The following is a 72,089-nucleotide window of genomic DNA, read 5'->3' as shown; positions in this document are numbered from 1 at the left end:
CGTGGAGTAGTTACAGGACAGCTTTGATCGATGAGGACCTCGATTCCTAGTGGAGACGAGGCAAGAGTATATGAGGACGTGTTCAGTTCCAAAAAGGAAAAAAAAAGTTGGAAGAGATGGGTGACTTCGTTACTTTGGTCGACCGAAAGAGAGAAGGGTAACTTCGCTGTGATGGGCAAGAAATGCAGTAAGATTATAATTCTAGCTGCAGCCTGCAGCTTGTGCTTTACTGCTTTCTTATTTTGCTTATGATCTCGGCTCAGCCACTGAGAACTCTACGGCCGCCTGCTACGTACCGGAGTCACTATCTGCTCTGCAACTGTCGTTTGTGCAGCCAAGAAGACCTTCATATCATCTCTCTTCTCCTTCTTGTCCATCATGGAGAAACGCTGACCGAATTTCTTCCGTGTTTGCAAGAGAGGGGAAAAAGGATGAAAGGTGTTCGTGAAGCAAAAGGGCTTCGGTTGAGCCTGGCTTTGCAGCATTGGCCCAGCCCACAATAACTAGGCCGTCCCAGATGCTACGACCGAGTATCAATGGGCTTTACCTTTCAGTTCAAGTGTTATCTTTCCATGGATTTTATTTTATCAACTTCGGGATTTCTCACTTAACTTCGCATCCATATGGGACCATCTCTAAAAAAGAAACATATGGAATGACCCGTGGATCCCATCAAGTACTGATCCTAAGGTTATATCTAGCCGAGGGGATGCCGTATATACACGGGTAGAGGATCTTGTAAATCCTGTGATTGAACAATGGGACGAACAGCTGCTTTGAAATCTTCTAAATCGAGTGGATGTAAATAGGATTCTTGAGAAATCTCTGGGCGCCTTTGATAATTTGGCTTGGAATCAGACTAGAACGGGTCAGTTTTCTATAAAATCTGCATATCATGTGGAGTGGAAACACCAATTTGGATCAAGGGGAGACCCAAGCACAAGACAAGGTTCTCCTTCTAGTACTAATCTTGTTTGGAAGAATCTGTGGAAGATGAAAGTTCCAAGTAAGGTGATTTTTTTTGCTGGAATGCTTTACATGGTTCGCTACCTCTAAAATCCATCTTGGTCAATAGACATGTGGGGACGTCGGGTCAATGTCTGATTTGCTTCCAGGGGCTGAGGACGTGAAGCATCTCTTGTTCACCTGTACGGCTGTTGTGGAGGTCTGGACTGAGCTGAAACTCCTGCAGGTGATCAATGACGTCCTACCATAAGACAGAGCGGGATCATCTATTCTCGAGATTTTTGTACAACGCCCTGAATAATCTATGGCAAGCTTGCCCCAGATTAATGATTAATGTACGAGAAATGATAGCGGTTGCATGTTGGTACATTTGGTGGATTAGAAGACGGCGGATCCATGATGAACCGGTGCCACCAGTGAAGTATAGGGCCACATCCATTCTGGGACTAACGGCAAATTTTATCAAATCATGTTATCATTGTGCAGCTCCGAGTGGTGCAAAGTGGGTGCGACCTCTGTCGAACCATTTCAAACTCAATGTGGACGCGACGTTTCTCGCGGATGCGCGTGCAGGTGCAACGGCGGCGGCGATCAGAGATGATAAGGGTTGGTTCCTTGCGGGATCATGCGCCTATTCCTGGAACACGTTGAGTCGGTGGCAACCGCAGAAGCGATGGCCATGCGTAATGGAATGGAGCTGGCAGTGAGTTTGGGTTGCAATAGGGTCGAGGCTGAATGTGATGCACTTGATGTTATTAATGCATGCAATGGCGAGGAGATGTGGTGGAGCTCGGCCGTGTCGGCTGTATTTCTTCTATCTCAATCTTAGGGAAAGTAGAGTTTAGGCACTTTCCTAGGGAGTCAAATGAAGTTGCTTATAATCTTGCTAGGTTTTGCTATGATTCAAAAAATTCTTGTAACTGGGTCGATGAACCCCCTAGCTGCATTTTGAGCAAACTCCTAGCTGATGTAATTATTTTGCGATTTGGAAGCGACAAGTTTCAGACGCACTCTTTTCCTTACCAGGGTACCTAAGGGAACGAAAGGTTTTTAATGAGGCGGCTTGCTGACTTAATATATTATGATTTCAAAAAAAGATGGGACCATCTCTCAAAACCCATTCCCTCGCCCAGCAAACAACTCTCGCGAAAACATAAAGGTTGCACAGCCGCCGCCTCTGGAATAAAACCCCTAGACTCCTTCACGTCAGACTCCTCCATAGATCGGTTCACCCCTCCTCCATGGTATTTATTAGAATCATTTTTCCCCTAAATATTAGGGTTTCGTTTTCCTCTAGCGGCACACCTCCAGAGTACCAAAAGATCATCGACGATCGACGTTGATCCATTAAACATCCCTAGAAGTGTTCCCGGTATCATGATCGGCATCCCAAGGGGCCCTTTGTGACACCTTGCATGGCGCAGATGGCGGCAGGAAAGTCGGTGGACGGGGGTTCGTCGGAAAGAGGCGGGGGCAGTAGATTCCCAATAGCGAAACCATTAGTGCACTGTAATTTTAATAAATACCATGGAATCAATCAAGTTAGTCAGCGGCGCACATGTACCGGCTCATGGCAGTCACACGAACTTCATGTTGATAAGGCACGACTTCTCCTAGATTTTCACTTCATCTAGATAAAGCGATAATTATAAGGTGTATAATGCATTATTATTTTTATTATCATTCCTTATAATTCATGAGAATTAATTAAATTTGAGTATAAAGTTATGTTGCCTAGGAAAAGCATGTGGTACAACCAAGCAAATTGTATTCTTTTTTTCAAGAGGCCATCTCTTTGCCGAGGAAAGACCACCTTTTTTTTCTCTATTCTATCTCCTACAACTCGACAAATATCGTGCGTAAAAGCTCTAAGAGAAAGCTAACGTCACCCCATTGTACATACCCTAACATGTGCTAGCTTTGCGGAAATCGATACATTCGACCCATATGCTCGATCATCTCATGCGATCAGGCTGAGAATGGGGCAAAACCCATCCCTAAAGCAGTGAGCACCGCATGCAGTTAGATTAGTTATCCAGCCAGACCAGACTCCAAAAAAATATTTCTTTTTTTTAGAAAGGGCTCAACCTCGGTTCCATTTCTGAAACCATTCAAACTTACAACGTTTCAATTTTTCAGCCCTCCTCAGTGAAACTTAAGGTAGCTTACCAGAAAAGAACAACCAACTTATCCAAAGGCACCCAACAGTACAGAGAGAACTTAAAAATAGTAGTTACATGAAAACAATTAAGGCATAGCCATCACTCTAAAGCCTTCTCCATCTCCCACCAAAATCAATGTGTTTGCCTCCAAAGTCCCGCTGGGGCAAACGTAGTGATCTTCCAGGCTTCGTCACTCTCGTGGAGCTGGTTTTGCACCATCACCTCCGTCTTTGTCTCTGTCCTCTTCTCAGACATCTGTTGGAGATATGCCCAAGAGGCAATAATAAAATGATTATTGTTATATCTTAGTATTCATGATAAATGTTTGCATCCCATGCTACAGTTGTATTAACCGGAAATATTAATACTTGTGTTTTTTGTAAACATAAAAGAATAAAAGAGTCCCTAGTAAGGCTTTTGTTAAACTAGCTTGTTGATTAATAGATGATTACAGTTTCATGATCATGAACATTGGATGTTAGTAATAACAAGATCATATAATTAGGTGAATGATGTGATGGACACACACCCATAGTAAACGTAGCATATGATCAAGTCATTAAGTTCGTTTTGCTCCAAGTTTTAAGATACATAGTAACCCAATCCTTCAACCATGAGATCATGTTAATCACACCGGATGGATGCTTTGATGACATCATACACTACTTTGTAAATGGGTGGTTATAAAAGTGGCACTAAGTATTCGGAAAGTATAGGTTGAAGCGTGTGGATTAAGAGTGAGATTTGTCCATCCAAATGACAGATAGATATACTCTGGGCCCTCTCTTTGGAATTTCATCCAATTAGCTTGCAAGTATGTGACTGGCTCAGATTGGATGTCATATCACGGTACGAGTAAATAGTACTTATCGGTAACGAGGTTGAACTAGGTATAGAGATACCAATGATCAAACCTCAGATAAGTAAAGTATCGCGTGACAAAGGGAATCGGTATCGTATGTTAATGGTTCTTTCGATCACGAAGTCATCGTTGAATATGTAGAACCATTATGGATCTCTAGGTCCCGCTATTGGTTATTGATTGGAGATGTGTCTCGGTCATGTCTGCATAGTTCACGAACCGTATGATCACACACTTAAGGTTTGATGTCGTTTTAAGTAGATATGGAATATGGTATGGAGTTCGAATATTGTTTGAAGTCTCAGATGGGATCCAAAACATCACGAGAAGTTTCGGAATGGTCCATAGAATAAGATTCATATATGGGAAGTTGACTGCTGCATCGAGAACTGCGGCTTCGTCAACTGCTGCATCAACTGCTTCATCCCCGGACTCAGACGATTTATCGGCTATGTCATCGGTGTCTACTCTAACATCCTCACCATCGACATCTTCACGCCGTACCATGCCATCCATGTCTGTAGGATCTAACGACTCTGGATCATCAGATCTAACATCGTACTACTACCTCAATTGCGACACTAGGCACGGGCTAGGCTCGGACTATACACCTTTCGTCTGCTGAGCGAAGTACCCCTCCGACGAAGAAAGTATTGACAACATCACCATGGCGACCACCTGGAAAGCGGCCCATCACCAAATTTATGCTATCATTAACCCTCTTACAAGAGTCGAGCTCTCCGAGGGCGAGTGCACCCTACGTGTCAATCGTGAAGGGTGTTGCAATGTCAAAGCCAGCGCCAGCAATAACGATAGCGCTTATACCATCACCGAGGAAGAGTGGGAGATTGCTCGTAACGCCATAGCCAATAACACTCGGATTTCCACTGGAGCTTCGACAGGAACTCTCAACGCATCTCATGGTATTCTAGAGAAGAATCGAGTACGGTTAGCAAATGAGCAAGCTGACCTCAACCGGCGCCGGCAGGCAGTCGATGAATCAAGCGAAGGGTGAAGGGGGCTACCTTTGCATGGGAGCACGTCTCGCAGCAAGCACGGTCAGAGGAGATTTCAGCCACGAATCCCTTGCCTTTCAGAAGCCGATGCAAGGGATATTACCTCGAATCTCTTAAACTCTTTCATGACTATGGACACCGCAGGCATGTTCTGGCCAAAGACTGTTGAAGGAGCAACAACCAACCTCGCAGCTTATTTGATCAACAACCAGCCAACATCCAATGATCCGATGGCACAAGCTCATCGGGGCGCTTTGGAAAGTCTCGCGGTCCTCGGAGATAAACTCACCCCTATAATAGAGAAAACTACGCATCAAGGTAGTGGATCTAAGAATCGCTCAAAAGATGCCCGCGACGACATTACATAGAGTAAGATTGACAAAACTCGTCGTCGACGTGCTGCAAGAGAAGGCTATGATAGCGATGATTCCGAAGAAACACAAGAGCATCATGGCGAACTCTGAGGTGCCGCTTGTCTAAGCCACATGATTCGGGAGGTGATGCCACCGAAGAGAATCAAGCCTACGGCTATTGACGCCGCCAAGTATGACGGTTAGCAAGAGCCGAGGTCTTGGATAGATGATTATCTACAGACTGTGATCTTACACAAGGGAAACCAAGTAGCAGCAATGCAACACCTGCAGCTTTACTTGAAAGATTCGGCACGAGCATGGCTGAGAGGTCTGTCGAAGGGATCCATTAGGTCCTGGGAAGACTTGGTCGACGCTTTTGTCAAAAAAATCCAGGCCCATACAAAAGGCATGTTGGAATTGAAGAATTGCGCCAATGCCATCAGAAGTGGAAGGAATCGATGCGCGCATACATTGGACGTTTCACTAAACTTCGGAATGCTGCCGAAGATGTCTTCATTGAAAGGTAAATTGACACCTTCAGTGATGGCATCCGACCAGAATCATACATCAAAGAACTCGGTCGAAAGAAGCCGAAAACTATTACCAAGGTCATGGAAATTGCCAATAGTTGGGCTAATTGAGAGGATCATGTGCGGAAGCCACGCCCGCACAGTGGTTAAGAAGAAGATGACCAGAAGCACGATTCAGGTCATCTACGTGACCGCCGCAAAAAGAGAAGAGACCGTAGGCAACACCAACATTGTAGTTGCCGGATACTCCGATCGACGTGATGATCGGTACGATGATCAGCGCAGCGATAGACGCGACGATCGTCGGGATGGTAACCGCAGCGGTTCTGGAGGAAATCAAGGCAATTATAGGGAACAGCCACCACGGGTCCCGGAGTTACCATTTGCCGAGCAGTTAAATGCTCCTTGTTACATACACGCGTACATCAACCCGAAGGATAACACCAAAAAATCAAGTCATCTGCTCAGGGACTGCCAAAAATTTTTTGATCTTCAGAAGTTTTACGAATCCAATAAAAGTCAGGTGCAGCTCCCTAGCCCACCGCCGCCACCTCAGCATCAAGTTCAACAAGTTCAAACTCGTGCTTCCAACGACGTTTTTCCTCCACCTCGGGGACATATGAGTGATACGCGTACAGCACGCGACCATTGGGAACCCCAAGAGGAAGGTGTGATGCGTACAGCGGCAAGTTTTCCCTCAGTAAGAAACCAAGGTTTATCGAACCAGTAGGAGCCAAGAAGCACGTTGAAGGTTGAAGGCGGCGAGATGTAGTGCGGCGCAACACCAGGGATTCCGGCGCCAACGTGGAACCTGCACAACACAACCAAATTACTTTACCCCAACATGACAGTGAGGTTGTCAATCTCACCGGCTTGCTATAACAAAGGATTAGATGTATAGTGTGGATGATGATTGTTTGCAGAAAACAGTAGAACGAGTATTGCAGTAGATTATATTCGATTAAAAGAATGGACCGGGGTTCACAGTTCACTAGAGGTGTCTCTCCCATAAGATAAATAGCATGTTGGGTGAACAAATTACAGTTGGGCAATTGACAAATAAAGAGGGCATGACCATGCACATACATGATATGATGAGTATTGTGAGATTTAATTGGGCATTATGACAAAGTACATAGACTGCTATCCAGCATGCATCTATGCCTAAAAAGTCCACCTTCAGGTTATCATCCGAACCCCTTCCAGTATTAAGTTGAAAACAACAGACAATTGCATTAAGTATGGTGCGTAATGTAATCAACAACTACATCCTCGGACATAGCATCGATGTTTTATCCCTAGTGGCAACAGCACATCCACAACCTTAGAACTTTATGTCACTGTCCCAGATTTAATGGAGGCATGAACCCACTATCGAGCATAAATACTCCCTCTTGGAGTTACAAGCAAAAACTTGGCCAGAGCCTCTACTAGTAACGGAGAGCATGCAAGATCATAAACAACACATAGATATTAGATTGATAATCAACATAGCATAGTATTCTCTATTCATCGGATCCCAACAAACACAACATGTAGCATTACAGATAGATGATCTTGATCATGTTAGGCAGCTCACAACAATGATAGCACAATTAGGAGAAGACGACCATCTAGCTACTGCTATGGACCCATAGTCCAGGGGTAGACTACGCACTCATCACTCCGGAGGCGACCATGGCGGTGAAGAGTCCTCCGGGAGATGATTCCCCTCTCCGGCAGGGTGCCGGAGGCAATCTCCTGAATCCCCCGAGATGGGATTGGCGGCGGCGGCGTCTCTGGATGGTTTTCCGTATCGTGGCTCTCGGTACTGGGGGTTTCGCGACGAAGGCTTTAAGTAGGCGGAGGAGATAGGTCAGGGGGCCTGACAGGGGGCCCACACGCTAGGCCGGCGCGGCCAGGGCTTGGGCCGCGCCGCCCTAGCGTCTGGCCACCTCGTGGCCCCACTTCGTGACTCCTTCGGTCTTCTGGAAGCTTCGTATGAAAATAGGCCCCTGGGCGTTGATTTCGTCCAATTCCGAGAATATTTCCTTACTAGGATTTCTGAAACCAAAAACAGCAGAAAACAGCAACTGGCTCTTCGGCATCTCGTTAATAGGTTAGTGCCGGAAAATGCATAAATATGACATAAAGTATGCATAAAACATGTAGATATCATCAATAATGTGGCATGGAACATAAGAAATTATCGATACGTTGGAGACGTATCAGCATCCCCAAGCTTAGTTCCTGCTCGTCCCGAGCAGGTAAACGATAACAAAGATAATTTCTGGAGTGACATGCCATCATAACCTTGATCATACTATTGTAAGCACATGTAATGAATGCAGCGATCCAAGACAATGGTAAATGTAATGAGTAAACAAATGAATCATATGGCAAAGACTTTTCATGAATAGTACTTTCAAGACAAGCATCAATAAGTCGTGCATAAGAGTTAACTCATAAAGCAATAATTCAAAGTAAAAGTATCGAAGCAACACAAAGGAAGATTAAGTTTCAGCGGTTGCTTTCAACTTATAACATGTATATCTCATGAATATTGTCAATGTAAGGTAATATAACAAGTGCAATATGCAAGTATGTAGGAATCAATGCACAGTTCACACAAGTGTTTGCTTCTTGAGGTGGAGAGAGATAGGTGAACTGACTCAACATAAAAGTAAAAGAAAGGCCCTTTGCAGAGGGAAGCATTGATTGCTATATTTGTGCTAGAGCTTTGGTTTTGAAAACAAGAAACAATTTTGTCAACGGTAGTAATAAAGCATATGTGTTATGTAAATTATATCCTACAAGTTGCAAGCCTCATGCATAGTATACTAATAGTGCCCGCACCTTGTCCTAATTAGCTCGGATTACCTGGATTATCATCGCAATACATATGTTTTAACCAAGTGTCACAAAGGGGTACCTGTATGCCGCCTGTACAAAGGTCTAAGGAGAAAGCTCGCATTGGAGTTCTCGCTTTTGATTATTCTCAACTTAGACATCCATACCGGGACAACATAGACAACAGATAATGGACTCCTCTTTAATGCTTAAGCATTCAGCAACAGTTAATTTTCTCATATGAGATTGAGGATATTTGTCCAAAACTGAAACTTCCACCATGGATCATGGCTTTAGTTAGCGGCCCAATGTTCTTCTCTAACATTATGCATGCTCTAACCATTCTAGTGGTAAATCTCCCTTACTTCAGACAAGACGGACATGCATAGCAACTCACATGATATTCAACAAAGAGTAGTTGATGGCGTCCCCAGGAACATGGTTATCGCACAACAAGCAACTTAATAAGAGATAAAGTGCATAAGTACATATTCAATACCACAATAGTTTTTAGGCTATTTGTCCCATGAGCTATATATTGCAAAGGTAGAGGATAGAAATTTTAAAGGTAGCACTCAAGCAATTTACTTTGGAATGGCGGAGAAATACCATGTAGTAGGTAGGTATGGTGGACACAAGTGGCATAGTGGTTGGCTCAAGGATTTTGGATGCATGAGAAGTATTCCCTCTCGATACAAGGTTTAGGCTAGCAAGGTTTATTTGAAACAAACCATATAACAATTTAACGAAGAAGATTCATCCTTCGCCATGAACACTATGAGTAAAGCCTAAGGACATATTTGTCCATATGCAACAGCGGAGCGTGTCTCTCTCCCACACAATGAATGCTAGGATCCATTTTATTCAAACAAAACAAAAACAAAAACAAACCGACGCTCCAAGAAAAGTGCATAAGATGTGATGGAATAAAAATATAGTTTCACTAGAGGAACCTGATAATGTCGTCGATGAAGAAGGGGATGCCTTGGGCATCCCCAAGCTTAGACGCTTGAGTCTTCTTGAAATATGCAGGGGTGAACCACCGGGGCATCCCCAAGCTTAGAGCTTTCACTCTCCTTGATCATATTGTATCATCTCCCTCTCTTGATCCTTGAAAACTTCCTCCACACCAAACTCAAAACAACTCATTAGAGGGTTAATGCACAATTAAAATTTACATGTTCAGAGGTGACATAATCATTTTTAACACTTCTGGATATTGCACAAAGCTACTGAAAGTTAATGGAATAGAAAAATCCATCAAGCATAGCAAAACAGGCAATGCGAAATAAAAGGCAGAATCTGTCAAAAACAGAACAGTTCGTAAAGATGAATTTTATTGAGTCACCAGACTTGCTCAAATGAAAATGCTCAAATTGAATGAAAGTTGCGTACATATCTGAGGATCATTTACGTAAATTGGCATAATTTTCTGAGTTACCTACAGAGAATTAGGCCCAGGTTCGTGACAGCAAAAAAAATCTGTTTCTGCGCAGTAATCCAAATCTAGTATGAACCTTACTATCAACGACTTTACTTGGCACAAAAATGCACAAAACTAAGATAAGGAGAGGTTGCTACAGTATTAACAACTTCGAAGACTCAAATATAAAATAAAAGTGCAGTAGTAAAATCATGGGTTGTCTCCCATAAGCGCTTTTCTTTAACGCCTTTCAGCTGGGCGCAGAAAGTGTATATCAAGTATTATCAAGAGACGAATCATCAACATCATAATTTGTTCTAATGATAGAATCAAAAGTTAACTTCATTCTCTTTCTAGGGAAGTGTTCCATATCTTTCTTGAGAGAAAATTGATATTTAATATTACCTTCCTTCATATCAATGATAGCACCAACAGTTCGAAGAAAAGGTCTTCCCAATATAATGGGACAAGATGCATTGCATTCAATATCCAAGACAACAAAATCAACGGGGACAAGGTTATTGTTAACGGTAATGCGAACATTATCAACTCCCCCAAAAGGTTTCTTTGTAGAATTATCAGCAAGATTAACATCCAAATAACAATTTTTCAATGGTGGCAAGTCAAGCATATTATAGATTTTCTTAGGCATAACAGAAATACTTGCACCAAGATCACATAAAGCATTACAATCAAAGTCATTGACCTTCATCTTAATGATGGGCTCCCAACCATCCTCTAGCTTCCTAGGAATAGAAGTTTCGCGATTTAATTTCTCTTCTCTAGCTTTTATGAGAGCATTTGTAATATGTTTCGTGAAAGCCAAATTTATAGCACTAGCATTAGGACTCTTAGCAAGTTTTTGTAAGAACTTTATAACTTCAGAGATGTGGCAATCATCAAAATCTAAACCATTATAATCTAAAGCAATGGGATCATTATCCCCAATGTTGGAAAAAATTTCAGCAGTTTTATCACAGACAGTTTGAGCAGTTTTAGCAGTTTCAGGCAGTTTTTCACGCTTTGCATTAGAAGTGGAAACATTGCCAACACCAATTATTTTACCATTAATAGTAGGAGGTGCAGAAACATGTGGAGCATTAGCATTACTAGTGGTGGTAATAGTCCAGACTTTAGCTATATTATCTTCTTTAGCATTTTCTTCTTTCTCCCACCTAGCACGCAATTCGGCCATCAATCTTATATTCTAATTAATTCTAACTTGGATGGCATTTGCTGTAGTAACAATCTTATTATTATGATTTTCATTATGAATAACTTTCGATTTCAAGAGATCAACATCAGCAGCAAGACTACCGACTTTAGAAGCAAGTATATCAATTTTCCCAAGCTTTTCTTCAACAGATTTGTTAAAATCAGTTTGTGTACTAATAAATTCTTTAAGCATAGCTTCAAGTCCAGGGGGTGTGTTACTATTATTGTTGTAAGAATTCCCATAAGAATTACCATAACCGTTACCATTATTATAAGGATATGGCCTATAGTTGTTACTAGAATTTTTCCGATAAGCATTGTTGTTGAAATTATTATTTTTAATGAAGTTCACATCAACATGTTCTTCTTGGGCAACCAATGAAGCTAACGGAAAATTATTAGGATCAACATTTGTCCTACCATTCACAAGCATAGACATAATAGCATCAATCTTATCACTCAAGGAAGAGGTTTCTTCAACAGAATTTACCTTCTTACCTTGTGGAGCTCTTTCCGTGTGCCATTCAGAGTAATTAATCATCATATTATCAAGAAGCTTTGTTGCGTCACCAAGAGTGATGGACATAAAGGTACCTCCAGCAGCTGAATCCAATAGGTTCCGTGAAGAAAAATTCAGTCCTGCATAAAAGGTTTGGATGATCATCCAAGTAGTCAGTCCATGGGTTGGGCAATTTTTAACCAAAGATTTCATTCTTTCCCACGCTTGTGCAACATGCTCATTATCCAATTGTTTAAAATTCATTATGCTACTTCTCAAAGATATAATTTTAGTAGGAGGATAATATCTACCAATAAAAGCATCCTTGCATTTAGTCCATGAATCAATACTATTCTTAGGCAGAGATAGCAACCAATCTTTAGCTCTTCCTCTTAATGAGAAAGGAAACAATTTTAATTTTATAATGTCACCATCTACATCCTTATACTTTTGCATTTCACATAGTTCAACAAAATTATTGAGATGGGCAGCAGCATCATCAGAACTAACACCAGAAAATTGCTCTCACATAACAAGATTTAGTAAAGCAGGTTTAATTTCAAAGAATTCTGCTGTAGTAGCAGGTGGAGCAATAGGTGTGCATAAGAAATCATTATTATTTGTGGTTGTGAATTCACACAACTTAGTATTTTCAGGAGTACCCATTTTAGCAACAGTAAATGAAGCAAACTAGATAAAGTAAATACAAGTAACTAATTTTTTTGTGTTTTTAATATAGCAAACAAGATAACAAATAAAGTAAAACTAGCAACTAATTTTTTTTGTATTTTGATTTAATGTAGCAAACAAAGTAGTAAATGAAATAAAACAAGACAAAAACAAAGTAAAGAGATTGGAAGTGGAGACACCCCTTGCAGCGTGTCTTGATCACCCTGGCAACGGCGCCAGAAAACAGTCTTGATACGCGTACAGCACGCGACCGTTGGGAACCCAAGAGGAAGGTGTGATGCGTACAGCGGCAAGTTTTCCCTCAGTAAGAAACCAAGGTTTATCGAACCAGTAGGAGCCAAGAAGCACGTTGAAGGTTGAAGGCGGTGAGATGTAGTGCGGCGCAACACCAGGGATTCCGGCGCCAACATGGAACCTGCACAACACAACCAAATTAATTTGCCCCAACGTGACAGTGAGGTTGTCAATCTCACCGGCTTGCTGTAACAAAGGATTAGATGTATAGTGTGGATGATGATTGTTTGCAGAAAACAGTAGAACGAGTATTGCAGTAGATTATATTCGATTAAAAGAATGGACCGGGGTCCACAGTTCACTAGAGGTGTCTCTCCCATAAGATAAATAGCATGTTGGGTGAACAAATTACAGTTGGGCAATTGACAAATAAAGAGGGCATGACCATGCACATACATGATATGATGAGTATTGTGAGATTTAATTGGGAATTATGACAAAGTACATAGACCGCTATCCAGCATGCATCTATGCCTAAAAAGTCCACCTTCAGGTTATCATCCGAACCCCTTCCAGTATTAAGTTGAAAACAACAGACAGTTGCATTAAGTATGGTGCGTAATGTAATCAACAACTACATCCTCGGACATAGCATCGATGTTTTATCCCTAGTGGCAACAGCACATCCACAACCTTAGAACTTTATGTCACTGTCCCAGATTTAATGGAGGCATGAACCCACTATCGAGCATAAATACTCCCTCTTGGAGTTACAAGCAAAAACTTGGCCAGAGCCTCTACTAGTAACGGAGAGCATGCAAGATCATAAACAACACATAGATATTAGGTTGATAATCAAAATAACATAGCATTCTCTATTCATCGGATCCCAACAAACACAACAGGTAGCATTACAGATAGATGATCTTGATCATGTTAGGCAGCTCACAAGATCCAACAATGATAGCACAATTAGGAGAAGACGACCATCTAGCTACTGCTATGGACCCATAGTCCAGGGGTAGACTACTCACTCATCACTCCGGAGGCGACCATGGCGGTGAAGAGTCCTCCGGGAGATGATTCCCCTCTCCGGCAGGGTGCCGGAGGCAATCTCCTGAATCCCCCGAGATGGGATTGGCGGCGGCGGCGTCTCTGGAAGGTTTTCCGTATCGTGGCTCTCGGTACTGCGGGTTTCGCTATGAAGGCTTTAAGTAGGTGGAGGAGATAGGTCAGGGGGCCTGACAGGGGGCCCACACGCTAGGCCGGCGCGGCCAGGGCTTGGGCCGCGCCGCCCTAGCGTCTGGCCACCTCGTGGCCCCACTTCGTGACTCCTTCGGTCTTCTGGAAGCTTCGTGTGAAAATAGGCCCCTGGGCGTTGATTTCGTCCAATTCCGAGAATATTTACTTACTAGGATTTCTGAAACCAAAAACGGCAGAAAACAGCAACTGGCTCTTCGGCATCTCGTTAATAGGTTAGTGCCAGAAAATGCATAAATATGACATAAAGTATGCATAAAACATGTAGATATCATCAATAATGTGGCATGGAACATAAGAAATTATCGATACGTCGGAGACGTATCAATGAGCATGATTCATAGGACTGGTATCTCCACAAGGGAAATGAAAAGCTTACGCAAGAAATCAATCTTGCGAAGGGCGCCATGGCTAACGTCCCAGAATTCATCGACTGGTCTGCGCAAAGCATCTTGTTCAGTAGAGCCGGTCATCCGATGTCTTTTCGAAGGCCAGGCCATGCAGCTTTGGTAGTCGAAGCACAAATTGGTGGGTTCAGCATGAGCAAAGTATTCATGGATGGTGTAAGCGGATTGAATCTGATATTCGCAAACACAGTCAAGACAATGGGCATCATAGTAGATACGTTGCAGGAATCTGATATGTGTTTTTCATGGCATTGTTCCAACCTTGCCAGCATACCCTCGCGGCAGGATCTCCTGGAATGTAGTCTTCGGAAAACCCGACAATTTCAGGAGGGAAAGGATCGAGTTCGAGGTAGTAAATTGGGAATCACAGTGCCATGCTATCCTTGGAAGACCAGCTTACGCCAAATTCATGGCCGTGCCCCACTGTGCGTATATAAAGCTCAAGATGCCAGGCAACAATCGGACCAATATCACGGTTCACGAAAGTTTTTCTCGTTCGGATAATTATGATCGAGAGTTCTAGAAGATTGCCGCTAAATTTGAGATAAAGCAGGAAGTAAAAGCTATGGACTTTACTCCCAAACAGTTAGCTCTTGAAAACAATGAATCTAAGCTCAAGGAGGTAAACAGCAGCAAGAAGACGAAGAAATAACCCGATGATCCTGCAACGATAGTACCAATTGTCAAAACTTCGACAACAGTTGTTAGAGCCTCAGCAGAAGGCACTAACCCTTTGGTAACAATTGCCAACACTTCTATAGAAACTATCGGAACCGCCCGGGAAGCCATCGGCACCTCAGCAGACGTCGGCCAAACCAAGAAAGACCCTCCTCTTAATTAAGAAGGCGAGTGGTGGTATACATCTTTACTTTTGGTAGCATTTTTATTTTCAATAAGGCTTTCTAAACCATAGCAATTTTGCTTATCTTATCATTACAGACTTATTAATAAAGTCCAAGTTTCATCTATGCAAGCATTCGATTGATACGAAACACCCGACAAATTTTTCAAAATCTTTGCATATTACCGCATACTACGACTTCAAGAAAAACTAATACAGTAAGCGAACCCGATAAAGAAAGATCAGGGGACACATGTACTGTTTATACCCAAAGATTTTTCATCTAAGCCTCAGGGAACATGCGAGTCCTGTAATCAATGATAATCAAAGGGTCCTCGAAAAATACGATAAAAATATATATCATTTTTCATCAAAGCCTGAGGGAACATACGAGCGCTGCAGATGACGAAGACGGTACAAATCGAGAAAGGCCCACGCCGGTACATCAAACATAGAGTACTAAGAGCTACGAAATCGATAATGTGCATAGTTTCCTCGATTTACTCAAGGGCTACTGCCGACAAAATTCAAAAATACGCTTTCGGCTATAGCAAAGTTGCGATTACTACGGGTTCTTCGGACCCGCAACATGAGCTGATCACTCAAAAATTTGTTGTCGATACTATACAAATTACTAAGTATCATAATACTGATGCCAAAAAGACTAGCACGCCAAAATTTGCAGCTTAGTCAATAAATATCCCAAAGATTGCCACCGTCATTTAAAGAAAATCCTGCGGAGCAATGATACTTTGTCAAAAGTGACAAAAGCGTTGTTTTCGGGAATTTGTTCATCTCTATGAAGGCTTTTTGAGATTGATGCAAAGATCATCGATCAGCTCATCACCATAGCATTGATACGAACATGAAGGAAAATATCTAAGATTGGGTAAATAAGTTACATTGTACACACGGATAAAGTTACACCCAAGTTACCCGAATATTCGGGTATTAGGAGTCATCAGAAAAGTAATTTACAACAATTATATCGGTTACAACAGAAGATCAGTAGTATCAAAGCTATTCATGAGGAGTTTTCGACTACATAGTTTGCTTCAGAACTAATCTCCAATCTAGCAACTACAATGGAGGCAGGGTTTCTGGCGGCACAGAAGTATTGGCTCACATTGTCGTCAGCCTTCGGAATTGCTTCCAAGTCTAATAAAGGATGCTGAGACAACACAAAAGCAAAAGTTGTTTCTGCTCCTGCAAGAAGTTGGTTGCGAACCAAAGCGCGGACTCTCTCGGCATTCCAAAAGTTGGACATAAAAGTCAGCAGCGTTGGAGGAACTGGATTGAGAGGGAACATGGCTTTCCATATCATCCTCTGGCCTACATGACATTTATCGAAAAAATGGTGTACTTGTTGCACCCGATCTGGTAATTTTGCAATAGTGGGAGCTTTTGACTTGCTTGTCCATAAGACTTCATTGAACTGAGACATATTCGTCAAAGCGTCAACTCATTCATGAACTTGCTTGTTCTCTTCAGACGGGTTCAGAGCTATGACTGGTAAAGATGATGATACAAAGTTCGGGAACCAAGATGAAGTACCCTAAAAATTGAGGGAGTCGAAAGATTATTGAGTACTCACAGTTTAGGATCTTTGTGGCCTTTTGAAGTTCACTCAGCGCGTATTGCTCTGCTTCCACAGCCAGTTCGCCTTTCTTCTTTATTACAACTACCATGGCATGAATGCCCATCAGATCTTTCTCCATCTGAGAAATTCGAGTCCTCATCTGTTGAAGATGGCTGGTTTCAGACCCGGAAGCCGAAGCATCTTCGACAAAAAGGAGTCACAGGAGCCACCTACAAGTACATGGTCGAGTGTGCGTCATAAATATGTGCGGAACTAATAATTTCAAATCACTCCCATCGGGAGCACATAATCAAAGCTAAAAGACGTCACAGTTACAAAGGAAGAACTAGCAATATTAACACCTCAAATTTATTACAAAATAGGGCTTTAGAAAATCCATTATTTGAAGCAAAGTATCAGTTACAAATCAGTGGGAAAAATTTAAGGAGCCTGGGTCTGAGTTGACAAGCTTGGGGAAGCTCCACCAGTAGCTAGCTTGTTAGCTTCAACCAGATCAAGAAGCTACCACACATTTATGCGCTGGCGCACTAAAAGGGCTAAGATCAATAACCAGACCATCTTGATCTTTCGGGAGCTTCTTCGTCAGCGACTGCATATCGGCTTTGAAGTCATACCCCATCAGAAGCTGGAAGACAAGAAGAGCACCGTAGGTACGCGAGGTACGTTTGAATACCTCGATGATGCCCTCGGTGTCGATGGAGAAAGCATCCACCAGCTGCCGTAGAGTCTTGTTCTGATCATAGCATGGAATCTCGACAAGACCCCCTTGTTCTTCTGAAGAAGAACTCGGATAAGTTCGCCGGATTCGATCGCCAAAGAAATAGTGTCAGCGGAAGAATCAGCTGGAAGCTTGCCTACATAATATGCAGGACTATTGGCAGCTCCTGCAAGAAGTAAAAGCAGAAGCAATAAATTAATAAAGCCAAATAAAAATGAATTTGACGACATTGCAATAAAATTACCCAGCAGGGCCGTGGTGGACTTGCGCAGCAGATCCTCCCTCTCTTTCTTCTGGACTTGGGCTTCCGCCTTCTCCTTCTCCTCCTCCTTCAGCTTCTTTTTCAGCAGACCAAGCTCCTTCTTCAGAGAATCTGCCTCTTGCCGGGCAGTGGCCGCAATCTTAACCGCTTGATCAAGCTGGGCAGTTTTTGATTGGGCATCCTCTTGGAGCCGAACGTTATCAGCTTTAAGCAGGGAGAATTGGGAGGCGAAGTCCTTCAATATTGTTACGGCAGCTTGGATACTCTATGAGAAAACACAAGTCAAATGCATTATGCTTATATTAAAATTCCTTTTGAGTCCACATTCAACCGCAAACAGTCGAATATAGACTCGGGGGTTGGAAGACAGAGAATCGTTATCAAGAGTAAAAGAAGTTGCGGTACTAACGTGTGATACGTCTCAAACGTATCTATAATTTCTTATGTTCCATGCTAGTTTTATGACAATACTCACATGTTTTATATACACTTTATATCATTTTTATGCATTTTTCGGCACTAACCTATTAACAAGATGCCGAAGCGCCAGTTCCTGTTTTCTGCTGTTTTTGGTTTCAGAAATCCTACACAGGAAATATTCACGGAATTGGACGAAACAAAAGCCCACGGTCTTATTTTCCACAGAGTCTTCCAGAACACCGAAGAGGAGACGAAGAGGGGCCACGAGGCGGCCACACCATAGGGGGGCGCGGCCCCACCCCTGGCCGCACCGCCATATGGGGTGGGCCCCTCGGGCGTCCCCCTTCTCTGCCCCTTCGCCTATATAATCCTTCCGGTGCGAAAACCCAAGTACCGAGGGCCACGATACGAGAAAAGTTAATGAGACGCCGCCGCCGTCAACCCCATCTCGGGGGGTTCTGAAGATCGCCTCCGGCACCCTGCCGGAGAGGGGAATCATCACCGGAGGGCTCTACATCACCATGCCCGCCTCCGGACTGATGCGTGAGTAGTTCATCCGTGGACTATGGGTCCATAGCAGTAGCTAGATGGTTGTCTTCTCCTCTTATGCTATCATGTTTAGATCTTGTGAGCTACCTATCATGATCAAGATCATCTATTTGTAATGCTACCTGTTGTGTTTGTTGGGATCCGATGAATATGGAATACTATGTCAAGTTGATTATCGATCTATCATATATGTGTTGTTTATGATCTTGCATGCTCTCCGTTGCTAGTAGAGGCTCTGGCCAAGTTGATACTTGTAACTCCAAGAGGGAGTATTTATGCTCGATTGTGTGTTCATGCCTCCATTGAATCTGGGACAGTGACAGAAAGTTCTAAGGTTATGGTTGTGCTGTTCCCACTAGGGATAAAACATCAATTCTTTGTCTAAGGATATTTGTATTGTTTACATTACGCATAGTACTTAATGCAATTGTCTGTTGTTTGCAACTTAATACTGGAAGGGGTGCGGATGCTAACCCGAAGGTGGACTTTTTAGGCATAGATGCATGCTCGATAGCGGTCTATGTTCTTTGTCATAATTCCCTAAGTAAATCTCATAGTAGTCATCATGATATGTATGTGCATTGTTATGCCATCTCTATTTGTCAATTGCCCAACTGTAATTTGTTCACCCAACATGTTATTTATCTTATTGGAGAGACACCACTAGTGAACTGTGGACCCCGGTCCATTCTTTTACATCTGAAATACAACCTACTGCAATCATTGTTCTGTATTGTTCTTTGCAAGCAAACATCATTCTCCACACCATACGTTTAATCCTTTGTTTACAGCAAGCCGCTGAGATTGACAACCTCACTGTTAAGTTGGGGCAAAGTATTTTGATTGTGTTGTGCAGGTTCCACGTTGGCGCCGGAATCCCTGGTGTTGCGCCGCACTACACTCCTTCACCAACAACCTTCACGTGACCTTCATATCCTACTGGTTCGATAACCTTGGTTTCTTACTGAGGGAAAACTTGCTGCTGTACGCATCACACCTTCCTCTTGGGGTTTCCAACGGACGTGTGCTTCACGCGTCATCAACGTGCTCTTCGCGAGTCGAGAGGGGAGTGGAAGTTGTCGAAGGAACCTATTTTCCCTTCGGGAGAGAAGAAGGAGCGGGAGCATCTTTTGATAGAGATGGAGCTTCGGATGCGGTAGGAGTTGGCCTGCTGGAGCTGGTCTTCGCCTTCTTCGAAGGGGGCTCCAGAAAACCTTCCTCACTTCAAATAAGTGGATAACTACATCAAAGGGAATACGAATCAACTTCGAAAGAAATAAAAAGATACTTACGAGTCAAGAAGCAAATCATCCTCATTGGCAAAGCTGTCGGATGGCCTCTTTGGCGGCTGCGTGCTAGACGTCTCCAGAGTGTAGGGATTCGTTGCATAGAAAACAAAAAATTTCCTACCGCGAACACGCAATCCAAGCCAAGATGCAATCTAGAAGACGGGAGCAACGAGGGGATGAACAAGACTAACCCTTGAAGATTTCCAAAGCCTATAAGAGTAGGCTCTTATTGCTGCGGTAGACGATCACTTGCCGCTTGCAAAAGCGCGTAGAAGATCTTGATCACGGTGCCACGATCGGGCAGCACCTCCGTACTCGGTCACACGTTCGGTGTTGATGATGACGTCCTTCTCCCTGATCCAGCAGGCAGCGGAAGTAGTAGATCCTCCTCGGAATCCCGGCAGCACGACGGCGTGGTGGCGGTGTCGATGGAGATCTCCGGCGGAGCTTCGCTAAGCATATGCGGGAGAAGTAGTGGAGGAGGGGTGCTTGAAGGAGATATGCCCTAGAGGCAATAATAAAGTGGTTATTATTTATATCTTTATGTTTATGATAAATGTTTATATATCATGCTATAATTGTATTAACCGAAACATTAGTACATGTGTGATATGTAGACAAACAAAGAGTCCCTAGTATGCCTCTTAACTAGCTTGTTGATTAATAGATGATTAGTTTCATAATCATGAACATTGGATGTTATTAATAACAAGGTTATGTCATTGTATGAATGATGTAATGGACACACCCAATTAAGCGTAGCATAAGATCTCGTCATTAAGTTATTTGCTATAAGCTTTCGATACATAGTTACCTAGTCCTTATGACCATGAGATCATGTAAATCACTTATACCGGAAAGGTACTTTGATTACACCAAACGCCACTGCGTAAATGGGTGGTTATAAAGGTGGGATTAAGTATCCGGAAAGTATGAGTTGAGGCATATGGATCAACAGTGGGATTTGTCCATCCCGATGACGGATAGATATACTCTGGGCCCTCTCGGTGGAATGTCATCTAATGTCTTGCAAGCATATGAATAAGTTCATAAGAGACCACATACCACGGTACGAGTAAAGAGTACTTGTCAGGAGATGAGGTTGAACAAGGTATAGAGTGATACCGAAGATCAAACCTCGGACAAGTAAAATATCGCGTGACAAAGGGAATTGGTATCGTATGTGAATGGTTCATTCGATCACTAAAGTCATCGTTGAATATGTGGGAGCCATTATGGATCTCCAGATCCCGCTATTGGTTATTGGTCGGAGTGAGTACTGAACCATGTTCGCATAGTTCACGAACCGTAGGGTGACACACTTAAAGTTGGATGTTGAAATGGTAGAACTTGAATATGGAAAGGAGTTCGAATATTTGTACGGAGTCCCGGATGAGATCCCGGACATCACGAGGAGTTCCGGAATGGTCCGGAGAATAAGATTCATATATAGGATGTCATTTTATGTGAATTAAAATGATGCGGAAGGTTCTATGGAAGGTTCTAGAAGGTTCTAGGAAAGACCGGAAGAAACCACCAAGGAAGGTGGAGTCCCTCCGGGACTCCACCTCCATGGCCGGCCAACCCTAGTGGGGAGGAGTCCCAAGTGGACTCCCCCAAGGGGGGCCGGCCACCCCCTCCATGGAAGGTGGAACTCCCACCTCTAGTGGGAGTCCTAGCTTGGGTAGGTTTCCCTATCTTATGGAAGGTTTTGGGTTCGGGTCTTATTCGGAGACTTGTAGTCCAACCCTTGGGGCTTCCACCTATATAATGAGGGACAAGGGGAGGGTGCCGGCCACCTCAAGACCACAAGCTGGCCGCACCCCTCAAGTGGCCGGCCACCCCCTCCCAAACCCTAGCCGCCCCCTTCTCCTCCATAGCTCCCGCGTGCTTTAGCGAAGCTCCGCCGGAGTTCTCCACCACCACCGACACCACGCCGTCGTGCTGTCGGATTCAAGAGGAGCTACTACTTCCGCTGCCCGCTGGAACGGGAGGTGGACGTCGTCTTCATCAACAACCAAACGTGTGACCGAGTACGGAGGTGCTGCCCGTTCGTGGCGCCGGAGGGATCGTGATCAAGATCTTCTACGTGCTTTTGCAAGCGGCAAGTGAACGTCTACCGCAGCAACAAGAGCCTCCTCTTGTAGGCTTTGGAATCTCTTCAAGGGTGAGACTCGATAAACCCCTCGTTGCTACCGTCTTCTAGATTGCATCTTGGCTTGGATTGCGTGTTCGCGGTAGGAAATTTTTTGTTTTCTATGCAACGTTGTCCTACAGTGGTATCAGAGCCGTGTCTATGCATAGATGGTTGCACGAGTAGAACACAATGGTTTTGTGGGCGTTGATGCTCTTGTTATCTTTAGTTTGAGTACTTTGCATCTTTGTGGCATAGTGGGATGAAGCGGCTCGGACTAACTTTACATGACCGCGTTCATGAGACTTGTTCCTCGTTCGACATGCAAGTTGTATTGCATAAGAGGCTTTGCGGGTGTCTGTCTCTCCTACTATAGTGAATATTCAATTTACTCTTCTATTGAAAACATTAGTATCAACGTTGTGGTTCATGTTCGTAGGTAGATTAGATCTCTCTCGAAAACCCTAAACCACGTAAAATATGCAAACCAAATTAGAGATGTCTAACTTGTTTTTGCATGGTTTGGTGATGTGATATGGCCATAATGTGATGATGAATATGTATGAGATGATCATTATTGTATTGTGGCAACCGGCAGGAGCCTTATGGTTGTCTTTAAATTTCATGTTGAGTAGTATTTCAAAGTAGTTGTAATAGTTGCTACATGGAGGACAATCATGAAGACGGCGCCATTGACCTTGACGCTACGCCGACGATGATGGAGATCATGCCCGAAGATGATGGAGATCATGTCCGTGCTTTGGAGATGAAGATCAAAGGCGCAAAGACAAAAGGGCCATATCATATCACATATGAACTGCATGTGATGTTAATCCTTTTATGCATCTTATTTTGCTTAGATCGCGACGGTAGCATTATAAGATGATCCCTCACTAAAATCTCAAGATAATAAAGTGTTCATCCTTAGTAGCACCGTTACCAAGTCTTGTCGGTTCGAAGCATCTCGTGATGATCGGGTGTGATAGAATCAACAAGTACATACAACGGGTGCAAGACAGTTTTGCACATGCGGATACTAAGGTGGCCTTGACGAGCCTAGCATGTACATACATGGTCTCGGAACACGTGATACCGAAAGGTAGAGCATGAATCATATGGTTGATATGATGAACACTTTGAGTGTTCGCCATTGAAATCACACCTTGTCTCGTGATGATCGGACTTAGGTGCGGTGGATCTGGTTCGTGTGATCACTAAGACAATGCGAGGGATATTGTTTTGAGTGGGAGTTCACCTAGATTTTTAATTATGTTGAATTAAAATTTGAACTCAATTTATCATAAACTTAGTCTAAACTTTTGCAAATATATGTTGTAGAGATGGCGTCCCCAATCAATTTTAACCAGTTCCTAGAGAAAGAAAAACTTAAGAGCAACGGTAGCAACTTCACCTTTGGTTCCGTCATGTGAGGATCTTCCTCTGGCGGAAATCTGCAATATGTGCTTGATGCACCGCTAGGTGACCCTCCTGCAGAAACTGAAACCGATGAAGTAAAAGCTGTTTACGAGACTCGGAAAATTCGGTACTCTCAAGTTCAGTGTGCCATCTTGTGCAGTCTGGAATCCGATCTTCAAAAACGTTTTGAGCACCACGATCCTCATGAGTTGATGAAAGAGATGAAAGCTATTTTTGAGACTCATGCGGCTGTGGAATGCTATGAAGCATCGAAACAATTCTTCAGCTGCATGATGGAAGAAGGCAGCTCCGTTAGTGAGCACATGCTCGCCATGACCGGGCATGCGAAGAAACTCAGTGACTTGGGAATAGTGATTCCTAACAGACTGGGGATTAATCGTGTCCTTCAATCACTGCCACCAAGTTACAAGAACTTTGTGATGAACTACAATATGCAGAACATGAACAAGGAGTTACCTGAACTCTTTGGCATGCTAAAAGCTGCTGAGATTGAGATCAAGAAAGAGCACCAAGTGTTGATGGTCAACAAGACCACCAGTTTCAAGAAGCAGGGCAAGTCTAAGGGAAAATTCAAGAAGGGTGGCAAGAAAGCTACCACGCCTCCTATGAAACCTAAGAACGGCCCTAAGCCTGATGCTGAGTGCTATTACTGCAAGGAGAAGGGACACTGGAAGCGTAATTGCTCCAAGTATCTGGCTGATCTGAAGAGCGGCCTTGTCAAGAAGAAGAAAGAAGGTATATCTGATATACATGTTATAGATGTTTGTCTCACTGGTTCTCGTTCTAGTACCTAGGTATTTGATACTGGTTCGGTTGCTCATATTTGTAACTCGAAACATGAACTAAAGAATAAACGACAACTACTGAAAGATGAAGTGACGATGCGCGTTGGAAACGGATCCAAGGTCAATGTGATCGCTGTCGGCACACTTCCTCTTCTACCTTCGGGATTAGTTTTAAGCCTAAATAATTGTTATTATGTACCTGCGTTGAGCATGAACATTATATCTGGATCTTGTTTAATGCAAGACGGTTATTCATTCAAGTCTGAGAATAATAGTTGTTCTATTTTTATGAATAATATCTTTTATGGTCGAGCACCACAAAAGAATGGCTTATTTCTGTTAGATCTCGATAGTAGTGATACGCATATACATAACGTTGATGCTAAGCGAATTAAATTGAATGATAATTCTACTTATATGTGGCAATCGTCGTGCCTTGGTCATATTGGAGTGAAACGCATGAAGAAACTCCATACTGATGGATTACTTGAATCACTTGACTTTGAGTCACTTGATAGATGCGAAGCATGTCTAATGGGTAAAATGACTAAGACTCCATTTTCTGGTATGATGGAGCGAGTTACTGACTTATTGGAAATCATACATACCGATGTGTGCGGACCAATGAGCATAGCATCGCGCGGTGGTTATCGTTATGTTCTAACCTTCACAGATGATCTGAGTAGATATGGGTATATCTATTTCATGAAACATAAATCCGAAACTTTCGAGAAGTTTAAGGAATTCCAAAGTGAAGTAGAAAATCAACGTAACAAGAAGATTAAATTTCTATGATCTGATCGTGGAGGTGAATATCTGAGTTATGAGTTTGGCATGCATTTAAAGAAATGCGGAATACTTTCACAATTGACACCGCCGGGAACACCACAACGAAACGGTGTGTCCGAACGTCGTAATCGAACTCTCTTAGATATGGTTCGTTCTATGATGTCTCTTACTGATTTGCCGTTATCATTTTGGAGTTATGCATTAGAGACAGCCGCATTCACTTTAAATAGAGCACCATCAAAATCCGTAGAAACGACACCGTATGAATTATGGTTTAATAAGAAACCTAAGCTGTCGTTCCTTAAAATTTGGGGTTGCGAAGCCTATGTAAAGAAGTTACAACCGGACAAGCTAGAACCCAAAGCGGAGAAATGCGTCTTCATAGGATACCCTAAGGAAACTATAGGGTACACCTTCTATCACAGATCCAAAGGCAAAATCTTAGTTGCTAAGAACGGAACCTTTCTTGAGAAAGAATTTCTCACTAAAGAAGTGACTGGAAGAAAAGTAGAACTCGATGAGATTGATGAATCTATACTCGTTGATCAGAGTAGCGCGATAGAAGTTGTACCTATACCGCCTACACCGGCAACAGAGGAAGCTAATGATAATGATCATGAAACTTCGAACGAGGAAACTACTGAACCTCGCAGATCGACAAGGGAACGTGCCACTCCTGATTGGTATGATCCTTGTCTAAATGTCATGATTGTGGATAACAATGATGAGGACCCTGCGACGTATGAAGAAGCGATGATGAGCCCAGATTCCAACAAATGGCAAGAAGCCATGAAATCCGAAATGGGATCCATGTATGATAACAAAGTATGGACTTTGGTAGACTTACCTGATAGCCGAAAGGCTGTCGAAAATAAATGGATCTTCAAGAGAAAAACAGATGCTGATGGTAATATTACTGTCTATAAAGCTCGACTTGTCGCAAAGGGTTTCCGACAAATTCAAGGAGTTGACTACGATGAGACTTTCTCACCTGTAGCGAAGCTAAAATCTGTGAGGATTTTGTTAGCAATAGCTGCATTTTTCGATTATGAGATTTGGCAGATGGATGTCAAAACGGCGTTCCTTAATGGAGACATTGAGGAAGAGTTGTATATGGTACAACCCAAAGGTTTTGTCGATCCTAAAAATGCTGACAAAGTATGCAAACTTCAGCGTTCAATCTATGGACTGAAGCAAGCATCAAGAAGTTGGAACCGACGCTTTGATAAGGTGATCAAAGACTTCGGGTTTATACAGTGTCATGGAGAGGCCTGTATTTACAAGAAAGTGAGTGGGAGCTCTGTAGCATTCCTGATATTATATGTAGATGACATATTATTGACCGGGAATGATATAGAACTATTAAGCAGTGTAAAAGGTTATTTGAATAATAGTTTTTCAATGAAAGACCTTGGTGAAGCATCATATATATTAGGCATCAAGATTTATAGAGATAGATCAAGACGCCTAATAGGGCTATCACAGAGTACATATCTGGACAAGATTCTAAAGAAGTTTAGAATGGACGAAAGTAAGAATGGGTTGTTACCTATGTTACCAGGCAAGGTCTTGAGTAAGACTCAAGGACCGGCTACGGCAGAAGAAAGAGAAAGGATGAGTAATATCCCCTATGCCTCGGCAGTAGGATCTATCATGTATGCCATGCTATGTACTAGACCGGATATAGCACATCTCGTTAGTTTGACTAGCAGATATCAAAGTGATCCAGGAATGGAACACTGGACAGCGGTCAAGAATATCCTGAAGTACTTGAAAAGAACTAAGGATATGTTTCTTTGTTATGGAGGTGACCAAGAGCTCGTTGTAAGTGGTTACACCGATGCAAGTTGGAACACTGATCCTGATGACTCTAAGTCACAGTCTGGGTACGTGTTTATATTGAATGGTGCTGCGATGGCTGGGCAAGCTCGAAGCGGTGCACGGTGGCGAAGTCTTCTACAGAATCAGAGTACATAGCGGCCCGGAGGCTTCATCGGAAGCGGTATGGATGAAGAGGTTCATTGTAGAGCTCGGTGTGGTTCCTAGTGCATTGGACCCATTAATCATTTATTGTGATAACATGGGTGCCATCGCCAATGCACAAGAGCCAAGGTCACACAAGAGGCTGAAGCATATCAAGCTGCGTTACCACTCGATTCGCGAGTACATCGAAGATGGAGAAGTAAAGATTTGCAAAGTACACACTGATCTGAATGTAGCAGATCCGTTGACTAAAGCTCTCCCTAGGGCAAAGCATGACCAACACCAGAATGCCATGGGTGTTAGGTATATTACAATGTAATCTAGATTATTGACTCTAGTGCAAGTGGGAGACTGAAGGAGATATGCCCTAGAGGCAATAATAAAGTGGTTATTATTTATATCTTTATGTTTATGATAAATGTTTATATATCATGCTATAATTGTATTAACCGAAACATTAGTACATGTGTGATATGTAGACAAACAAAGAGTCCCTAGTATGCCTCTTAACTAGCTTGTTGATTAATAGATGATTAGTTTCATAATCATGAACATTGGATGTTATTAATAACAAGGTTATGTCATTGTATGAATGATGTAATGGACACACCCAATTAAGCGTAGCATAAGATCTCGTCATTAAGTTATTTGCTATAAGCTTTCGATACATAGTTACCTAGTCCTTATGACCATGAGATCATGTAAATCACTTATACCGGAAAGGTACTTTGATTACACCAAACGCCACTGCGTAAATGGGTGGTTATAAAGGTGGGATTAAGTATCCGGAAAGTATGAGTTGAGGCATATGGATCAACAGTGGGATTTGTCCATCCCGATGACGGATAGATATACTCTGGGCCCTCTCGGTGGAATGTCGTCTAATGTCTGGCAAGCATATGAATAAGTTCATAAGAGACCACATACCACGGTACGAGTAAAGCGTACTTGTCAGGAGATGAGGTTGAACAAGGTATAGAGTGATACCGAAGATCAAACCTCGGACAAGTAAAATATCGCGTGACAAAGGGAATTGGTATCGTATGTGAATGGTTCATTCGATCACTAAAGTCATCGTTGAATATGTGGGAGCCATTATGGATCTCCAGATCCCGCTATTGGTTATTGGTCGGAGTGAGTACTGAACCATGTCCGCATAGTTCACGAACCGTAGGGTGACACACTTAAAGTTGGATGTTGAAATGGTAGAACTTGAATATGGAAAGGAGTTCGAATATTTGTTCGGAGTCCCGGATGAGATCCCGGACATCACGAGGAGTTCCGGAATGGTCCGGAGAATAAGATTCATATATAGGATGTCATTTTATGTGAATTAAAATGATGCGGAAGGTTCTATGGAAGGTTCTAGAAGGTTCTAGGAAAGACCGGAAGAAACCACCAAGGAAGGTGGAGTCCCTCCGGGACTCCACCTCCATGGCCGGCCAACCCTAGTGGGGAGGAGTCCCAAGTGGACTCCCCCAAGGAGGGCCGGCCACCCCCTCCATGGAAGGTGGAACTCCCACCTCTAGTGGGAGTCCTAGCTTGGGTAGGTTTCCCTATCTTATGGAAGGTTTTGGGTTCGGGTCTTATTCGGAGACTTGTAGTCCAACCCTTGGGGCTTCCACCTATATAATGAGGGACAAGGGGAGGGGGCCGACCACCTCAAGACCACAAGCTGGCCGCACCCCTCAAGTGGCCGGCCACCCCCTCCCAAACCCTAGCCGCCCCCTTCTCCTCCATAGCTCCCGCGTGCTTTAGCGAAGCTCCGCCGGAGTTCTCCACCACCACCGACACCACGCCGTCTTGCTGTCGGATTCAAGAGGAGCTACTACTTCTGCTGCCCACTGGAACGGGAGGTGGACGTCGTCTTCATCAACAACCGAACGTGTGACCGAGTACGGAGGTGCTGCCCGTTCGTGGCGCCGGAGGGATCGTGATCAAGATCTTCTACGCGCTTTTGCAAGCGGCAAGTGAACGTCTACCGCAGCAACAAGAGCCTCCTCTTGTAGGCTTTGGAATCTCTTCAAGGGTGAGACTCGATAAACCCCTCGTTGCTACCGTCTTCTAGATTGCATCTTGGCTTGGATTGCGTGTTCGCGGTAGGAAATTTTTTGTTTTCTATGCAACGTTGTCCTACAGTGCTAGGGTTTGGGGAGAGGGGGTGCCATGGGCGCCAGCCTCAAGGGGGCAGGGGTGGTGCGGCCAAGCCATGGGCTGCCCCCTCCCTCTCCTCCTCATTATATAGGTGGAACCCCAAGGGTTTGCCCAAAGTCTTCGAATAAGACCCCAACAGAAAAACTGCCTTATGGACGAAACCTAGAGGGACAGGGACTCTCCCCTTCCCCCTTTTCTTGGCCGGCCAAGGAGGTGGAGTCCACCATGGACTCCACCCTCCCACTTGGTTGGCTGGTTAGGGTTTGTGGAGTCCCTCCGGGACTCCTCCTTCCATAGTAATTTATTTCCAGATAATTCTAGAAACCACCTTCCATAAATTCACCGGATCATTTCCAAACTTGGAAAGTGACTTCCTATATATGAATCTTATTCTCCGGACCATTCCGGAACTCCTCGTGATGTCCTGGATCCCATCCGAGACTCCGAACAAAACTTCGAACTACATTCCATATTCCATATCTACTTAAACGACATCAAACCTTAAGTGTGTCACCCTACGGTTCGCGAACTATGTAGACATGGTTGAGACTTCTCTCCGACCAATAACCAATAGCGGGATCTGGAGATCCATAATCGCTCCCACATATTCAACGATGACTTAGTGATCGAATGAACCATTCACATACGATACCGATTCCCTTTGTCACGTGATATTTTACTTGTCCGAAGTTTGATCATCGGTATCACTCTATACCTTGTTCAACCTCGTCTCCTGACAAGTACTCTTTACTCGTACCGTGGTATGTGGTCTCTTATGAACTTATTCATATGCTTGCAAGACATTAGACGACATTCCACCGAGAGGGCCCAGAGTATATCTATCCGTCATCAGGATGGACAAATCCCACTGTTGATTCATATGCCTCAACTCATACTTTCCGGATACTTAATCCCACCTTTATAACCACCCATTTACGCAGTGGCGTTTGATGTAATCAAAGTACCTTTCCGGTATAAGTGATTTATATGATCTCATGGTCATAAGGACTAGGTAACTATGTATCGAAAGCTTATAGCAAATAACTTAATGACGTGATCTTATGCTACGCTTAATTGGGTGTGTCCATTATATCATTCACATAATGACATAACCTTGTTATTAATAACATCCAATGTTCATGATCATGAAACGATGATCATCTATTAATCAACAAGCTAGTTATACAAGAGGCTTACTAGGGACTCCTTGTTGTTCACATAACACACATGTATCAATGTTTCAGTTAATACAATTATAGCATGGTATGTAAACATTATCATAAACTCAAAGATATTATAATAACCATTTTATTATTGCCTCTTGGGCATATCTCCAACAGTCTCCCACTTGCACTAGAGTCAATAATCTAGTTTACATTTGTAAAGATATAACACCTTGGCCTTCCGGTGCTTTATCATGTTTTGCTCACGGGAGAGGTTTTAGTCAACGGATCTGACATGTTCAGAACCGTATGTATTTTGTAATTCATTTGCGTCTCAACGCATCACTCATTTCCAAATGAGTCGGCATTAAATATATTTGGTCTTCTGGTGGAACCTTAATTCCGCGGTCTGAAATATGTCACTAATATTGTCACACACAATATAGCTTCAAAGTTCTGACTCTGTCGGAACTACACCAAGTTCTAAAAGAACCTCTTGACTTAACATCCTTTGTCATTGTCAAAACAATGACATACTCTGCCTTCTTTTGTAGAATCCGTCACAATATTTAGAACTCTTCTAAATCTAGCATAGACAACTTCTAGATCATTGTGCTACCTTTTAAACAACACTTAGTCTAATTTGAAATTGAAATTTTATTTTCATATGTGACAAAACAAATATCGGTGCAACACTTTACAGCGATTTGTTTGTCATTTCTTCATACAAAAACTATATATATATATATATATTCTTGGTTCTTCTTAAGTACTCAAGAATATTCTTACTGTTTTTCAATGATCATCACATGAATCATTCTGGTATATGCTCCTAACTTTTTAGAGCACAAGATATCTGATTATGTACATATTATTCATGATCTAAAATCACTCATGTGTTTTTACTCATCGAGTGTCAGATACACTCAAGTCTTGTTAAAACTTCACATGACAAGAACATTTTCTTAATATTTCTATATTGAACTACTTCAATATCCATTCTATGTACTTTGACTTAAACTTATTATGTGTTTAAATCTATCTTCATAGATCTTGTCACTAAATTTGTTTCAGTCCATATCCTTTCATTGAAGTTAATTTCTCAATGAAACCTTTTTAATCAAGTATATAATTACATCATTTATAACCAACTATATGTCATCTACATAAAGTATTATAAATATGTCTCAGCGCTCCCACTTAATTTCTTGCAAATGCAAGTCTCTTCATCGTATCTGATGAAATCAAAAACTCTTTGACTATTTCATCTGGTGAAGATTCCAACTCCATGATACTTACTTCATCCAATTGAAGTTTGTATACCTATCTAGTATTCCACAGACCAGCAAAACTCTTGGTTGTATCTTGTATACACCTTTAATACATACTTCTGATAAGTAATGTATTTTGCCATCCTACTATCATATCTCATAAAAGAAATATGTAGTGATTACTAGAATAATCCACATAGACTATAAGCATTGCTACAGAAGATCTAATCTTATTGTATTCAACTCTTTGAACTTTGTCACAAACAATTTTTTTTTTCGACAAGTCAAGCTTCATCAATTTTATAGATCTATTTACTTTCAATAAGTATTCATCTATCTTGGATTTCATGGCGTATCGCCATTTTAAACGGAGTCAGGGCCCATCATAACTTCTTTGTTTGTAGTTGGTTTATCATTGTTCAAAATCAATCCTTTGTCCATAAATCATTTATTTGATCACAAAGTAAACCGTACCTACACGGTTCAATATGTACTTCGATCTCCATGGCTAAAACACTTTGTAGTCATGGGAGCCATGATCGTTGTGGCCGCTTCCGGAACCAATTTCCGATGCTGCGCTACTCTGATCATTATGCTCAGGTTCATAAACCTTATCAAGTTCTATTGTCCTCCCACTCAAATACTTCGCTAGAAAACAATTTCTTGGAAATAAGAAACATTGACAAACACTTTTGTCTTTGTCTCGTGGGAAGAATTCCCAATCAAATTTCTGGGATAACCAACAAAGACATTAATCTGATTTTGGTTGTAAACTTATTTACTTATGCTATGCGTACCAAAATTTAAGAAAAGATTATTAGGGTTCATGCCCATGCCATAACTCGTATGGTGTCATTTCAACGGATCATGATGATGCTCTTATTTAGTGTAAAAACGGTAGTCTCTAAAGCATAATCCACAAAAATATAATGGCATCAATATTTTATCTCATCATTAATCCAACAAGGTTTGGATACGTCTTTTGGATACTTTATCATCACTGTGATACTCCAAGAAACGTGAGTTGTAGAACAACTTCATAACTCTCTTAGATGTTCGCTAAAACTCGTAATTCAAATATTTCCACCATGATCCAATCATAGATATTTGACTTTTCTATTACGATGATTTCCACTTCATGCTGAATTTATTTGAATCTATTCAAATGTTTCAAACTTCTTCCTTATCGAATATATCCACATATATATATTCAATTCATTGTTTGAAGTTTTCATGAAGTAGAAGAATCTCCCGCACACAACTAAGTCCAGTGAACCACATGCATCATCATGTATTTTTCACTAAGTTTGTTGCCCGTTCAACTCTTGGCCTATGAACGGTATTTTAATCATTCTCTTTAGAAAAGATTTGCAAGCGCCAAATGATTCAAAAATCAAATGACTCCAAACTCCATTTGCATGGAGTTCCTTCACGCGTTCCTTTCTAATATGACCTAAATGGCGGTTCCACAAACAAGTGGAATTCAAATCATTTGCCTTATGGCATTTTAGCGTCAGTGTTATGTATGTGTGTTTCACCATTAAGATTTATAATAACTTATCCATCGTACATGGAGTAATGTCATAATTTGAACAACTCATTGTTTTCATTTGACCAGAGCAAAATAACAATTATTAAGTTCTTCATTATAAATTCTAAGGGCTAGATAGAATGCTAACGACGAACATAATGACACTTTATTTTGTTCCAGACGTGCATTCCTATCATATTCCTTGTCAGTCACTTAGGCCATTGTATTCTTGTATTGCGTTGTTTTGTATGACACTTCATACCAACCAATATAGTACTAATACCCAAGAATTTCATAGTGTGACTTAACTAGGAATACAACCATAACATGTATATCATTTATATACACCTGAGCTAGACATTCTAGTCTTTTCTTTCTTTCTGCCAATAATCTTTTGTAGTTTCTCTTTTAGCTTTCCTCATTATTCAGAAAAACACATCAACTTCAATAACTTCTCGGTTTGTTGGTCAAATACCAATAACCTTGAGGTTATTACTTTGAAGTTGATCATCATATGACAAGTGTTCCGGATTTCACTATTAGTAACCTTGTAATATGATGAACAATTTCACTCATAATTTTATCCATTGTATCATGATGACTTTCTGAGACCATGTCTGTACATGCTAGGCTCATAAAGTTTTAACCTTGGTATTCGCATGTGCAAATCTGGCTTGCACCCGTTGTATGCACACGTAGAATCTATAACACCCGATCATCACGTGATGCTTCGATACGATGAGTCTTAGCAACGGTGCATACTAAGGATGATAACTTCATGGATATGCGAATATTGTTAGTGCCCCAATAGTTGGAGGATTGTGACGCCTGGCGTCTTCAACCTTCATACATTCCCATAAAACTTATGAGTTTATGTAGTCTCACCAAATTATATTCTATCATCTTGTAATAAGGTCTTAGATATCACATATATCTCATACCTTGATTATTTCTGAAAACTAATTTTTCAGCTCCTTACTTTTCAAACAAATTTGAACGGAGACAAGATAACTTTAGGTACTAATTGAAAACATAGCTCTTTGAATCAACAATGTGAGGTTTACTAAAAGTTTGCTATAGGACTTAATCACTTCTTGATTCTTTAACAATACGGTACCAATCCGTAAAGTTTCTTGTCAGATTTTAACAGTATTTCTATCTCAATAACAAGACTAGCGCATGGTAGAAAACGGATGCCAATACTACAAAATTAATTCAAAATACTACTCAGACTATGTTTATGATAATTAGTTCATGTTTTAATCTAATTACTAATGAACTCCCACTTAATACAACATCCCTCATAGTTGTTAAGTGGTACACGATCCAAATCCACTACACCAAAACCGATCATCACGTGAGATGATGTAGCTTCAATAGTGAACATCAACATGTTGATCATATCATCCATATGACTCGTGTTCAACCTTTCGGTTTCCGTTGTCCCGAGGCCATGTCTGTACATGCTAGGCTCGTCAAGCAAACCCAAGTATTCCGCGTGTGCAACATGGCTTACACCCGTTGTATGTGGACGTTGAGTCTATCACATCCGATCATCACGAGATGCTTCGAAACGACGAACTGTACAACGGTGCATACGAGGGGAGAACACTTTATTATCTTGATATTAATGTGAGGGATCATCTTATAATGCTACCGTCGTGATCTAAGCAAAATAAGATGCATAAAAGGATTAACATCACATGCAGTTCATATGTGATATGATATGGCCCTTTTGTCTTTGCGCCTTTGATCTTCATCTCCAAAGCACGGACATGATCTCCATCATCAACGGGCATGATCTCCATCATCGTCGGCGTAGCGTCAAGGTCCATGGCGCCGTCTTCATGGTTGTTCACCTCATGTAGCAACTATTACAACTCCTTTGAAATACTACTCAACATGAAATTTAAAGACAACCATAAGGCTCCTGCCGGTTGCCACAATACAATAATGATCATCTCATACATATTCATCATCACATTATGGCCATATCACATCACCAAACCCTGCAAAAACAAGTTAGACGTCTCTAATTTGGTTTGCATATTTTACGTGGTTTAGGGTTTTCGAGTAAGATCTAATCTACCTACGAACATGAACCACAACGGTGATACTAGTGTTGTCAATAGAAGAGTAAATTGAATCTTCACTATAGTAGGATAGACAGACACCCGCAAAGCCTCTTATGCAATACAAGTTGCATGTCGAACGAGGAGCAAGTCTCATGAACGCGGTCATGTAAAGTTAGCCCGAGCCGCTTCATCCCACTATGCCACAAAGATGCAAAGTACTCAAACTAAAGATAACACAAGCATCAACGCCCACAAACCATTGTGTTCTACTCATGCAACCATCTATGCATAGACACGGCTCTGATACCACTGTAGGGATTCGTTGCATAGAAAACAAAAATTTTCCTACCGCGAACACGCAATCCAAGCCAAGATGCAATCTAGAAGACGGGAGCAACGAGGGGATGAACAAGACTAACCCTTGAAGATTTCCAAAGCCTATAAGAGTAGGCTCTTATTGCTGCGGTAGACGATCACTTGCCGCTTGCAAAAGCGCGTAGAAGATCTTGATCACGGTGCCACGATCGGGCAGCACCTCCGTACTCGGTCACACGTTCGGTGTTGATGATGACATCCTTCTCCCCGTTCCAGCGGGCAGCGGAAGTAGTAGATCCTCCTCGGAATCCCGGCAGCACGACAGCGTGGTGGCGGTGTCGATGGAGATCTCCGGCGGAGCTTCGCTAAGCATATGCGGGAGAAGTAGTGGAGGAGGGGTGCTAGGGTTTGGGGAGAGGGGGTGCCATGGGCGCCGGCCTCAAGGGGGCAGGGGTGGTGCGGCCAAGCCATGGGCTGCCCCCTCCCTCTCCTCCTCATTATATAGGTGGAACCCCAAGGGTTTGCCCAAAGTCTTCGAATAAGACCCCAACAGAAAAACTGCCTTATGGACGAAACCTAGAGGGACAGGGACTCTCCCCTTCCCCCTTTTCTTGGCCGGCCAAGGAGGTGGAGTCCACCATGGACTCCACCCTCCCACTTGGTTGGCTGGTTAGGGTTTGTGGAGTCCCTCCGGGACTCCTCCTTCCATAGTAATTTATTTCCAGATAATTCTAGAAACCACCTTCCATAAATTCACCGGATCATTTCCAAACTTGGAAAGTGACTTCCTATATATGAATCTTATTCTCCGGACCATTCCGGAACTCCTCGTGATGTCCTGGATCCCATCCGAGACTCCGAACAAAACTTCGAACTCCATTCCATATTCCATATCTACTTAAACGACATCAAACCTTAAGTGTGTCACCCTACGATTCGCGAACTATGTAGACATGGTTGAGACTTCTCTCCGACCAATAACCAATAGAGGGATCTGGAGATCCATAATGGCTCCCACATATTCAACGATGACTTAGTGATCGAATGAACCATTCACATACGATACCGATTCCCTTTGTCACGCGATATTTTACTTGTCCGAAGTTTGATCATCGGTATCACTCTATACCTTGTTCAACCTCGTCTCCTGACAAGTACTCTTTACTCGTACCGTGGTATGTGGTCTCTTATGAACTTATTCATATGCTTGCAAGACATTAGACGACATTCCACCGAGAGGGCCCAGAGTATATCTATCCGTCATCGGGATGGACAAATCCCACTGTTGATTCATATGCCTCAACTCATACTTTCCGGATACTTAATCCCACCTTTATAACCACCCATTTACGCAGTGGCGTTTGATGTAATCAAAGTACCTTACCGGTATAAGTGATTTATATGATCTCATGGTCATAAGGACTAGGTAACTATGTATCGAAAGCTTATAGCAAATAACTTAATGACGTGATCTTATGCTACGCTTAATTGGGTGTGTCCATTATATCATTCACATAATGACATAACCTTGTTATTAATAACATCCAATGTTCATGATCATGAAACGATGATCATCTATTAATCAACAAGCTAGTTATACAAGAGGCTTACTAGGGACTCCTTGTTGTTCATATAACACACATGTATCAATGTTTCGGTTAATACAATTATAGCATGGTATGTAAACATTATCATAAACTCAAAGATATTATAATAACCCTTTTATTATTGCCTCTTGGGCATATCTCCAACACAGAGCTCCATTAAGAAAAGGAACGCGATTAGCATCATTGTCATGTTGACTTGAATCTGCTGTATCGGTTAATTCATCGTCAAAGATTTTATGTTCAGTAGAAGGAGCTTCAGGGTTGAAAAGGTTATTGTCCCCTTCCTTGGAAGCTTCACTGTTCTCGGCTACTTCTGCGTAAGATTCTACATTGGGAGTAGAATCACCGTCTTCAAGATTCTCCTCAACTTCGGATACAGTTGGAAAGTACTCAACGGTTGAAGGGACCTGCCGAAGTAAACAAAAGCTCGGTAAGTTGAAGCAAGATATATCGGATACAAGTATTGGCGTAAGTGTAAGAAAGTTAAAAGATTACCTCGGATGGTTGGTGAGAAAGATCATACGGATCATGAAGAGCCAACAAAGGAAAAGAGTCTTCTTGAGTAAATGAGTCAAGCGCCTAACTTCGTCTACTAGTGAAACGTTTAACAAAGAAAATCTTTTTCCATAAACCCCAATGAGGATTAATACCAAGGAAAGCCTCCGAGATGGTGATGAAGATTGCAAGGTGGAGAACAGAATTCGAGGTCAACTGCCAAAGCTGAATCCCGTATGAAATCATAAGGCACCGAAGGAATTCGTGTGCTGGCAGAAATAATCCACGGTACAAGAATGCAGCAAACATTACAGTAAAACAGGCAAGAGGATTGGGATGAGTATCTGAACCTGGTAGAAGGACGTCTTCCTCCTTGTGACCTTGTCGGAGATCAGGCCAAGACTTCACGCTTTCTTCTCGTCGCGCTTCGTCATTGTGGATGCGGGCCAGTCACCTGGAGCATTTTAGGTAACGGCGGAGGAGGTCTCCGGTGCAATCTTCTTTGGTGCGGCCGTGGCGGCCTTGGGGCCGGTGGCGCTCGTGGCAACACTGGCTACGGCGGCGGCGCCTTAACCATCTTGAAGCTTCTTCGAGGTGGCGGAAAAGGCGCAGCGGTTATGAGTTGCAAAGGACGGAGGAGGAAGAAGACAATGTCAGGGAGAGAAAGAAAAGTAAAATCTACGCGTCCTTTTATAAAGCAAAAATTACCTAGGGTTTGGATTGGTGGATTCGTGCCATAAATATTGGGCGCAGATCTGGCTCACTACGTGTCAAAATAGCAAGCAAGCCAAAGGACTATTACCTCCACTACACGCATAAATCGAGGAGAGGCCTCGGATGGAGCGCAATGATAGGTCATTTCCCAAACAGACTGCTCAGAGCAAGGGTGGGACTGTCAGGACACGTCCCATCAAACTCGCAGATGCAGTTGCGACGTCATTGATGATGTCATCTTAAGTTACCGGCTCCTTATAACAACAACTCTCGAAGCAAATTAGGCATTCGATGGAATCTACTTGATTTGAGTCTACGCACGGTTGCAAACATCCGTCCCTAGACTCGGGGGCTACTCCCATTGGGAACACTAGACGCGCACCCGATAAAAACTTCTGAAGCCGAAGAAGAACAGACCCGAAGGTTCCAGTAGATCTAGGATCAGGCCCGGGAACTTGATTCTGTGTTGGGTAATGTTGTTTTGCCATCGGCAGTTAACCAGCATCGATTCACCGAGTAACGCTGGGCTCGTTATTTTTATCCCTTACGTACTATTATATTGTATGACTTAACCCGAAGTCTTTGAAGACCTGATATACTAAAAGGTATCGGATGGCGAAGGAAGTTCAGAAAGCATCAACATCAAAATCTTCTAGTAGTACAACTTGAGTCTACGCACAGTTGCAAGCATCCGTCCCTAGACTCTGTGGCTACTCCCATTAGGAGCACTGGACGCCCACCCGATATCAAGCAATTTCGACTTCAAGGCGAGAAGGTCCAATTATTTCCGACAGTTAAGGATATTCGGATGAAGGCAATTATAGTCCCTGCCGGAAGCTTCACTTCGGCCAGTCAATCGGGGGCTACTAATGTGGGCATTACCCTTCGGGTACCCGACATTAGTCTACCTCCTCCGGCCCAACTAGGGGCCCATGAAGATTGCCCACGACCAAGGTGGGCCCATATGTCGGTTCCAACAAAGGAGACCTACAGAAGACGGATTCTTGATGAACAAGGCAAGAAGACATCGTTAAAGGAAATACTAGAATAGATTTCATTGTAACCTAGTCGAGTTCAGACAGGACTCTCGGGACCTGGCCTGCTATATGAAGGCCAAGAGAGGGTCTGCCGAACAACACAACAACAATACATAGAACCACCGCAACATGGAGCATAAACCCTAGAATCCTTGCGTCCCGGCAAGTTGACCATAGCAGCCTATTGGCTACCCCATTGTAACCCGATATATTCGATAATCAAGATCAGACAAGCAGGAAATAAGGGTTTTACCTCATCGAGGGCCCCGAACCTGGGTAAATCTCTCTCCCCGTTTATTTGGTATCCGATGTTTCGTGCTAGCCTGCAGGATGTCATCAACCCTAAGCCCCTCATTGTGGGCATTGCCGAGGAGACCCCTTGTCATCCGGTGTATTTTTGGAAGGTGCTAGAAAGTTCTAGAATCATCCAGAATATTTCACTAATTCCCAGCCCTAGCCGACCCACTAGGTGGGAAGGTGGAGTCCATGGTGGACTCCACCTCCTTGGCCGGCCAACACCAAAAGGAAAGGTAGGATTTCCCACCTTGACTAGGTTTTGACTTTGCATTTTTCGTAGGTTTTTAATAGGACTCCCATGAGGAGGACGATTGGAAACTAGGGTTTTCCCACTATATAATGAGGAGGAGAGGGGGCTGGCCGGCTACACTAAGGCTTCCTTGACCGCACCCCCTCTCTCCCCAAACCCTAGCACCACCCTCCTCCACCTCTCTCCCACATGACGACGATGAAACCCTGCAGGAGATCTCCACCACCACCGTCACCACCCCGACGTGTTGCCGGGATTCCGAGGAGGATCTACTACTTCCGCTGCCCGCTGGAACAGGGACAAGAAAGTCTTCATCAACACCGTACGTGTGACCGAGTGCGGAGGTGCTGCTCGATTGCAGCACCGTCGGGATCTTCTACTTGCTCCTGAGAGCGGCAAGTGATCGACATCATCCACGAGATTTATCTCGTTAATTCTGAGCGATCTTCGAGGGTACTTCGATCCCATCTTGTTGCTACCATCTACTGGATTAGATCTTGGCTTGTTTTTCGTTCTTGCGATAGGGTTTTTTGTTTTCTATGCTACGAATCCATACAACATCAACCAGGATCCAGCCACAACACCAGCGATGGAGCACATGCTAATGCATTCTTGAGCGCAGATTGCACACCGTTGGGGAACCCCAAGAGAAACGTATGATGAGCAAAACAACAAGTTTTCCCTCAGTAATAAACCAAGGTTTAATCGACCAGTAGGAGAAAGGCGTGACTTCTAAAGGTGTTGCTAGCTGACTAGTGACAGTGCACACTACCAGCATCAGAAACAACCTGGAACATGCACACAACACAACCAAAATACTTAGTCCGAACTTATAGTGAGGTTGTCAATCTCACCGGTTTTGCTGAATACAAAGGATTGAATGTATAGATGATGTTTGTTTGCAGTGGAATTAAAGAGAACAGTAAAACACCTATTGCCGTGGGAGTTGGCGATAACAAGAACATATATTTGCAGTGTAAAAGAAATGACCAGGGTCCATAGTTCACTAGAGGTTTCTCTCCATAAAAATAAATAACATGCTGGGTGAACAAATTACAGTTGGGCAATTGACAGAATAAAGACCATACATGACATGCTGATTACTATGATATTCATTTGGGCATTGTAACATAATACATAGACCGTAATCCAACTGCGTCTATGACTAATAATCCACCTTCCGGTTATCGTTCGAACCCATTCCAGTATTAAGCTGCAAGCAACAGATTATCACATTAAGCAATGTGTGTAAAGTAAACAATAGAATTTCCCTTGGATAAAACATTCTTGTTTTCTCCCTAGTAGCAACATCACATCTAAAATCTTAGAAGTTATTGTCACTCTTCCAAAAAACTAGAGGCATGAACCTACTATCGAGGATAAATACTCCCTCTTGGAGTCTGATGCTTGTTACGCGTACAACACGCGTCCGTTGGGAACCCCAAGAGGAAGGTGTGATGCGTACAGTGGCAAGTTTCCCTCAGTAAGAAACCAAGGTTTATCGAACCAGTAGGAGCCAAGAAACACGTTGAAGGTTGATGGCGGCGGAGTGTAGTGCACGACGCAACACCAGGGATTCCGGCGCCAACGTGGAACCTGCACAACACAACCAAAGTACTTTGTCCCAACGTAACAGTGAGGTTGTCAATCTCACCGGCTTGCTGTAACAAAGGATTAGATGTATAGTGTGGATGATGATTGTTTGCAGAGAACAGTAGAACGAGTATTGCAGTTGATTGTATTCGATGTTAAGAATGGACCGGGGTCCATAGTTCACTAGAGGCATCTCTCCCATAAGAATAAGCATGTTGGGTGAACAAATTACAGTTGGGCAATTGACAAATAAAGAGGGCATGACCATGCACATACATGTTATGATGAGTATTGTGAGATTTAATTGGGCATTACAACAAAGTACATAGACCGCTATCCAGCATGCATCTATGCCTAAAAAGTCCACCTTCAGGTTATCATCCGAACCCCCTCCAGTATTAAGTTGCAAACAACAGACACTTGCATTAAGTATGGTGCGTAATTTAATCAACAAATATATCCTTATACATAGCATTGATGTTTTATCCCTAGTGGAAACAGTACATCCACAACCTTAGAGGTTTCTGTCACTCCCCTAGATTTAATGGAGAAATGAACCCACTATCGAGCATAAATACTCCCTCTTGGAGTTACAAGTATCAACTTGGCCAGAGCCTCTACTAGCAACGGAGAGCATGCAAGATCATAAACAACACATAGATGATATTGATAATCAACATAACATAGCATTAAATTATTCATCGGATCCCAACGAACACAACATATAGCATTACAGATAGATGATCTTCATCATGTTAGGCAGCTCACAAGATCCAACAATGATAGCACAATTAGGAGAAGACGACCATCTAGCTACTGCTATGGACCCATAGTCCAGGGGTGAACTACTCACTCATCACTCCGGAGGCGACCATGGCGGTGAAGAGTCCTCCGGGAGATGATTCCCCTCTCCGGCATGGTGCCGGAGGCGATCTCCTGAATCCCCCGAGATGGGATTGGCGGCGGCGGCGTCTCTGGAAGGTTTTCTGTATCGTGGCTCTCGGTACTGGAGTTATTATCGACGAAGGCTTAAATAGGCGGAGGAGGTAGGTTTAGGGGCGACGCGAGGGGCCCACACAACAGGGCCGCGCGGCCAAGGCTTGGGCTGCGCCGCCCTGGCGTGTCGCCGCCTCGTCGCTCCACTTCGTTTCCTCTCCGGACTTCTGGAAGCTTCGTGGAAAAATAAGATCCTGGGCGTTGATTTCGTCCAATTCCGAGAATATTTCCTTACTAGGATTTCTGAAACCAAAAACAGCAGAAAACAAAGAATCGGCTCTTCGGCATCTCGTTAATAGGATAGTGCCGGAAAATGCATAAATATGACATAAAGTATGCATAAAACATGTAGGTATCATCAATAAAGTGGCATGGAACATAAGAAATTATCGATACGTTGGAGACGTATCAGCGTCCCTAAGCTTAGTTCCTGCTCGTCCCGAGTAGGTAAACGATAACAAAGATAATTTCTGAAGTGACATGCCATCATAATCTTGATCATACTATTGTAAGCACATGTAATGAATGCAGCGATCCAAGACAATGGTAAAGATAATGAGTAAACAACTGAATCATATAGCAAAGACTTTGCATGAATAGTACTTTCAAGACAAGCATCAATAAGTCTTGCATAAGCGTTAACTCATAAAGCAATAAATTCAAAGTAAAGGTATTAAAGCAACACAAAGGAAGATTAAGTTTCAGCGGTTGCTTTCAACTTGTAACATGTATATCTCATGGATATTGTCAACATAAAGTAATATAATAAGTGCAATATGCAAGTATGTAGGAATCAATGCACAGTTCACACAAGTGTTTGCTTCTTGAGATGGAGAGAAATAGGTGAACTGACTCAACATAAAAGTAGAAGAAAGGCCCTTCGCAGAGGGAAGCATCGATTGCTATATTTGTGCTAGAGCTTTGGTTTTGAAAACAAGAAACAATTTTTTCAACGGTAGTAATAAAGCATATGCATCATGTAAATTATATCCTACAAGTTGCAAGCCTCATGCATAGTATACTAATAGTGCCCGCACCTTGTCCTAATTAGCTCGGAGTACCTGGATTATCACCGCAATACATATGTTTTAACCAAGTGTCACAAAGGGGTACCTCTATACCGCCTGTACAAAGGTCTAAGGAGAAAGCTCGCATTGGATTTCTCGCTTTTGATTATTCTCAACTTAGACATCCATACCGGGACAACATAGACAACAGATAATGGACTCCTCTTTAATGCTTAAGCATTCAACAACAATTAATTTTCTCATATGAGATTGAGGATATTTGTCCAAAACTGAAACTTCCACCATGGATCATGGCTTTAGTTAGCGGCCCAATGTTCTTCTCTAACAATATGCATGCTCAAACCATTCAACTCATGGTAAATCGCCCTTACTTCAGACAAGACGGACATGCATAGCAACTCACATGATATTCAACAAAGAGTAGTTGAGGGCGTCCCCAGGAACATGGTTATCGCACAAGAAGCAACTTATAAGAAATAAAATGCATAAGTACATATTCAATATCACAATAGTTTTTAGGCTATTTGTCCCATGAGCTATATATTGCAAAGATAAAGGATAGAAATTTTAAAGGTAGCACTCAAGCAATTTACTTTGGAATGGCGGAGAAATACCATGTAGTAGGTAGGTATGGTGGACACAAGTGGCATAGTGTTTGGCTAAAGGATTTTGGATGCATGAGAAGTATTCCCTCTCGATACAAGGCTTAGGCTAGCAAGGTTATTTGAAACAAACACAAGTATGAACCAGTACAGCAAAACTCACATAAAAGACATATTGTAAGCATTATAAGACTCTATACCGTCTTCCTTGTTGTTCGACCCTTACTAGAAATTATCTTGACCTTAGAGAGACCAATTATGCAAACCAAATTTTAGCAAGATCTATTTATTTCTTCATTAATAGGTGCAAAGTATATGATGCAAGAGCTTAAACATGAGCACAACAATTGCCAAGTATCAAATTATTCAAGAAATTCTACCAATTACTACATGTAGCATTTCCCGTTTCCAACCATATAACAATTTAACGAAGCAGTTTCAACCTTCGCCATGAACATTATGAGTAAAGCCTAAGGACATATTTGTCCATTTGCAACAGGGGAGCGTGTCTCTCTCCCACACAATGAATGCTAGGATCCATTTTATTCAAACAAAACAAAAACAAAAACAAACAGACGCTTTAAGCAAAGTACATAAGATGTGATGGAATAAAAATATAGTTTCACTAGAGGAACCTGATAATGTTGTCGATGAAGAAGGGGATGCCTTGGGCATCCCCAAGCTTAGACGCTTGAGTCTTCTTGAAATATGCAGGGGTGAACCACCGGGGCATCCCCAAGCTTAGAGCTTTCACTCTCCTTGATCATATTATATCATCCTCCTCCCTTGATCCTTGAAAACTTCCTCCACACCAAACTCAAAACAACTCATTAGAGGGTTAGTGCACAATCAAAATTCACATGTTCAGAGGTGACATAATCATTCTTAACACTTCTGGACATTGCACAAAGCTACTGAAAGTTAATGGAATAGAAAAATCCATCAAGCATAGCAAAACAGGCAATGCGAAATAAAAGGCAGAATCTGTCAAAACAGAACAGTCCGTAAAGACGAATTTCTAAGAGGCACCAGACTTGCTCAAATGAAAATTCTCAAATTGAATGAAAGTTGCATACATATCTGAGGATCACTCACGTAAATTGGCATAATTTTCTGAGTTACCTACAGAGAATTAGGCCCAGATTCGTGACAGCAAGAAATCTGTTTCTGCGCAGTAATCCAAATCTAGTATGAACCTTCCTATCAAAGACTTTACTTGGCACAATAATGCAACAAAACTAAGATAAGGAGAGGTTGCTACAGTAGTAACAACTTCCAAGACTCAAATATAAAACAAAAGTGCAGTAGTAAAATCATGGGTTGTCTCCCACAAGAGCTTTTCTTTAACGCCTTTCAGCTAGGCGCAGAAAGTGTGTATCAAGTATTATCAAGAGACGAAGCATTGATACGCGTACAGCACGCGACCGTTGGGAACCCCAAGAGGAAGGTGTGATGCGTAAAGCGGCAAGTTTTCCCTCAGTAAGAAACCAAGGTTTATCGAACCAGTAGGAGCCAAGAAGCACGTTGAAGGTTGAAGGCGGCGAGATGTAGTGCGGCGCAACACCAGGGATTCCGGCGCCAACGTGGAACCTGCACAACACAACCAAATTACTTTGCCCCAACGTGACAGTGAGGTTGTCAATCTCACCGGCTTGCTGTAACAAAGGATTAGATGTATAGTGTGGATGATGATTGTTTGCAGAAAACAGTAGAACGTGTATTGCTGTAGATTATATTCGATTAAAAGAATGGACCGGGGTCCACAGTTCACTAGAGGTGTCTCTCCCATAATATAAATAGCATGTTGGGTGAACAAATTAAAGTTGGGCAATTGACAAATAAAGAGGGCATGACCAAGCACATACATGATATGATGAGTATTGTGAGATTTAATTGGGCATTACGATAAAGTACATAGACCGCTATCCAGCATGCATCTATGCCTAAAAAGTCCACCTTCAGGTTATCATCCGAACCCCTTCCAGTATTAAGTTGAAAACAACAGACAATTGCATTAAGTATGGTGCGTAATGTAATCAACAACTACATCCTCGGACATAGCATCGATGTTTTATCCCTAGTGGCAACAACACATCCACAACCTTAGAACTTTCATCCTTGTCCCAGATTTAATGGAGGCATGAACCCACTATCGAGCATAAATACTCCCTCTTGGAGTTACAAGCAAAAACTTGGCCAGAGCCTCTACTAGTAACGGAGAGCATGCAAGATCATAAACAACACATAGATATTAGATTGATAATCAAAATAACATAGCATTCTCTATTCATCGGATCCCAACAAACACAACAGGTAGCATTACAGATAGATGATCTTGATCATGTTAGGCAGCTCACAAGATCCAACAATGATAGCACAATTAGGAGAAGACGACCATCTAGCTACTGCTATGGACCCATAGTCCAGGGGTAGACTACTCACTCATCACTCCGGAGGCGACCATGGCGGTGGAGAGTCCTCCGGGAGATGATTCCCCTCTCCGGCAGGGTGCCGGAGGCGATCTCCTGAATCCCCCGAGATGGGATTGGCGACGGCGGCGTCTCTGGAAGGTTTTCCGTATTGTGGCTCTCGGTACTGGGGGTTTCGCGACGAAGGCTTTAAGTAGGCGGAGGAGATAGGTCAGGGGGCCTGACAGGGGGCCCACACACTAGGCCGGCGCGGCCAGGGCTTGGGCCGCGCCGCCCTAGCGTCTGGCCACCTCGTGGCCCCACTTCGTGACTCCTTCGGTCTTCTGGAAGCTTCGTGTGAAAATAGGCCCCTGGGCGTTGATTTCGTCCAATTCCGAGAATATTTCCTTACTAGGATTTCTGAAACCAAAAACAGCAGAAAACAGCAACTGGCTCTTCGGCATCTCGTTAATAGGTTAGTGCCGGAAAATGCATAAATATGACATAAAGTATGCATAAAACAAGTAGATATCATCAATAATGTGGCATGGAACATAAGAAATTATCGATACATCGGAGACGTATCAGCATCCCCAAGCTTAGTTCCTGCTCGTCCCGAGCAGGTAAACGATAACAAAGATAATTTCTGGAGTGACATGCCATCATAACCTTGATCATACTATTGTAAGCACATGTAATGAATGCAGCGATCCAAGACAATGGTAAATGTAATAAGTAAACAAATGAATCATATGGCAAAGACTTTTCATGAATAGTACTTTCAAGACAAGCATCAATAAGTCTTGCATAAGAGTTAACTCATAAAGCAAGAATTCAAAGTAAAAGTATCGAAGCAACACAAAGGAAGATTAATTTTCAGCGGTTGCTTTCAACTTATAGCATGTATATCTCATGAATATTGTCAATGTAAAGTAATATAACAAGTGCAATATGCAAGTATGTAGGAATCAATGCACAGCTCACACAAGTGTTTGCTTCTTGAGATGGAGAGACATAGGTGAACTGACTCAACATAAAAGTAGAAGAAAGGCCCTTCTCAGAGGGAAGCATTGATTGCTATATTTGTGCTAGAGCTTTGATTTTGAAAACAAGATTTTTTTTTGTCAACGGTAGTAATAAAGCATATGTGTTATGTAAATTATATCCTACAAGTTGCAAGCCTCATGCATAGTATACTAATAGTGCCCGCACCTTGTCCTAATTAGCTCGGATTACCTGGATTATCACCGCAATACATATGTTTTAACCAAGTGTCACAAAGGGGTACCTCTATGCCGCCTGTACAAAGGTCTAAGGAGAAAGCTCGCATTGGATTTCTCGCTTTTGATTATTCTCAACTTAGACATCCATACCGGGACAACATAGACAACATATAATGGACTCCTCTTTAATGCTTAAGCATTCAACAACAATTAATTTTCTCATATGAGATTGAGGATATTTGTCCAAAACTGAAACTTCCACCATGGATCATGGCTTTAGTTAGCGGCCCAATGTTCTTCTCTAACAGTATGCATGCTCAAACCATTCAACTCATGGTAAATCGCCCTTACTTCAGACAAGACGGACATGCATAGCAACTCACATGATATTCAACAAAGAGTAGTTGATGGCGTCCCCAGGAACATGGTTATCGCACAACAAGCAACTTATAAGAGATAAAATGCATAAGTACATATTCAATACCACAATAGTTTTTAGGCTATTTGTCCCATGAGCTATATATTGCAAAGATAGAGGATAGAAATTTAAAGGTAGCACTCAAGCAATTTACTTTGGAATGGCGGAGAAATACCATGTAGTAGGTAGGTATGGTGGACACAAGTGGCATAGTGTTTGGCTCAAGGATTTTGGATGCATGAGACGTATTCCCTCTCAATACAAGGCTTAGGCTAGCAAGGTTATTTGAAACAAACACAAGTATGAACCGGTACAGCAAAACTCACATAAAAGACATATTGTAAGCATTATAAGACTCTATACCGTCTTCCTTGTTGTTCGACCCTTACTAGAAATTATCTAGACCTTAGAGAGACCAATTATGCAAACCAAATTTTAGCAAGCTCTATGTATTTATTCATTAATAGGTGCAAAGTATATGATGCAAGAGCTTAAACATGAGCACAACAATTGCCAAGTATCACATTATCCAAGACATTTTACCAATTACTACATGTAGCATTTCCCGTTTCCAACCATATAACAATTTAACGAAGAAGATTCAACCTTCGCCATGAACATTATGAGTAAGGCCTAAGGACATATTTGTCCATATGCAACAGCGGAGCGTGTCTCTCTCCCACACAATGAATGCTAGGATCCATCTTATTCAAACAAAACAAAAACAAAAACAAAAACAAACCGACGCTCCAAGCAAAGTACATAAGATGTGATGGAATAAAAATATAGTTTCACTAGAGGAACCTGATAATGTTGTCGATGAAGAAGGGGATGCCTTGGGCATCCCCAAGCTTAGATGCTTGAGTCTTCTTGAAATATGCAGGGGTGAACCACCGGGGCATCCCCAAGCTTAGAGCTTTCACTCTCCTTGATCATATTGTATCATCTCCCTCTCTTGATCCTTGAAAACTTCCTCCACACCAAACTCAAAACAACTCATTAGAGGGTTAGTGCACAATCAAAATTCACATGTTCAGAGGTGACATAATCATTCTTAACACTTCTGGACATTGCGCAAAGCTACTGAAAGTTAATGGAAAAGAAAAATCCATCAAGCATAGCAAAACAGGCAATGCGAAATAAAAGGCAGAATCTATCAAAAACAGAACAGTTCGTAAAGACGAATTTTATTGAGGCACCAGACTTGCTCAAATGAAAATTCTCAAATTGAATTAAAGTTGCGTACATATCTGAGGATCACTCACGTAAATTGGCATAATTTTCTGAGTTACCTATAGAGAATTAGGCCCAGATTCGTGACAGCGAGAAATCTGTTTCTGCGCAGTAATCCAAATCTAGTATGAACCTTACTATCAACGACTTTACTTGGCACAAAAATGCAACAAAACTAAGATAAGGAGAGGTTGCTACAGTAGTAACAACTTCCAAGACTCAAATATAAAATAAAAGTGCAGTAGTAAAAACATGGGTTGTCTCCCATAAGCGCTTTTCTTTAACGCCTTTCAGCTAGGAGCAGAAAGTGTGTATTAAGTATTATCAAGAGACGAAGCATCAACATAATTTTCACAATTTATCCCATTAGGTATATTAGATGCTCCTTTTTCTATAGTGCTATTAAGAGCTTTATCAATTTTAGGCCTATAATAGTTTTTTGGTTTAGGCACCTTAGAGACATACATGAACTTTTGCTCCTTACCCACATAAGCTTTCTCTCTAAACTTAATAGATGAAAAGGTTGAACCCAATGTTCCCATAGCCTCTTCAAGTTCACTAATCCTTTGGGTTTGATTATCATGAATAGCACAAGCTTCTAAGATGGCAATTCTCTCATTAATTCCACCTAGAGATTTATCAAGTTTATCAGTGCTATCAAGTAATGCTCCCAAATTAATCTCAATACTTGGAAGATTTTGCTCTATGGTTTCCAACTTTTTCATGACATCTTCAAGAGAGGTTTCAATTTTAACTTCATTAACAGGTGGTATTCCAAATAGACTCTCAATAATGCAACTAGCTTCTAAGGCAGGAGTACCTAGGAAGTTACCTCCCGCGAGACAATCAAGAACATATCTATTCCAGCTAGAGATACCAACATAAAAATTCCTCAGTAGGATAGTGGTGGAGTGTTTCTTAGTGCACCTATTATGGGCATCACTAATTCTATACCAAGCATCTTTTAAACATTCTCCCCCTTTTTGCTTAAACGAACGAACTTCAACTTCAGGATTACTCATTTTAGCAATAGTAAATAAAGCAAACTAGATAAAGTAAATGCAAGTAACTAATTTTTTTTGTGTTTTTAATATAGCAAACAAGATAACAAATAAAGTAAAACTAGCAACTAATTTTGTTGTATTTTGTTTTAGTGTAGCAAACAAAGTAATAAATAAAAGTAAAGCAAGACAAAAACAAAGTAAAGAGATTGGAGGTGGAGACTCCCCTTGCAGCGTGTCTTGATCTCCCTGGCAACGGCGCCAGAAAACAGTCTTGATACGCGTACAACACGCGACCATTGGGAACCCCAAGAGGAAGGTGTGATGCGTACAGCGGCAAGTTTTCCCTCAGTAAGAAACCAAGGTTTATCGAACCAGTAGGAGCCAAGAAGTACGTTGAAGGTTGAAGGCGGCGAGATGTAGTGCGGCGCAACACCAGGGATTCCGGCGCCAACGTGGAACCTGCACAACACAACCAAATTACTTTGCCCCAACGTGACAGTGAGGTTGTCAATCTCACCGGCTTGCTGTAACAAAGGATTAGATGTATAGTGTGGATGATGATTGTTTGCAGAAAACAGTAGAACGAGTATTGCAGTAGATTATATTCGATTAAAAGAATGGACCGGGGTCCACAGTTCACTAGAGGTGTCTCTCCCATAAGATAAATAGCATGTTGGGTGAACAAATTACAGTTGGGAAATTGACAAATAAAGAGGGCATGACCATGCACATACATGATATGATGAGTATTGTGAGATTTAATTGGGCATTACGACAAAGTACATAGACCGCTATCCAGCATGCATCTATGACTAAAAAGTCCACCTTCAGGTTATCATCCGAACCCCTTCCAGTATTAAGTTGAAAACAACAGACAATTGCATTAAGTATGGTGCGTAATGTAATCAACAACTACATCCTCGGACATAGCATCGATGTTTTATCCCTAGTGGCAACAACACATCCACAACCTTAGTACTTTCTGTCACTGTCCCAGATTTAATGGAGGCATGAACCCACTATCGAGCATAAATACTCCCTCTTGGAGTTACAAGCAAAAATTTGGCCAGAGCCTCTACTAGTAACGGAGAGCATGCAAGATCATAAACAACACATAGATATTAGATTGATAATCAACATAGCATAGTATTCTCTATTCATCGGATCCCAACAAACACAACAGGTAGCATTACAGATAGATGATCTTGATCATGTTAGGCAGCTCACAAGATCCAACAATGATAGCACAATTAGGAGAAGACGACCATCTAGCTACTGCTATGGACCCATAGTCCAGGGGTAGACTACTCACTCATCACTCCGGAGGCGACCATGGCGGTGGAGAGTCCTCCGGGAGATGATTCCCCTCTCCGGCAGGGTGCCGGAGGCGATCTCCTGAATCCCCCGAGATGGGATTGGCGGCGGCGGCGTCTCTGGAAGGTTTTCCGTATTGTGGCTCTCGGTACTGGGGGTTTCGCGACGAAGGCTTTAAGTAGGCGGAGGAGATAGGTCAGGGGGCCTGACAGGGGGCCCACACACTAGACCTGCGCGGCCAGGGCTTGGGCCGCGCCGCCCTAGCGTCTGGCCACCTCGTGGCCCCACTTCGTGACTCCTTCGGTCTTCTGGAAGCTTCGTGTGAAAATAGGCCCCTGGGAGTTGATTTCGTCCAATTTCAAGAATATTTCCTTACTAGGATTTCTGAAACCAAAAACAGCAGAAAACAACAACTGGCTCTTCGGCATCTCGTTAATAGGTTAGTGCCGGAAAATGCATAAATATGACATAAAGTATGCATAAAACATGTAGATATCATCAATAATGTGGCATGGAACATAAGAAGTTATCGATACGTCGGAGACGTATCAAGCATCAACATCATTTTCACCATTTATCCCATTAGGTATCTTAGATGCTCCTTTTTCTATAGTGGTATTAAGAGCTTTATCAATTTTAGGCCTATAATAGTTTTTTTTTGGTTTAGGCACCTTAGAGACATACATGAACTTTTGCTCCTTACCCACATAAGCTTTCTCTCTAAACTTAATTGACGAAAAAGTTGAACCCAAGGTTCCCATAGCTTCTTCAAGTTCACTAATCCTTTGGGTTTGATTATCATGAATAGCACAAGCTTCTAAGATGGCAATTCTCTCATTAATTCCGCCTAGAGATCTATCAAGTTTATCAGTGCTATCAAGTAATGCTCCAAAATTAGTCTCAATACTTGGAAGATTTTGCTCTATGGTTTCCAACTTTTTCATGACATCTTCAAGAGAGGTTTCAATTTTAACTTCATTAACAGGTGGTATTCCAAATAGACTCTCAATAATGCAACTAGCTTCTAAGGCAGGAGTACCTAGGAAGTTACCTCCCGCGAGACAATCAAGAACATACCTATTCCAGCTAGAGATACCAACATAAAAATTCCTGAGTAGGATAGTGGTGGAGTGTTTCTTAGTGCACCTATTATGGGCATCACTAATTCTATACCAAGCATCTTTTAAACATTCTCCCCCTTGTTGCTTAAACGAACGAACTTCAACTTCAGGATTACTCATTTTAGCAATAGTAAATAAAGCAAACTAGATAGAGTAAATGCAAGTAACTAATTTTTTGTGTTTTTAATATAGCAAACAAGATAGTAAATAAAGTAAAACTAGCAACTAATTTTTTTGTGTTTTGATATAATGCAGCAAACAAAGTAGTAAATAAAAGTAAAGCAAGACAAAAACAAAGTAAAGAGATTGGAGGTGGAGACTGCCCTTGCAGCGTGTCTTGATCTCCCCGGCAACGGCGCCAGAAATTTGATGCTTGTTACGCGTACAGCACGCGTCCGTTGGGAACCCCAAGAGGAAGGTGTGATGCGTACAGCGGCAAATTTCCCTCAGTAAGAAACCAAGGTTTATCGAACCAGTAGGAGCCAAGAAGCACGTTGAAGGTTGATGGCGGCGGAGTGTAGTGCGGCGCAACACCAGGGATTCCGGCGCCAACGTGGAACCTGCACAACACAACCAAAGTACTTTGTCCCAACGTAACAGTGAGGTTGTCAATCTCACCGGCTTGCTGTAACAAAGGATTAGATGTATAGTGTGGATGATGATTGTTTGCAGAGAACAGTAGAACGAGTATTGCAGTTGATTGTATTCGATGTTAAGAATGGACCGGGGTCCACAGTTCACTAGAGGCGTCTCTCCCATAAGAATAAGCATGTTGGGTGAACAAATTACAGTTGGGCAATTGACAAATAAAGAGGGCATGACCATGCACATACATGTTATGATGAGTATTGTGAGATTTAATTGGGCATTACGACAAAGTACATAGACCGCTATCCAGCATGCATCTATGCCTAAAAAGTCCACCTTCAGGTTATCATCCGAACCCCCTCCAGTATTAAGTTGCAAACAACAAACAATTGCATTAAGTATGGTGCGTAATGTAATCAACAAATATATCCTTAGACATAGCATTGATGTTTTATCCCTAGTGGCAATAGCATATCCACAACCTTAGAGGTTTCTGTCACTCCCCCAGATTTAATGGAGACATGAACCCACTATCGAGCATAAATACTCCCTCTTGGAGTTACAAGTATCAATTTGGCCAGAGCCTCTACTGGCAACGGAGAACATGCAAGATCATAAACAACACATAGATGATATTGATAATCAACATAACATAGCATTCACTTATTCATCGGATCCCAACAAACACAACACATAGCATTACAAATAGATGATCTTGATCATGTTAGGCAGCTCACAAGATCCAACAATGATAGCACAATTAGGAGAAGACGACCATCTAGCTACTGCTATGGACCCATAGTCCAGGGGTGAACTACTCACTCATCACTCCGGAGGCGACCATGGCGGTGAAGAGTCCTCCGGGAGATGATTCCTCTCTCCGGCAGGGTGCCGGAGGCGATCTCCTGAATCCCCCGAGATGGGATTGGCGGCGGCGTCTCTAGAAGGTTTTCCGTATCGTGGCTCTCGGTACTGGAGTTATTATCAACGAAGGCTTAAATAGGCGGAGGAGGTAGGTTTAGGGGCGACACGAGGGGCCCACACAACAGGGCCGCGCGGCCAGGGCTTGGGCCGCGCCGCCCTGGCGTGTCGCCGCCTCGTCGCTCCACTTCGTTTCCTCTCCGGACTTCTGGAAGCTTCGTGGAAAAATAAGATCCTGGGCGTTGATTTCGTCCAATTCCGAGAATATTTCCTTACTAGGATTTCTGAAACCAAAAACAGCAGAAAACAAGAATCGGCTCTTCGGCATCTCGTTAATAGGTTAGTGCCGGAAAATGCATAAATATGACATAAAGTATGCATAAAACATGTAGGTATCATCAATAAAGTGGCATGGAACATAAGAAATTATCGATACGTTGGAGACTTATCAGAGTCACAAGCATTTACTTGGCCAGAGCAACTACTAGCAACGGAGAGCATGCACGATCACAAATAACATATGACAAATATATAATCGATCTCAACATAGTATTCAATATTCATCGGGTCCCAGCAAACACAACATGTAGCATTACATAAAGATGATCTTGATCATGATAGGCAGCTCACAAGATCTAAACATGAGGCACAAATTATAGAAGACAACCATTTAGCTACTGCTATGGACCCATAGTCCAGGGATGAATTACTCACACATCACTTCGGAGGCGGGCATGACGATGTAGAGGCCTCCGGTGATGATCCCCCCCTCCGAAAGGGTGCCAGGAAGAGCTTCAGAACCCTCCCGAGCTAGGGTCTGCGATGGCGGCCGCGACGGAGCTTTTCGTGGATGGAGGCTCGGGTGTTTAGGTTTTTCCCGACATCGTGAATAAATAGGCGGAAGGGTGAGGTCGGTGGAGGCCAGGGGGGCACACCACCTCTTGACACGGGCCACACCTTAGGCTCGCCATGGGGTGATCTGGCTGCCCTGTGGCGTCTCCTCGTCCCCCCTCTGGACTCCATCTTCGTTACGATGAAATATTGATTTTATCTTTTGTTTCGTCCAATTCCAAGAATATTTCCTGTAAACAGCAGAAAACAAGGAACTAGCACTGTGGCATATTGTTAATAGGTTAGTGCCGGAAAATGTATAAAAGTGCAACGAAGTGTAAGCAAATCATATATATATATTGGTGTAAAACAAGCATGGAGCATCAAAAATTATAGATACGTTTGCGACGTATCAGCATCCCCAAGCTTAACTCATGCTCGTCCTCGAGTAGGTAAGTGATAACAAAATAATTTTTGAGTTTACATGAAGCCAACACAATCTTGATCAAGTTATTGTGAAGCATTCTAAGCTAGGATCAAAGTACTCTAAACATAAGCATGATAGGTATAATTCTAACAATAGAACTTAGCAACTATGTTATAACATGAAAATTAACTCAAACAAAGGATCACGAATAATTGTGAATTGAAAGCAACTGTTTATGAGAATAGAGAAAACATATCAAAGTGGTACTCGGCATGTCCATTATGAAGTAGCAAAACATAAATGCTAGGACACCTTTAAAGTTCAAAGGGTGACTAGATACAAGTAATTTGAGAACAAGCAATAGCATAATCATGAATCAATAAATAATAATTTTGGGACTATGCATACTAAGAATGACAACTATGCTCTCTTAATTGGTGCATAAAGAAGGTGAAGACTCAACATAAAAGTAAAAAAAACTCTTTGCAGAGGAAGCAACATTACCAAGTTTTATAAACCTTCAAAAAAGTATGGTACTCATTAGCTTTGAGCTCTCATTACCCCTATCATAAGCATATTTAATGGTTAAAGTTAATGTGAGGGCAAATATGAGTTATATGCTTGACAAATCACAAGTTGAAAATCGCGTGCCCCTTGAATACGAGTACCTAAACCTCATGCTACTCAACTTAGGTCCCAAATAAGTTCTTGTCATTGTAAGTATATATGTATCATTAAGAACACCAACGGGGTACCTCCTGCCCCATGATATATAAGTACTCCTTCCTATAGGAGCAATCCCATACCAAAATGACAAGACAAACAGACAATGAGCATCTCAGCAATCTTTTTATTTGCTATGGGCATAGCTTTTTATTGAAGATGCTTCACAGAATACTCACTATGGTTGACTGTAAATTTCTACCATGAATGATGCATGTCTTAAGTTGGCCGCCCAGGCGTTTCTCTAACATATATACAAACTCCATAGACTTACAAGTTTCCATTTTATTTCGCACCGCTGGGCATCCATAAACAAAAGAACAGGATATCAACTAAATAGGAATAAGTGCAATGTTGAAAGCGTGCCCCATGAAAGCATGGATGTGCTAACTCCCAACTCGTAATTTAAATGCATATAATCTTCATAAGATAGTCACAATGGCTCAAGTTTATTAAGTGTAAGAAAGTAAATGTGCCATCAAGTTCATGAGAGCTTTACTAGCTAAATTTCTCATGACAAAATTTAATTTGGAAGATAAATAAAAACATGATGAATATACTTGGAATAGCAATAATGCTATTAGGTATATTTGGTGGACACTTTTGGCAAACTTTGGTTTTTGGTGGTTGGATGCACGAGTAGAGCTCATACTCAGTACAAGCGAAGGCTAGCAAAAGATTGGGCCGAAGAGAGCAATAATGGCCATAATATGCATAGCGCAAAACATTATTAATCAAAGTATAAAGTGATATTACAAGTAAAAAACTAAATGATCATAGAGGCTTTAGTTGACTGGTTGTAGTCATAACATGGTTTAAACTTGTGCCAAGTCAACCCAATAAAGCATCAAAGGAGAATACCACAATATTATGCTTTTTATGATTATTTCAATGACACATTATGCACTCACAGCTATTTGAGACAAGTAATGCTACAACCATAAATACTATGCATATAGTGAGAATAACATCCAACATGACATGCCAAAGTCTATGCCACAGTCTAGACAAGTTTCCCTTTGCATCACTATAAGCATGAAACATTTTACTCGTCTCGAACACCAATCAACTTATTTGAAACAACTCTCATAGATGAAAATAAATATGGACCAGAGATCTAATAATACATAAATAAAGAAAACTAACAAGATCTGAACAAAATAAGAATAGAAAACCAAGAGCTAAACGAAATACTAGCAAACTAGAACACTCGCAGAACAATAAGAGCGAAAACTAGAGTGTTCTATGCAATTAAAACAGAGTGCGTGTCTTCTCCATATCAAATATGCTGGGATTTAGCCATATGATACAGCAAACAAAACAAAACTAAACTAAAATCAAAAATAAAGACGCTCCAAAAAGAACACATAGCGTATGAAGCAATAAAAATATAGCGCATAGAAAGATGACATATTGCTTTGTTGATGAAGAGGGGATGCTTTGGGCATCCCCAAGATTTGATGCTTGTACCTCTTGAATATTTCTTGGGGTGACATGGACATCCTCATGCTTCAGCTTTTGTCCATACTTCATTTCATTACATCATTCTTCTCACCCTACACTTGAAAACTTCCTTCATACAAAACTTCACACAATTCTTATTAGCAGCATTGGTGCAATCAAAATAACAAATCCACTTGGGTCTAGTTCTAGCATATATCAAACACTCATTAAATCACTGTATAAACCTATTTAAAAATCTCTTTTCTCAAAATAACTAAAAAAGAAATAGATTAAGAGGCAAATGTCAATAGTGGCAGAAATCTGTCAAAACAGAACAGCATGTAAAGATCAATTTTTTCGAAAATCTTCTGTTGCTCAGATAAAAAAGTTTTCAACTAACCAAAGTTAGATAATAAACTGGGTCATATGCATAAAAAAGTTCAGCCCAAAATTAAATTCTTTCTGGGGATACAAATTTTTATGATGACAGCACAGAATCTGTTTCAGGACAACAACTTCCCCAAATCTTACTTTCTTCTTATTAGAGGCTATTTTTAGCACGAAAACGAAATAAAAATGATAAGGGGAGGTTATCAAAGTGGTAATAACTTTCAAGACTCAACAAAATAAAAAATTGCAGAAATAAAACATGGGTTATCTCCCAAGAGTGCTTTTTCTTTAACGCCTTTCAGCTAGGCGCAGAAAAAGAGCTAGCATCAAGTATTATCAAGTGAAGAAGCATCAACATCATAACTTGTCCTAATAATAGAATCATAAGGTGACTTATTTATTTTGTAGGGAAATGTTCCATACCTTTCTTGAGTGGGAATTTATATTTAATAATCCCATCTCTCATATCAATAGCAACACCAACAGTTCTAAGAAACGGTCTTCCTAAAATAATTGGACAAGAAGCATTGCATTCACTATCAAAAACAACAAAATCAACGGGGACAAATTTATTATTAACCATAATAGGAACATTATTAACTCTCCCCAAAGATTTCTTTGTAGCAATATCAACAAGATGAACATCCAAATAACATTGTTCCAACGGTGGCAAATCAAGCATATCATAGATTTTTCTAGGCATACAAGAAATACATGTACCAAGATCACATAAAGCATTGCAATCAAAGCCATATAAATTCATATTAATGATGGGCTCCTAGCCATTTTCTAACTTTTTAGAAATAGAAGCTTCACGTTTTATTTTGTCTTCTCGAATTTGCATGAGAGCATTCGTAATATATTTCGTGAAAGCCATATTTGTAGCACTAGCATTAGGACTTCTAGCAAGCTTTTGTGAGAACTTAATTACTTAAGATATATTGCAATCATCAAAATCAAAGTCATTTTTATCAAAGGTAAGAGTACTATTTTCTCCCATAATTCAAAAAATTTCAGCACACTTATCACAAACAGTTTCATTGGTTCTAGGCAATTTTATAGAAGGAGCTGGGACTTTTCCTACACCAATTATTTTACCATTAATAGTAGGAGGGTAGCTAGCATTTGAGACTTCATTACTACTGGTGGTGGTGGTGGTACAAACTTTAGTCAAATTAATATTTCTAGCAATTTCATCTTCTCTTTCCCACCTAGCATGCAATTCCGCCAACATCCTAACATTTTCATCAATTCTAACTTGAATGGCATTCAAAGTTTTGCTTTCCTTAACATCTTGAGGCATAACCTTTTAACTTAAGAAATTCAACATCATGAGCAAGCCTATCAACTTTTGAAGCAAGAACATCAATTTTGCCAAACTTTTCCTCAATAGATTTATTAAATGTAGTTTGGTTGCTAATAAATTCCTTGATGTCTACGCACGCTTCTATTCCTGTAGACAGTGTTGGGCCTCCAAGAGCAGAGGTTTGTAGAAAAGCAGCAAGTTTCCCTTAAGTGAATCACCCAAGGTTTATCGAACTCAGGGAGGTAGAGGTCAAAGATATCCCTCTCAAGCAACCCTGCAATTAAGATACAAGAAGTCTCTTGTGTCTCCAACACACCTAATACACTTGTCAGATGTATAGGTGCACTAGTTCGGCGAAGAGATAGTGAAATACAAGTAATATGGATGATTGTAAGTAGTAATTGCAATCTGAAATAAAGATGGCAGCAAGCGAACATGTAGCAGAACTTGTTGGAAACGGTGTTTCAATACTTAGAAACAAGGCCTAGGGATCATACTTTCACTAGTGGACACTCTCAACAATGTTATCATAAAGGAATATAAATATAAGCACTTCACTATGCTATTCTGAATTACTCTCTGGCAGGATAACGGACGCTAATTCACCGTGTAGGGCTGCAAAAGCAAACCTTAAAGATGTATTCCCAAGTACTAATAAACACCCCACGTTGTCTCCGTGAGAATTCATAGGGGGTACTAACACACCACAATTTCATAGAGACATCCAACTCAAATCATAACCCAGTGAACAAGTATTCTGTGAAATATAGCCTAAGAGACCCACACGGTGCACACACTGTCACCTTTACACACGTGGGACAAGGAGTCTCCGGAGATCACATAAGTAAAATCCACTTGAATAGCATAACGACATCTAGATTACAAAGCTCATCATATGGATCTCAATCATGTAAGGCAGCTCATGAGATCATTGTATTGAAGTACATGGGAGAGAGAGATGAACCACATAGCTACCGGTAGAGCCCTCAGCCTCGGGGGAGAACTACTCCCTCCTCATCATAGGAGACATCAACGACGATGAAGATGGCTGTGGTGTCGATGGAGATGGCTTCCGGGGGCACTTCCCCATCCCGGCGGCGTGCCGGAACAGAGATTCTGTCCCCCGAAACTTGTCTTCGCGATGGCGGCGGCTACGGAACTCTTCGTGGAATATCGTCGATTGTGGTAGGGTTTTCGCCTCTGGGAGAATATATAGGCGGAAGGGCAGCCTCGGAGAGGCCCCAGGGTGCCCTCACCACATGGCGGCACGGCCAGGGTTGGGCCCGCGCCCCCTATGGTGTGGGGCCCCCTTGGCCCCCCTCCGGCCCTTCTCTGGCTCTCCGGGTCCGTCTCGGCAAAATATTGACTTCCGTCTTCGTGGGGTCCAATTCCGAGAATATTTCCTGTGTAGAATTTCTGAAACCAAAAACAGCAGAAAACAGGAACTGTCACTTCGGCATCTTGTTAATAGGTTAGTTCCGGAAAATGCATAAAAACGATATAAAGTGTATATAAAACATGTGAGTATTGTCATAAAACTAGCATGGAACATAAGAAATTATAGATACGTTTGAGACGTATCAAGCATCCCCAAGCTTAGTTCCTACTCGCCCTCGAGTAGGTAAACGATAACAAGGATAATTTCTGAAGTGACATGCTACTATCATAATCTTGATCAATACTATTGTAAAGCATATGAGATGAATGAAGTGATTCAAAGCAATGGTAAAGATAATGACTAAACAGCTGAATCATATAGCAAAGACTTTTCATGAATAGTACTTTCAAGACAAGCATCAACAAGTCCTGCATAAGAGTTAACTCATAAAGCAATAAGTTCTTAATAGAAGGTTTTGAAGCAATACAAAGGAAGATATAAGTTTCAGCAGTTGCTTTCAACTTCAACATGTATATCTCATGGATATTGTCAACACAAAGTAATATGATGAGTGCAAATAAGCAAGTATGTAGGAATCAATGCACACAGTTGACACAAGTGTTTTCTTCTAAGATAGAAAGAAGTAGGTAAACTGACTCAACATAAAGTAAAAGAAAGGCCTTCGCAGAGGGAAGCAGGGATTAAATCATGTGCTAGAGCTTTTCAAGTTTTGAAATCATATAAAGAGCATAAAAGTAAAGTTTTGAGAGGTGTTTGTTGTTGTCAACGAATGGTAGTGGGCACTCTAACCCCCTCGTCAAACAGACTTTCAAAGAGCGGCTCCCATGAAGGACGTTATCATCCCTCTTATCTTTTATTTACACATGTACTTTAGTTTTATTTATAGATGACACTCCTCCCAACCTTTTGCTTTCACAAGCCATGGCTAACCGAATCCTCGGGTGCCTTCCAACATTTCACATACCATGGAGGAGTGTCTATTTGCAAAATTAAGTTGCTTATTGATGAATCAGGGCAAAACATGTGAAGAGAATTATTAATGAAAGTTAATTAATTGGGGCTGGGAACCCTGTTGCCAGCTCTTTTTTTGCAAAATTATTGGATAAGCGGATGAAGCCACTAGTCCATTGGTGAAAGTCTGCCCAACAAGATTGAAAGATAAAACACCACATACTTCCTCATGAGCTATAAAACATTGACACAAATAGGAGTAATAAAGTTTTGAATTGTTTAAAGGTAGCACATGAAGTATTTACTTGGAATGGCAGAAAAATACCACATAGTAGGTAGTTATGGTGGACACAAATGGCATAGGTTTTGGCTCAAGGTTTTGGATGCACGAGAAGCATTCCCTCTCAGTACAAGGCTTTGGCTAGCAAGGTTGTTTGAAGCAAACACAAGTATGAACCGGTACAGCAAAACTAACATAAGAACATATTGCAAGCATTATAAGACTCTACACTGTCTTCCTTGTTGCTCAAACACTTTTACCAGAAAATATCTAGACTTTAGAGAGACCAATCATGCAAACCAAATTTCAACAAGCTCTACGGTAGTTCTCCACTAATAGGTTCAAACTACATGATGCAAGAGCATAAACATGATCTATTTGAGAGCTCAAAACAATTGCCAAGTATCAAATTATTCAAGATAATATACCAATTACCACATGAAGCATTTTCTGTTTCCAACCAAATAGCAATAAACGAAGCGGTTTTTAACTTTTGCCATGAACATTAAAAGTAAAAAGAAGAACACAAGTGTTCAAATGAAAAAGCAGAGCGTGTCTCTCTCCCACACATGGATTGCTAGGATCCGAATTTATTTAGAGAATGAAAATAACAAAACAAAAATAAAACACACAGACGCTCCAAGTAAAGCACATAAGATGTGACCGAATAAAAATATAGTTTCACTAGAGGTGACCTGATAAGTTGTTGATGAAGAAGGGGATGCCTTGGGCATCCCCAAGCTTAGACACTTGAGTCTTCTTGAAATATGCAGGGATGAACCACGGGGGCATCCCCAAGCTTAGACTTTTCACTCTTCTTGATCATATATCATCCTCCTCTCTTGACCCTTGAAAATTTCTGCCACACCAAACTTCTCATAAACTTCATTAGAGGGGTTAGTACTCAAAAAACTTTAATCCACTTTAGTCCTGTAGTGACACATTGCATGAACTCAATAAAACATTAGCTACAGCTCTCCATGTCTAGAAAGCCTTATTTAAAGTCCACAAGAGACAATGCAAAAAACAGAGACAAAATCTGCCAAAACAGAACAGCCAGTAAAGACGAATTTTTTCGAGATACTTCCGTTTCTCAAATCAGAAAACTCAGAACTAATGAAAGTTTCGTACATATCTGAGGAATACACATGAATTTTGGCAGAATTTTTAGGTTCTCCTACAGAGAGTCCTACTCAAATTCGTGGCAGCTAGAAATCTGTTTCTGTGCAGAAATCCAAATCTAGACTTTACTTGGCACAACAATGCAATAAAATAAAGATAAGGAGAGGTTGCTATAGTAGTAACAACTTCCAAGACACAACAAAACAGTAGCAAAATAAAAACATGGGTTATCTCCCAAGCAGTGCTTTCTTTATATCCATTAAGATGGGCTCAGTAATTTTAATGATGCTCACATGAAAATAGAGAATGAAGCAAAAGGAGCATCAAGAAGCAAATTCAAAACCCATTTAAGTCTAACCCACTTCCTATGCATAGGAATCTTGTACACAAATAAATTCATGAAGAACAAAGTGACAAGCATAGGAAGATAAAACAAGAGTAACTTCAAAAGTTTCAGCATATAGAGAGGTGTTTCAGTACCATGCAAATTTCTACAACCATATTTTCCTCTCTCATAATAATTTTCAGTAGCTTCATGAATAAACTCAACAATATAACTATCACATACAGCATGCTTTTCATGATCCACAAACACATAATTTTTATCAAGCTCAAAAATAATGGGATTAAAACTTTCAAACCCACTTTTATCAATAATATAACAAGATGATTGATCAATCTCAAGAGATATGGGACTCCTAGATAAAGTCAAGACTTCTCCAATCCCATTTTCATTAGTAGTACAATTAATATTATCAAGTAACATAGGACCATCATCTAGAGCTTTATCATAAACATTTGCCAAGCAAAACTCTTTAGTACCAGGCATTTCGATATCAGGCACAAACAAAGCATTATCATAAGATTTATCAAAATAGCATGGATTATCATAGATAACAGTAGCATAATTATTCTCACAAGTTTTACTCATAGGGAATATTTCAAGAGAATCTATAGTAACATAACATTCATCCTCCTTTGGTAAGCATGGAGGACAATCAAATAGTGTAAGAGATAAAGAGTTACTCTCATTAGAAGGTTGGCATGGGTAGCTAACCCATTCTTCCTCCTTTTGTTCATCACTCTCCTCCTCTTTTTCATCTAATGAGCTTTCAGGTTCATCAATTTCTTCTTCCACATGTTCCTGCAAATTGTGAGTGCATTCTTGTGCATTAATGAGTCTCTCTTTATAATCAATGATATAAGGATTATTGCTGTAACTTTCTATGCAAAAATTAAGGATAGAAGAGACATAATCTTTAAGGTCCTTACAAGCAACACAAGTTTCATAGTTTTTAGCCATGAAGGATTCTATTTCAGAGGCTCCCATAAATAAAACAAATTGTTCTACCTCTTCGGACCCAAAATGAATATAGTTATTCCAATTGTAATTCATAATTAAAACTTCTTCACTAAAGCCACATTGGAATTTAAGATGTTTAGTATCCTCTTTAGAGCAACAGTTTATATCATGGCGTTTAAGCAAGATTTTAGCAATTATATTCAATTTTTTTAACACAGCACTCATGACTTCACCCTTTCTTGATTCTCTATAATTCTTATATAATTCTATAAGCTCCGTAATGGGTATGAGTTCTTCCATAACAACAGTTTTTCATTTTTCAGTTTTTCAAATTTTTATGGATTTTCGGGTATATAAGAAAAATAAAACAAGACAAAAACAAACTAGACAAAAGTAAAATAAACAAAATAATACTAAACAGAAATAAACTAAGCACAAATAAACTAGAAAAAAGTAAACTAAGCAAAACAAAATAAAATAAAATAAAAACAGAGAGAGAGGTAGAGTGTACTCCCCAGGTGAACTTATGAGTAGAGCTATGCCTCCCTGGCAACGGCGCCAGAAAATAGCTTGATGTCTACGCACGCTTCTATTCCTGTAGACAGTGTTGGGCCTCCAAGAGCATAGGTTTGTAGAACAGCAGCAAGTTTCCCTTAAGTGAATCACCCAAGGTTTATCAAACTCAGGGAGGTAGAAGTCAAAGATATCCCTCTCAAGCAACCCTGCAATTAAGATACAAGAAGTCTCTTGTGTCCCCAACACACCTAATACACTTGTCAGATGTATAGGTGCACTAGTTCGGCGAAGAGATAGTGAAATACAAGTAATATGGATGATTGTAAGTAGTAATTGCAATCTGAAATAAAGATGGCAGCAAGCGAACATGTAGCAGAACTTGTTGGAAACGGTGTTTCAATACTTAGAAACAAGGCCTAGGGATCATACTTTCACTAGTGGACACTCTTAACAATGTTATGATAAAGGAATATAAATATAAGCACTTCACTATGCTATTCTGAATTACTCTCTGGCAGGATAACGAACACTAATTCACCGTGTAGGGCTGCAAAAGCAAACCTTAAAGATGTATTCCCAAGTACTAATAAACACCCCACGCTGTCTCTGTGAGCATTCATAGGAGGTACTAACACACCACAATTTCATAGAGACATCCAACTCAAATCATAACCCAGTGAACAAGTATTCTGTGAAATATAGCCTAAGAGACCCACACGGTGCACACACTGTCACCTTTACACACGTGGGACAAGGAGTCTCCGGAGATCACATAAGTAAAATCCACTTGAATAGCATAACGACATCTAGATTACAAAGCTCATCATATGGATCTCAATCATGTAAGGCAGCTCATGAGATCATTGTATTGAAGTACATGGGAGAGAGAGATGAACCACATAGCTACCGGTAGAGCCCTTAGCCTCGGGGGATAACTACTCCCTCCTCATCATAGGAGACAACAACGGCGATGAAGATGGCGGTGGTGTCGATGGAGATGGCTTCCGGGGGGCACTTCCCCGTCCCGGCGGCGTGCCGGAACAGAGATTCTGTCCCCCGAAACTTTTCTTCGCGATGGCGGCGGCTACGGAACTCTTCGTGGAATATCGTCGATTGTGGTAGGGTTTTCGCCTCTGGGAGAATATATAGGCGGAAGGGCAGCCTCGGAGGGGCCCCAGGGTGCTCTCACCACATGGCGGCGTGGCCAGGGTTGGGCCCGCGCCCCCCTATGGTGTGGGGCCCCCTTGGCCCCCCTCCGGCCCTTCTCTAGCTCTCCGGGTTCGTCTCGGCAAAATATTGACTTCCGTCTTCGTGGGGTCCAATTCCGAGAATATTTCCTGTGTACAATTTCTGAAACCAAAAACAGCAGAAAACAGGAACTGGCACTTCGGCATCTTGTTAATAGGTTAGTTCCGGAAAATGCATAAAAACGATATAAAGTGTATATAAAACATGTGAGTATTGTCATAAAACTAGCATGGAACATAAGAAATTATAGATACGTTTGATACGTATCAGTCCTTAAGCATGACTTCAAGATCATAGGGTGCATTTTTATTGTTGCTATAGGAATTACCATAAGAATTTCCATAAGCATTAACATTATTAGAAGGATATGGCCTATAATTGTTACTACCAAAATTATTCCTATAAACATTGTTGTTGAAATTATTGTTTTTAATGAAGTTCACAACAACATGCTCTTCTTGAGCAACCAAATAAGCTAACGGAATATTATTTGGATAATCATGAGCTTTACCATTAACAAACATAGATATAATAGTATCAATTTTATCACTCAAGGAGGAGGTTCCTTCGATAGAATTTACCTTCTTACCTTGTGGAGCTCTCTCGGTGTGCCATTCAAAATAATTTATCATCATATCATCAAGGAGTTTTGTTGCAGCCCCCAAAATAATGGACATAAAGGTACCTCCAGCAGCTGAATCCAGAAGGTTTCTTGAAGAAAAAATTCAGCCCTGCATAAAAAGTTTGGATGATCATCCAAGTAGTCAGTCCATGAGTGGGACAATTCTTTACCAAAGATTTCATTCTTTCCCAAGCTTGAGCAACATGTTCATTATCAAATTGTCTAAATTTCATTATGTCACTTCTCAAGAATATGATCTTAGCAAGAGGATAATACTTTCCAATAAAAGCATCTTTTCATTATTTCTAGGCAAAGATAGTAACCAATCTTTAGCTCTCCCTCTTAAAGATAAAGAGAAAATAATTTCAGTTTAATAATGTCACCATATACATTCTTATACTTTTGCATCTAAAAAAGTTCAACAAAATTATTAAGGTGAGAAGCAGCATCATCAGTACTAACACCAGAAAATTGCTCTTTCATAACAAGATTTAACAAAGCAGGCTTAATTTCATAGAAGGTTGCTTCAGGAGCAGGTGAAGCAATAGGTGTACAAATAAAATCATTGTTGTTTGTGCTAGTAAAGTCACACAACTTAGTATTTTCAGGAGTAGTCATTTTAGCAAAATTAAAACAGAGCAACAGAAATAAAAGCTATAATTGAAACTAATTTTTTTGTGTTTTTGATATAATGAAGCAAATAAGACAAAGTAAAATAAACTAAGCAAAAAAAATAACAAAGTAAAGAGATTGGAGATGAGAGACTCCCCTTGCAGAAATCCTCTTTCTCCCCAGCAACGACGCCAGAAAAAGTGCTTGATGAGCGCAGTTTGTACACCGTTGGGGAACCCCAAGAGGAAGGTATGATGAGCACATCAGCAAGTTTTCCCTCAGTATGAAACCAAGGTTTAATCGACCAGTATGACAAAGGAGTGACTCCTGAAGGTGTTGCTAGCTGACTAGTGGTAGAGCGCACTACCGCCATCAGCAACAACGCGAAACCTGCGCACAACACAACCAAAATACTTTGCTCCAACTTATAGTGAGGTTGTCAATCGCAGCGGTTTTGCTATACACAAAGGATTAAATGTATAGTGTGGAAAGATGATATTTGTTTGCAGTGGAATTAAAGAGAACAGTAAAAGAGTTGCTGCCGTGGGAGTTGGCGATAACAAGATCAGGTATTTGCAGTGTAAAAGAAAGGACCGAGGTCCATAGTTCACTAGAGGTGTCTCTCCATAAAGATAAATAATATGTTGGGTGCACAAATTACAGCTGGGCAATTGAAAGAATAAAGACCACACATGACAAGATGATTACTATGAGATTCGTTTGGGCATTACAATATAATACATAGACCGTAATCCAACTGTGCCTATGACTAATAATCCACCTTCCGGTTTTTGTCTGAACCCCTTCCAGTATTAAGTTGCAAGCAACAGATTATCGCATTAAGCAATGTGTGTAAAGTAAACAATAGAATTATCCATGGATAAAACATTGTTCTTTTCTCACTAGTAGCAATAACACATCTACAATCTTAGAAGTTATTGTCACTCTTCCAGAAAACTAGAGGCATGAACCTACTATCGAGCATAAGTACTTCCTTCTGGAGTCACACACATTTACTTGGCTAGAGCAACTACTAGCAACGGAGAGCATGAAAGATAAAAATAACATATAAAAAAAATATAATCGATCTCAACATAGTATTCAATATTAATCGGATCCCAGCAAACACAACATGTAGCATTACATAAATATGATCTTGATCATGATAGGAAGCTCACAAGGTCTAAACATGACGCACAAATTGGAGAAGACAGCCATCTAGCTACTGCTATGGACCCATAGTCTAGGGATGAACTACTCATGCATCACTTCGAAGGTGGGCATAGCGATGTAGAGGCCTCCGGTGATGATCTCCCCCTCCGGGAGGGTGCCGGGAAGAGCTTCATAACTCTCCCGAGCTAGGGTTGACGATGGCGGCCGCGATGGAACTTTTCGTGGATGGAGGCTTGGGTGTTTAGCGCGCCATGGGGTGGTCTAGCCGCCCTGTGGTACCTCGTTGCCCCCTCTGGACTCTATCTTTGTTACGGTAAAATATAGACTTCGACTTTTGTTTCGTCCAATTCCGAGAATATTTCCTGTACAAATTTTCTGAAATACAAAACAATTGAAAACAGAGAACTGACACTGTGCCATCTTGTTAATAGGTTAGTGCCGAAAAATGTATAAAAGTGCAACAAAGTGTAAACAAATCATATATAAATTGGTGTAAAACAAGGATGGAGCATCAAAAATTATAGATACGTTTGCGACATATCATGCCTCCATTTTAGCAATGGTCTTCTGAAAACTTAATTTTCTTGCCATTTCCATCTTTCCACTGATACCCCATTTTAGCAGCTTTAGCATCCCATAGGACACTCTTCCAAAAGGGGGAGACACCAATGGAAGAACAAGAAAAATATTAGGGTTATCAACTCTATATTTATGCTCAATGATCTTCTTCCAACGTTTATTTTCATCCCGGCTAAACCTCTTAACCCGGGAAGCAAGGAGAGATAAAAGCATCTTAGCCAAGTCTGGGCTACCAAGGCACCCAAACCCTTCTTTTCTAGGGCGCTCAACACCGTTACCTAGATGGTACTTATAATGACCCTCATAATCATCCCCGATTCAATGAACCATTTGAGAGATGATTAAAGATATAGCCTACCTCTCCACCCAGCTTTTTTAAAAATCTAATCAATAATCGGGTATAAATATATTTTTCTTAGTTCACTACTCCCTCCGTTCTCTTGATTAAGGTGGAAAAGTTGTAGCACGAGAATTAAGGAGAGTCCCAAATCGTGCTATTTTTCCGGTCATGCCCCTAGTTAATATATTTCCGCATTTATTTCTATCTTATGTTTATCGGCACACTACTAGAAAAACGTTTATAGGTAGGAACATATTTCGTGGGGCATTTAAAAATGCATGCTCCACAAAATATATCTTTGACGCACATAAAAATATGCTTCACAAAATCGTTATGCTTTTGTGGCGCATAAAACAACATACACCACAAAATAGAGGCTTTCGGTAGCGCATGTTGGCTGATGCGCCACATAAATCTTGTGGACCCACGTGGGGTCCGGTACAACACATGGGTCAAGGGAATTATGTGGGGCGTATGTCAACATGCGGCACAAAATTTGGACTTATGTGGCGCATGTTGACATGTGCGCCACAGAATTATGTGTGGGGGCCCACGCCTGACAGCGGCAGGCCAAATTTTGGTGGCGCATATGCCAGTATGAGCCACATAAGTCCAACTTTCTTTTGCGCATATTGATATATGCACCACAGAATGTGCAAAATAGATCTAGGACTTTGGCTCCCCCTTCTACCTATCGACCACCATTTTTATTCTTGTCTCCTCCAACCAGCTTGTCTTGCTCCTCCCTCCCACTCCATTTTGCTTATACTTTCCTCCAATGTTGATAGTTAAAACTATTTTGGTTGATATATTTGTAAGGGGAAGCAACTCCAACTTGTAGAGGGTACTAAAACCACCCTCATTTTGCTCCTCCGCATCCCTCTTGCTCCACTATTTTCTGTCCAACACCCACCCTCTTGCTCCACTAGGTTGGTAGATTTTGGTTGATAGGTTTCTTAGGATGAGTAGTTGGATGCATGTTTTGTGTGACCGGCGGCTATTGGCGTGGTGTGTATTGATGTTTTGTAGGTGAATTGTCTTGCTCGGACGGTGCGCGAGGGCGAGACGATCGATGTTTCTACGTTGAGCTTTGTGTTGTGCTTGAATGTTTGCTTGCGAAGAAGCTTTTTGTTGTTGCTTGCGCCGGTGTGGTCCATGGATGTTTGCCAAAATGTTGATTCATTTCCATTTCGGTAAAATTTTGCACTACCCATATGTCTACCTCGACACCGGCGCCGAAAAAGATGAATTGTACATGCCGAGTGTGGATGAAGAACCATTTCGCGCTCGCGACGATAAAGCTGGTTTGGCCAAGTCAACCAAACAATCGTATGGTGTTCCGTGGCTTTTCTGAAGAGATGCCTTCGGCCGCTGATACACAAGAACTATCGACCACATTCATTTTCAGCCCTAACACACTCGAGAAGACGGTCAATGAGCAGTTAGCAGCGGCAGCGGACCCTGCTGCGACGAAGAAGCACTGAAAGAGACCTAATAAGAACAAGCACAAGGCTGCGAGCCAGCCCGCTCCGAGGATCCGTGATGCTGTACCTGCCCGCAAGGATGGCTTGACCAGAGTGCATGAAGTTGGTGAACCGATACTGATTATGGAGCTGCTACGCCTCGCTTCCGGAGCTATGATGTCTTTGCATGGGGGTATCCTTATACTAGAGGAACTTCTTCTTAAGGACAAAGATCCGAATTACCCGGTTTTCACGGTCAAGGTGCCAAAGGATGTGGGCTTCATCACTGATGCCCCCGTGGATGTGTTCTTCAGAGCGTTTGAGGACATCTTCAAGCTGCTTTACTCGAGAAGGCTGGACTATAACTTGATCCGCATATTCGCGCTCAATCTGGCGATGAGGATCAGGAGAGAGAGTACCCCATTCGTCACGGTAGCGGATCCCTACTACATGTGTGACAACCAGTTGGTCGAAGGATCAAGAACACGGGCCCAAGCAAAGTCGTACCTAGAGAAGTTCTTGTTGGACAATAAGAGGAAGGACAACATTATTTTGCCTCTCTTTCCCGAGTAAGTACACATCCGCTAGCATCTAATAGTTTTCTTTCCATTGCTCTTTTCCAAAATGTTGTTCTAATTGTGTGTTGCTGATGTCTACGCCCCCTCCTTTTCCTGTAGACAGTGTTGGGCCTCCAAGAGCAGAGGTTTGTAGAACAGCAGCAAGTTTTCCCTTAAGTGGATCACCCAAGGT

Source organism: Lolium perenne, chromosome 4 (genome assembly GCF_019359855.2).
Source record: "Lolium perenne isolate Kyuss_39 chromosome 4, Kyuss_2.0, whole genome shotgun sequence".
In the NCBI taxonomy this organism is placed as follows: domain Eukaryota; kingdom Viridiplantae; phylum Streptophyta; class Magnoliopsida; order Poales; family Poaceae; genus Lolium; species Lolium perenne.
Note: the sequence above shows the minus strand (reverse complement) of the source record.